The following is a 71,606-nucleotide window of genomic DNA, read 5'->3' as shown; positions in this document are numbered from 1 at the left end:
TTTTACACTAAAATTGAGGGTAAAAAAGGTGGTGCGACTTACAATCGAGCATGACTTACTATTGAAGTGAATATATCGCAACAATATTGCTCAAACCTGAAAATGGGGGTGCGACTTATGATCGGGGAAATACGGTACTCGTTTCACCCCTAGTTCCGATTGATGTGGGTTTGGTGTACACCACGTGAAGAATGGCAATGAAATGTAACTTTCACCTTCACACTCATTGCACACTCTTAGAAGTGCCCTATGAATTCCGGGCGTGAATGCTTCAAGCAAGCACACTTCAATGGTGACTACGAGTGCTTCAAGCAGAGTGCCTGTATGTGGCTGTCAACTTTCTCGTGTTTGATCTGCCCTGTCCAGGCCTGCGGAGACCTGAACAGGTCCGATCTATAGCTGAGCTATGCAAGCAGCCGGTAGGTTGGGGTACTTTCAAAAACAAAGGGGACCGGCTGGCGTCTTCCTTCAGAGCTATCCTTCATAAAACACTTACAATCATTTACAATGCAAGTGCTTTATGGGATTATAGGTGTTTGATGGGTTATGCTTCATATGTCATATGTCATATAAATCATGTTGGGCCTGATAATCTGGAGCACCCTACACACTGAAGTTTAAAATTTCGAAGAATGCAAGCTAGGCGTTTAAATGTGCTAGAAGCAATGTACAGTGAAACCCGTCTAAGACGACCGCTCAAGGGACCTTCGAAATGTGGTCTCTATTACCAGGTGGTCTCCTTATCCAGGGTCAATTGACTGGAAATAGCATCCCTTGGTCGTGGTTTCCTTATCCGAGTGGTCGCCTTGACAGGTCTTACTGTGCATGAAGATATATCCGGCAGAATGTGTGCACATAGTTATACAAAATATGCTCAAGCATGGTAGTATCCCTTCTTCACAGGGCATCACATATGATCAGTACACTGCCAATGCGATGTATGCGTGGGAAGTTACAGTCGACTCCTGATATAACGAACACCACTGTGCAGGAGAATTAGTTCTTTATAGCCGAAGTTCTTTATAACAGAAGTGCACTCACACTGTACAAGCAGCAAGTCATGACTGGCAAGTGGCCCATGACAGTACGAGTGCACTTGGTTTACATGCGGCTCTACAAGATTTGGTTCGTTATAAACTAAAACGGTTCTCTATAAAGGATCAATTTTGTATGGGTTCAAACGGGGACATGGACATGGGTTCGCTATATCACGAAATTCGCTGTAATTATGCGAGTTCGTTATAAGTGGAGTCGACTGTACTAGGAGCTAGTAACTAACAGTAGCTGATTGATATGACCGATTATGTATGTCTCATTCAAGGTACACCAATACACCAATACACAAATACAAGCAGACGTGTAGTAAGTTGTGGTGGTAGTTATGGAGAAGTTCTAGGGACACCAGTACAAACCGAGATGTAGCCACATGTGGCGGTGGTAGTTATGGGGAAGTTGTCTGAACCTCGCAGTGCTCTGCTTCCAGGGTTCTGCAACTCTCCCCTTCTCTCCACACTGAATGTCATCAAGTGACATCTGCCCCCTGAATATGATGTGTTGATGGCTTGATTGTATGTCTGTACTTGCGCTGGTCATTTTCTGTTTACAGCAACTCTATCTTCAGCTTCACCAGTCATTTTCCTGGATGTTAAGTGGATTATTTACAAGAGTTCAGACCGTGCCCATGGTAAGAAATATGGCTGTGCTGTGCTGTGTGTGTGTGTGGGGGGGGGGGGGGGGGTGCTGTCTGTCACATGTGTTTTCTTGGTGTTCCTGACACTTATCCCAGGCGCACATCATCATGATATGCCATCAGAGATGGCAGATTTTTCCTAGAAGACAGACCGGATGCGGAAGCGCCAGTTCTTTTGGCCACAGCCAGCAAAGCAACCTGCAGATCAGCTAAATTGATAATCTAAACCACAAGAAACTCATTAGCAAACAGTTTCCTCTGAGACAAATATGCGATAATACTCATAAAAAGGACACACTTCAGGCTCATTACGAACATCTTGAAAGTTTTTGTTTTCACAAGTATACTTTCAATCAATACTTTCAAGCCTTCTCATCAGGTGAAATACAGGCAACTTTCAAACTTTCAAGATGTTCGTAATGAGCCTGAAGTGTGTCCTTTTTATGAGTATATAAACTCATTAGCATTAGGCGTTCCTGACCCTCATCATGTTTTTCCAGAAGTTCACCTCATTCACCCCACTGTACATGTACATCACAGTATGGGGACATACTACAAGCTGGTGTTGTTAGTGGACATTTATAGCGTAATGTGTAGTTGATTGGTTCATTTTTGAAGTTTTTCTTCCTATAAATCAGTGGCTCTCCATTCGAAGTAATAGTATGTAATTGTTTATAGTCATATTCGCACTGCATTCGACTGAGATGACTTGTAAGGTCGCTCATAATTCTTTCTACTTCAACTATCTAGTTTCCTTCTTGTGTCCCAGTGGCCTTCTTTGTACTCCGTATGAACCGTCTCTGTGTGTGCAGACATGCAAGAAACGTGAGTTAACGAAGCGTGAATCTTTTAACGACAGTCTAGATGAGGACGATGACTCCCATGTTGCAGATTCCGTTGCTACTGCTACTGCTATGGCTCCTACTGAGACCCAGGGCCAGGCACATGATGCACGTGATAATGGTCACCATAAGACGTATACGGCTACTGGTAAGTGAGGTCTGTCACGACAAGGCTTAGACCCTATCTTTGCACAGCCATAACGGTGTTCGATGAATATACTGATAGGTTTCAGAAAACACTAACTATATCATATGACATATTTGAGCAAATGGTAAGGAAATAGTTTTAATGATAGCTTGCATAGACCTCGGTCCTACCGGTAGGACCTACCGGTAGGACCATCATACACAGACATGCTGCATGGCCTCTGTTCTAACATTGACCTAAAACTTGGCCCTAAACTGTTGCTAAGGGGCTAATGAAGGAGTCCACAAATTTTAGACGTGATCGCACAAGGCATACTACGAAATTCCATGGTAACAACCCATGGTAACCATGGAAACTGAGTATGATATTATGCATTCCACGGCCTTGGCAAGCTAATAAAAACATTAGGACCTCACCACAATTGATGTGCCATGGTCAAAATTCACTTTGGACAGAGTTGCTAGCGCGCCGACAGGATTATGTGCGGCCATTTTGACAATCGATAAAATTGCGCATACGCAATGCACTGGACATAGCCTTGCATTTTGCGCCATTACTTTGCCTGACAAAGACCTCATCTCAACAATTGTTTCAAAAAAATTCTCAACCAAAAGCACTTTTGCAGCTTGATTTCTTGGGTCCTACCTGCAAGCTATCATTAAAATCGCGATCAAGCGTTCTTTACCTTCTGTATTGTCACACATGTTGTCACACATGTTGTCACACATGTTGTCACACATGTTGTCACACATGTTGTCATCCGTTTACACTGCTACCGTATTTTAAAGTCCCTTTTGAAGTCCCCTGATGTCAATTTGGCTTGTTATCTTGATCGCGATTTCTAAATGCTTTCTGTATTTTGTTATTGTGCTGATAACCAGCTTTGCACACATGCTGTTGTTTACCTCAAGTAGTGTCACCTAGCCCATTGCCCTGATTTGACCTGTCATGGGTGAATTGTGCGGTCCTCTGGGCTCTGTGACTGTCATCAATGAACATGGTAATTTGGTATGTTCGTACTGTCAACAACTGTTGCCTTCAGATAACGCTGCCAATGAAGGGCCGTGCTTTTCTGCCAATGAAGGGCCGTGCTTTTCTGCCAATGAAGGGCCGTGCTTTTCTGCCAATGAAGGGCCGTGCTTTTCCTCACTGAAGCACATCCACAGGGTACGTTAGAAGAAGCATACATGTATTCATACATGTATTCATACAATCATGTATTCATACATGTATTCATACATGTATGAATACATGTATGAATACATGTATTCATACAATCATGTATTCATACATGTATTCATACAATCATGTATTCATACATGATTGTATGAATACATGTATGAATACATGTACAGTAAACACTGGTTTAAGCGACCACCCCACAGTGCAAGCAAAAGCGGTCGTTAAAGCCGGGTGGTCTTTAGAACCAGGCCCCATACATTCGTGGCATGTCGGATTGTGCACATACTTGTGCATGTTTGTACTTCCATGATTGTACTCATATTGATAGGTGCGGAGCATAGAAAACTTTCGTGCAGGCAAAGCACACCTCACTGGATCGCATGCAGCGCATCCTGCACTGTCACCTTGGTCACTTGTCACTTCTGTTGACTGCATGCATTTGCTTCAGAGCGCACTTCAACCCTGTTGCAGTCAACCCTGTCAGCCAATATGGCACTTTTGATTACTTTAGGCCGCTGTGTGCAGGTCCAAAATGGCACTCGGTACACTAAAAGTCGGTCACTGGGCGCGCAAGGCAGGTGGTCGCTGTGCCCGGTGCGGTTTCTGTGTAGAACTGTCCGTGCATGGAAAAGCAGTCGTTAAAAGTAGGTGGTTGCTAAAACCAGAGGTCGCTTACACCCGGATTTACTGCATTCATTTCAGATATCGAGACTCCTTTGGAAAGCTAGTCCCTGTCATTAGATGGCTTCCTTTGCTTGAGAGGTAGAGCGGTGGCTTTGACCATGTCTTCCAGGGTCAAAGCCATCACTCTATTTCTCATAGTAGGGGTGGGGGCAGACATAGTCATTGATGTGTGACTACTACCCAGAACTTTCATTTTCCATGTACTGTAGTACAACAAATGAAAAAAAGTTTTTTTTTCATTTTTCAATAGTGAAAAAGGAGAAGGACAAAATGGCTCACCATCCGAGTTCAATTTTACGATAGGACTGAAAGGTGGACGGGTTCAATCTGAGCTGAGCATGTGGCCAAGCATTCTCCATAGCCGCGGGTCTGATGAGTTGAATTAGGGGCCTAGCCCCAGTTCGCTGGTAGAGGGAGTGGTTGGGTATTGTTTGCGGGTAGTTGATACCGATACCTGATCTTGATCGCTGGTTCTTTTTCCCCTCTCCGTCATGCTCCATGTATCACATAGAGCAATGTCGGAAGGACGACAAAATTATATATGTGCAACTGTATCCGCTGATGTTCATAGACTACGGATAAAGTGTGGGCAAAATGTAGTACACAGTGCATAGGAGAGACAACAAGCAATGCAATATTCCAGAACCCCCTTTCCAAAACTATGTAAGTGCTAAGCCAAGTGCTGACAATCCATCACCGACGTGTTAATTAAACATTGTGATTCCTACTACATTCATCATGGTCGTCATCAAGTTTGGACGGGGTGCCAGGGACCCTAACTGTGTGCCAGGTACTGCCGGCATCAAGAGTAACGTTAAGTAAGCTCCCATGAATGTGAAAGTCTGCATATGGGGTCTCCGACCACGAAAACTCACATCATCATGGACCCTGTAGAGAGGGTACCCATTGTTCCACACTCTTTGGAGCTATTTGCTCTTGCTGGTACGTACAGTCTACACTCGTTGGAGCTATTTGCTCTTGCTGGTACGTACAGTCTACTATGTCGAATTGGGCTAATTAAAAATAAAAAGCATGCTACACTAGCAACTTGTCTTTTGGATGAAAAAATATGCAGTTGATTCACCTGTGTTCTTTTGTTGTATTTTTAGCGTCTAGGTGCCAGTAACTTTCATCTCGTTGCTAATCATGTGATCCGTGGCAGCCAGATCATTGTCCGTTCTGACTCGCCGTCCACCAATATATCCACGCTGAATATTCTTGGAGTAAGTCCATCACTACACTGTGTGGATACAGATCGTAATATTGTGTATAAAAGCCAGGCTTATGCCTGTAGAAGCCGATGTCAGAGCTAGGCTTCTATTTAAATCAGGCTTGTATTCAAACCAGGTATTTCTATGGTGTATATGTGCATCTTGAATTTATCCCTGTCTACCACGATTATGTCCCATATTGCATGTTAGGACTGCCAAGTTGCAGAATGCTGAGGTTGCCTTCGCAAGCATAATTATCATACACACCATCCTCACTAGTGATCTTGTATTTGTCACTGCAATACTACAGAACCTCTTGCCAACCGGTTGTTGTTCAGCTGTGGCAAATAGCCCCCAGTACTTGGACAGCTACCGCTGCAATCTACTGGGGATGCGATTGGAGTCAGATTTGCCACAGCATTTAAGTGGTTCTGAAGTATTTGTTCTATTGGATATTGTCTCATCAAGCAAGGTAAGCTGTAGCAAGGTTCCGCGGTGTTCATTTTCTTTCATGGTGGTGCAGGCGTGTGTCCTTTAGGCCCAGTGTCATTACTTTGTATTGAGTGCTTTGGGTGGGTATCTGCATGTACGCTTGCCTTTCTGTACAATATCATGTCCTGAACCCATTTCAGTTACTAGTAGTTGCATGACTTGCACATTCACGTGTGTGTGTGTGTGTGTGTGTGTGTGTGTGTGTGTGTGTGTGTGTGTGTGTGTGTGCGTGTGTGTGTGTGTGTGTGTGTGTGTGTGTGCGTGTGCGTGTGTGTGTGGTGTGTGTGTGTGTGTGTGTGTTTGTGTGTGTGTGTGTGTGTGTCTGAGTGTGTGTGTGTGTGTGTGTGTGTGTGTGTGTGTGTGTGTGTGTGTGTGTTGGGGATACATGTGTGCGTGTGTGCAAGTACGCATGCTTTTGCGTGTGTCCCCGCGTATGTACCTGTATACAAGTGGGCTTGTGTGGCGAAGTATACCGGCAGTCTTATAAAATACCATGTCACTTCTTATCTGTAAGCAGCTGGTTAGCTGGATTACCGTATTTCCGCAAATAAAAGGCCGTCTTCGTATACAACGCCTTCCTCGTATACAAGGCCGGGGCAGGGTGCGATTGAAAAAATAAAAGACCGTCTCCGATTAGAAGACCGGGCCTACTAAATGAGTCTTTGTTCTTGTGTTAAAAATAGAAGACCGTGCTCAAACTGTGGGAAAAAAATAGAAGACTGTGCTCAAACTGTGTAGAAGAAAATGGAAGAACGGGGGTAAAATTGTGTGGCGAGAAATAGAAGACCGGGGTCAAACTAGGTTGAGAGAATAAAAGACCGGCCTCGAATACAAGACCGTCCTCGATTATAAGGCCGGGTTAGGACGAGGTTGAAAAAATAGTAGACCGGCCTACTATTTGTGGAAATACGGTACATGTACAGTCTATCTGATTAACACTCAACCATAAATACCTCCCTATTCACGCCATTGCGCTCTTACGCGAACACCAGCCTCATCACGATGACACCAACAGCATGGCGTTTCTCTTCTCAGTTACTGATCAGTTCCCTTCTTGCCGTTCAACAATGTCTTCCCTTTGCTGACACGATCTGAGAGATCGAAGCGGCTGTATGAAGCAACTCGTCCTCCTTGAAAAATGTCTTGCTGTTGGCGTGGTGGTGCTGGTGCTGGTTGGAGAGCGCAATGGCATAGAGAGGGGAGGACCGTCACCTTCTAATGGCTATATTCCTTCATCTAGCAGGCAATATGATATTATTTTAAGCACTGCCGAGCGCACATCAGGACAGGAAAACTGGACCTTCAACCACCACTATCTCTCTTTCTCTCTCACTCGCACACTCACTCACCCTCTCTCTCCATCTCCGTTAATTCTTGGACTGCATGGCACAGATTGATGACAGGATAAAGAAAACAAATCTTGCTGGGTAAGTTTGTGTCATGTTTTTGTGTTACAACATGAGTGATAAACTACACATGTGATAAACTACACATGTGATAAACTACACATGTGATAAACTAAGTGAAGAAATAGAAAACACATGTACTGTCTTACAATCATGTACAGTCAGACCTCACCTGTATCGGTTATCCTATAGTCTTTATCTGCTTCCCTCATTAGTACTATACATACATGTACACCCAGTACACAACAATACCAGCAAGTCATTGTGGTGTCTGATCTCCCAGTTCTCTCTCCTAGCCATAGTCAAGCAAGTTGACCACAATAGTGAATCTCAGTGTTTTATCCCTTGTTGATATTCGGTGTACTTGGTATGATAATTATGGTGTGCCTTCTCTATGACAGATGGAATGGCATTGCATGTACCACTGAAGGTGATCCTTTTCAAGGCTATAATTTCCTCTTGTTCTGTGGTGGAAGTGGTCGTGACAATCCCAGAAGTAAGTCCATGGTGCAATTCATGAGTTGCAACCCCCTCCTCCTTACTCGCTTGTTGCATGCCCAACAATTATACAATACTCTCTTGATGTCCATGGGCCCCACGACCCACGTCACCGTCAGGACATATTCAAAACAGTTCTTCCACTCACATCACAAGTGCCAGCAATTCCGCAATAAACGAATACCGTGTCATCTCTAATATAAGCACAGTCTCCAATAACACGTCTCCAATAATAGAACACCTTGGGGCGGCATTCAAAAAATAAAGTGCTCAGTCTCCATTATAAGCACACTGTGAAGTGCTCACTGTGAAGTGCTCTGAAAACCACCCGGGCCTCCAATAAAGGATACGGTACGGTAGTATATGTACGCACATTGCATGTACATGTACATGTTATCATGGTCAGTCGCGCGATCGCGTGCGGTGCACCAACCTCTGAAATGAGGTTTAGATAATAATGGAACAGTCTCCAATAAAGGAACGTCTCCATTAATAGCACGGGGCGGAGGTACATTGAAAAAATAAAGGACCGTGCTTATATTAGAGATAATACGGTAAATGCTTGCATGCCAACCACACTTTCTCTCCGATTTGCAGTTATGAACGCCTCTTGCCCTGTGTTAGGTAGTAGATACACTACATATGATGTAGGTGACAAGTGAGGGGACATCAATGCAGGGAAGAACATGTCCATTTAAAAGGGAGGTTGCAACTTGGAAGGAAGCAGCAGACAACACCGCAAAGCATTTCTTTTCAGAGTTGTTCTCTTGCCATGGCCCTCCGCACGTTTCTTGACAGTCATGATCCTGTTCTCAGTGTGACAGTTTTCAAAAGTAAAACTGGGTACGTTCTATTTTTAAGCGCTAATACTGGTGCTCCGAGTATGCTGAGTATGCTGAGTATGCTGAGTATGCAGAATACACTGTTGTTTTAGTGTACTGTGTACTTCATATCTTATGTGACATGTCGACCCTCTTTCCTGCTGTGTATCGGTGTTGAGTAGATACAGGCCCATTGCTTTTACAGCGACTCAACGCCATCGTTGCTGATCCGTGCCTCGATGACGGGGCCACATCAGAATGCCTGAGTGCGCTCAAGGAAGAATGGATGAGGTACGAGTACTGTACAGTATTTGCCGGAGAGTAATGCCCCCCCCCCTCCCCCCCCCCCCCCCGCCCAGTTTGGACCACTTTGAGTTACATTTGATACATTCCATGCATGCTGGCTCTAGCTCTACTGTGAAACATGTTACTGTGACGAGTTGCACATTCGACTGATTCGTATCTTCTAGCGAGCCTACCATTTGGGCTCCCTAGAAGATACGTGCAGAGGCGAACCCCGCATGCACAGCACAGGCAAAGGGGGCATATCGGGCATTATTAGCTACAGTATCCTGCATGTCCACCACTTTCTGAGTATTTTTGCATAAGGTGTAACAAAGCGTGATTGCTGCGTTGATGCCTCTTTAGATCACAATTCAGTGCAATCGCACAGGGTAATGTGCTCTGAACATGACAGGATTGTCTATTTCTGTATCTCTGTATCTCTGTCCCTGTGTTCTGTGCAGTAAAGTTCACATTGCGTATCGTTTCTCCCGGAGGGCATCAGAAGATGCAACTGCTAATCGACCGCGGTGAGTTTCACTGCTGAGTTTCTATGACAGTTGTCAGTGTTACCATCGCTGTTTTACTTTCTTTTTCAAAGTATTTATTAAAACTACTTCAGTAACTATGATAAAGTGAATTTGGTTGGGCGCTCCTCAGTACGCAGCAGTAGTTTCATATGGAGCTATACTAGCGATGCTTCTGCTAATGAAATAATATTATTGGTTTCATGGAAGATTGGAAAGGTATGTCGAAGCTTGCTTTAGTCATAGGAAATTGGGTGAAATCAGTAAATTAATTGGAGGAATGTTGCTGTCCATCATGTGAATGCCCCATAAATCCATAAAGCAACGTTACAGAGTTGTTGGCTTCTAATGTACATTATGATGATACGTGTTGGGGGGAAAAGTCTCTTGCATCCAATGTTCCCCATGGGGTTATCCTGAGCAGTATTCACCAGCGATGTAAGTCGAGGGGCGAGTGTGTCCAACAGCTCCCTTGTTCTTTTTGTTGCTGTTAGTCACGTTGGCATTCGCCCATGCCACTCTTGTTTTGTTAGAACGTCTCACATTGATACTATCATGCCGATGAGCTTCCTAGGAAGAAGGTTGATACAAAATTTGAAAATAGCACAGTTCCAATATTCGTATCACCCATGTGGCCGAGATGTGGTCGATTTAAGTGCCGTTCAACACTTGCAACACTCAGAAAACCGATGCCATGAACTTGCCAATGTGTTTTTTTTGCAGGCTGTCAGTTACATTCCTGGGTACAGTAAACCATCCTGTCATGGGCTCAGAAATACACTTGATAGGAGATGACATTGGTGTGTACCTTCAGAGATGGCTGATGAGGCCACTGGGTTTTGGTGAGGGCACCACAGGTGGCATACAGTAGACTATACAGTGAACCATGCCCGGTAGTACTGTAACAGTTGACACAATCATTATGAACCTCCCAAAAAAATCATGGTTCGCGTTAGACTTATTTAGACTGAGTTGCGTCCATAGGAAGTGTATTAGGACCCCCCCCCCTCAAGTGGATCCCCGAAAGAAAAAATTAAAGAAAATCATACTGTCAATAAAACTGTGAACAGTCCCATTCGGCTGTTGAATTAAAATTACTATGACGTAACATAATCGCAAATCACCTCAAAACACTGCAATTTTCCACTCCTCTCACTCAATCTGAAGTGGGGTTTTGAAGCGAAATGCTAACAATAAGTCGAGTTGAATATTATGACTTTGAAGAGAGAAGTGCCAGTGCAGCCTGAGTGAATTGCAGTGAGAGAAGTGCCAGTGCAGCCTGAGTGAATTGCAGTGCTCAGACTTGAGATCAGTAGGTGGTTTACCCATCCACATACTACAGTATTACAGTACATACCGCTTTACTTTTTATTCTTTTAAAATTGCCAACAAGCGGGCCCCTGCTCTGTATTGTCATGGAGCTGAGTAACATCATCACTGATTATCATACCCTCCTGACACTCCTGTCTTCTTCTCCCCTTTGCTCAGTCTTCTACAGGTCCTGCAAGTGGGTCCGGAAGAGTTGCCTGTTCTTCAGTTCTGGTTGCGTGCATTGGACTCCGAGCAGCGTGGTGTCCTCCTGCGCTTATAACCATCGGCTTAGTGGGACTCTGCCAGCTAAGCCCAGGACTTGAAAGATAATGCAAGCTGTAGCACACCGTGAACAGGAGCAAGACATTGACGTTTCACCCCGGCTCGACTTTCCGACACCATCTTCTTGAGAATGATGTTGATGGGAAGTCCAGTCCACTGAGCCGCTTCCGGCTCTGTTGTTGAGTTCAAGTTGCCTCATGATGAAAAGGGCCATGAGAGGAGGTGATTGATTAGTGAACCTGATTTGAATCGGACTGCGAGTGGGAAGGCACGAACATGTGCATATGTTACCATGGTATGCTAGTGAGAGGAGGTGCATTGTCATTGAGATCTGGTCACGCAACCATGCACTGCCAATAACAAGTCAAGTTTAAAAGGGCAACATCGCCATTTGAATTTGATGCAATGCTCCATGGCACTTCAGATGATCCAGAAGTTGCACTTCCTATTTTATATTGATTAATATTGCGCCGCAGTCAATTGTCTTATAGCAAATCATTTTATGTCTCACGCTTTAGGGATTTGCACAATATTTTGTTCATTTCAAGCCACAGGAGCATTCTTTTCTGGGGGCCTGGGAGGGGGGGGGGGGGATTTTTTTACCATCAGTCCGATTGTTAATTAATATAAACATGTTGTTGATCTCTTTACACAGGATCAGGAACAACTTGAGTGAATTTTTAAAACTGCTAACTTCTTTCAAAGTTGTAGGTATCATGTGATTTCTAGTAAAACTGGGCAATACTGTACTGATTCTGCAGATCTGGACAAACTCACCTTATACCGTGAATCATGTGTACCGGTGACACAAACTGTAGCCTGCAGCAGGGAGTCGTAAAATACCGGTATTTTACGACTCCCTGGCCTACAGGTACGTACAGACCTCAGGCTCAGAATGCTCGGGAGTGTGATTTTAATGGATCGCTAGAAATCTCTTCACATCCAATCCTCACACTGAATTATTTGTTTGCCGTTTGTGTTGATAATAATAATCAAGACCCCATAAACAAAACTGTTTTTGCACTCTTGTAATAATGTAGTACGTAGATCTACTACGTCCAATTGCTAGCGCTAATGTCCGCTTCCCTGATTCTGTTGATTCATAGATCATGCCGGTATTTGCAGATGACTTTTCTAACATCCAAAATCAGAAAATCCGCGATATTCATGTTAAAACAAAATGGCGTCACGATTTATTGAAAGTGGTATAGTTGGTGGTACGAGTGTTCAAACCCATTTGAACTTCATACTGTTCGTCTTCTTTTTGACATGCTCTCTTTCCATCGTCCTTAGCTTTTGTTTGTTGAGAGCTGTTTTGGCTTTCTCCTATACCTCTGGGGGATGCCAAGCGATGGTTTTGAGAGACTGGTGATGGCTGTGAGCGAGAGTTTGCCGATCGGCGTCGTCCTCGCTATAGCGATGAAAATACTAGTTACTGCGCACCTGGCAGATATCACAACACGTCGGAGCGTCCAGGAGCAAAGGAATCTTGGGTTTTCACTGGAATCTAGTTCCTCCAGCATCGTGTAGCCCACCGTCGGTGAATGGCGGTCCAGAAAGGTCGAAACTGGTCTTCTGCAGCATCTCGCAGTCCTGCGAGGCACACTGAATACGCCTGTCATGTATTCTACAAATAAAAATCACGAAGTAGTGGACTTTACAGTGATGAGTCTATCCTGTATGCTGCAAAAGACGCAGGAAATGTCACTGGTGTCTGTACACTCAGTGACTGGACGCCAACACCCCAGTCTTCTCCTGCAGGATCTGTTTGACATTGACATTATGCAGTAGGTCGGCATTGACCTGGTTTGGCAGCTATCGTAATAGTATCTGCCTGGTTGGATGTAGCAGGTTGGTGTTTGCTCGTCGTCCAGTGCGGAATTTTCTTGTAACTCACGGTGGAGTACGCGCAGGGCTTGTGATCATCCCTGTTCACTTCAATATTATCAAACACAACGTTCCCTTTGTCACTCATCTTATCCTCAGTACTGAATTTGCTGACAATATTGCACCACACTTGTCACAACCTACCGCCACTGCTGGCGGCGGCGACTGGTTCGTCAATGGCGGTGACCAGGCTGACTGACTAGCTTCGAGACAGCGGCCTCGTTGTCAACCCCGCGGCAGCCTAAAGGTTGATTTTATCGATCCAGCCTCAGCGCCATGTTGACGATGCCCTAGTGACTGTGTGTCATGGATTGCCTTGCCATCAGCGGTCATTGCCGTCCACCTTGATGCAGCCCTCAACAACTGGCTCAGCCCATGGGAGTCTCAAGTGGACAAAGTTGTTGCCAAAGTAGCTCAGAAGATTGGTGCATCGTGGTGTGAGTGAGCACATAACTAGGACTTCCCAGCGCCTATTTGTCCAGGCTGCGATACTATGTGACATGCTGTACTGCACCGCATTCTTTTCAGCACTGCAAGGCCGGCAGCTGGACCGACTGCAGGCCGCCTGTTGCCAGTGCAGCATTCTGGAACGTTCCTTCCTTCTGAGATCCGTGGAATAATAACTTTCTTTGCTTCAAAGCAAGTTGCTTACCTTTCTGTTGTGCTCCCAGTGTCCTTACAACAATAACCTACAGCAATGTTTTATTTTCCTTTCCATTCCCCAACCAATGAATACTACGATGTCGATTCCATTTCTTCATACTTTGGTGTGTGCCCGCGCACGCACGTGTGTGTGTGTATACCTCACTCGCCACTCGAAGTTCTGTTCCCCATCACTGGAACACTGCCTGTTCTTTCAGGACCTGCCATCATCTGCGGATGGGCATTCAATGATTGTATTGTGTGTGTGTTTCATTCAGAATCAGATCCGCTATCGTTGCTATTAGAGAAAATCTGTGGGTTCACATCCAGTGCATATTTAGATTTGCGTGCTTTTCTCGCCACGGGCGCATACAAGGGACATTGTGTGTGTGTGTGTGCGTGTGCGTCTGTGTGTATGGGGATATTGTCTGTATCGGCTTTTGGTACTAATGTTCAGGTCTGTGCTTGCATGTGTGAACATGAAATTGTTCGGTTCTGTGCATGCTATTGCTATGTTGTATATTATTGTATGTATGTGTGCATTTCCACGAACAGTGTAGACGAGCGTGGAGATTGCATTCATCCCTCATCAACCACTTCCCCTTGGGCTCACGAGAGTTTTTTCTGCGTACCTCTCATTTTTGTTTGTTTCTTTCTGATACTGTATTGATGCCGGTACCTGTACCTCGATGTGTTCCTCTATCTGCAGTCGCCTTTAATCTTCAGTCAAGTTAACGTTTATTGTGCTCTATTTATCGTGCGAATCAAAATAAACAATAATAACACAAGTCGTGCTAGAGTGACGACATGTGCGTGTAGTCACTCTAGCACGACTTGTGTTAGTGGTTGATGCGATGGGACGTTATAATTAGGTGGAACAGAACACACATTGGGCAGATTGATTGGGCATCATTGATTGTGCTCAGTCTAAACAGTGAACATAATAATTATCTCCAGTGACAGACTGTAGCGGCTAGCCTCCAATAGGTAGCTGGCACTAGTCGCTACTGCTTGTTTGACAGGTGCTGCCAGAACCCCTGTTGTGTCATGCTATAGATGCACATGCCCTGTTCTGGGGCATACTGAGGTACTTTGATTTTGTTGACTGCATGTAGACAGGCGGGATCCAATAGTAGTTCTCGTAGACCTTGGCTCTTTGTAGGTCAACCACCATCGCATGGATCGATCGGTGACTATGCACTTGGAGGTTGGAATAGCCCGCGCTGAACAGATCTTGCCATGGCCCAGGGAGTGAACTCGCTTACTCGACTATCCCGGTTTTAGTTAACCAGCATGAGTGGTGCAATTTGTTCATACCATGTTGCGAGCTCACAGTTGTTTGGGCAGGTTTTGAGCTGCAACACGAAACAAAGCGAAATAACGGCGTGACTGTAGAGCAAGGAAGCGGCGAGACGGCACTTCCAGGACAAGACAGGCAGTAGAGATGTGTTCACAGCACGAGCAACCTCTCAAACTCTGCCGGTACTCCACAGTTACAAGAAAATGTCAGACTGGACGCCGCGCCAATGCAAACCTGCTACATCCACCCAGGCAGATAGCTGCCAAACCAGGCCAATGTCGACCCACTGCATACCGGTATGTCAATGTCAAACAGATCCTGCAGGAGAAGACTGGGATGATATTGGCGTCCAGTGTACGGACACCAGTGACATTTCCTGCGTCTTTTGCAGCATACAGGATAGACTCATCACTGTAAAGTCCACTACTTCGTGATTTTTATTTGTAGAATACATGACAGGCGTATTCAGTGTGCCTCGCAGGACTGCGAGATGCTGCAGAAGACCAGTTTCGACCTTTCTGGACCGCCATTCACCGACGGTGGGCTACACGATGCTGGAGGAACTAGATTCCAGTGAAAACCCAAGATTCCTTTGCTCCTGGACGCTCCGACGTGTTGTGATATCTGCCAGGTGCGCAGTAACTAGTATTTTCATCGCTATAGCGAGGACGACGCCGATCGGCAAACTCTCGCTCACAGCCATCACCAGCCTCTCAAAACCATCACTTGGCATCCCCCAGAGGTATAGGAGAAAGCCAAAACAGCTCTCAACAAACAAAAGCTAAGGACGATGGAAAGAGAGCATGTCAAAAAGAAGACGAACAGTATGAAGTTCAAATGGGTTTGAACACTCGTTCCACCAACTATACCACTTTCAATAAATCGTGACGCCATTTTGTTTTAACACGCATACGGTCCATTGTTATTATTTATATTTTGCCAGAATCATTTTTTTGTAGCTCGAGGTTCAAATCGCGCGCGCGCGCGGTTAGATCGCTGCACGTGCCACGCATGGTTCGAGCATGCATTGCACATGTGTGTACATAATCCACTAAAATAATTGCATTGATGGTGTATGATTTGGAAAGGCAGGATTCAGAATCAGTATCTACGAACACTCGGTTGTCACTGATGATGGTGATACAGTCCTGCAGTCTTTGAGTTTGAGGGTCTATCCTGCTGTGTGAACACTCTTTGTCAAGCTGATCGATCGCATCATTGCTATTTCGTCAGAAACTACTGTACCAGTATTCTCTACTGAGTTTTGAGAATACGCAGACCGTACTCTAGAGTAGTAGTTATTACAAACGGCGAATACTATCATTTTCAGGTTAGTCTTATGTTTGCAAATGTTGCAGATTTGAGAGGGATACATATGGAGGAAGATATCAGCCGGACGATTGGCGTTCATAAAGCCATACTACCGGTATACTGGCTATAACGGAAATGGTTGCCAACTTAGAAGGTGCCAGTGTTACCAAATACGTTCCAGTTCTTTGCGTACTGAGAAGTTTTTTTTATCAGTCGACGCTTGAGCCTCTTGTACGGGCAAAATAACACATTTGTGAAGCATCAACACAATTACATAAAACGAATGATATAGTAACTAATGATTATACAGACTCAGGAGGATCACTGCAGGTTCACTGGATGCGTGCCTCAGCCACCACTAGCACTGCAGGGGACTCGGGTACGGCAGGAGCAAACATGCTCCTTGAGCCACGCAGGCACATGGCGCCACAACGAACCAGGGCAAACCGAAGGCGGCAGTGCAGCAAGGAGACAACCCGTGCGTATGGCTCATTGCGCTTCTCAGCCAGGAGAGACGCGATCCGTGAGAAAAGCGCATTGGCATGCTTTCCATAGCCACCAGAGGCAGAAAGCACAACCGGCACGAAGGAGGTATGTTCGACTTCGCGTACTTCATACGTCCGACAATTTTCTTGTCCATGGCGCCTGTAGCTAGCAGCGAGGGAGGCGGCACGATTCGAAGACGCAAAAGGGTTGAACACCCGTACATCGATAAAGATGCGCTTGAATCGGCCACCCCACACACCACTAGCCGCAACGTCCAGCCGAGCCTGCTGATGGCTGTGCGATGGCGGAAGGCCTCTCCGGTGACGGGCTGGAGGTGGGGTTCCACCGTCACGTTATGAGCGACCTGCCTCAGGGCTCTGGCGGTGATGTCCCTCACCTCGTTATGGCGCAGCGTCGGGAAGCCACCAAACGGGCACATTCAGCGGCTTGCTGCACACGCAGAGACTTGGGAGCCGAGGAGGTGTCCAGCCGTACCGGAGGCACAGGCCATCCCGGAAGTCTCCCTTGGTGAGGGTGAAACCATGGCGGCCGAGGGGGAGGCAGGTCAGCCAGCTGGATGCACCCTTTTCCGAGGCCAGATCGAGAACAGGGGCCAGCTCTCGGTGATCCGAGCGAAGTGTGTCAGACATGGACTTGGCTGCGCTCTGCATCTCGTCACGAACCGTCGCCTTGACCGTCCGGAGATGAGTCAGAGAGTCGCCGAGAGATAACTCCCGCTCCAGCAGGCGAGACACGAGGCTAGCCATGATCCTTCTGGACGAGGCGTACTGCTCAGCCATTGAACAGGGGTTTGCCATACCCAGTCCCCCATGCTGGCATGGCAGAGAGAGTAGGCAGCGAACAGTTGTCCCAGGTGGAGCTTGACCTGTGATGGCCGGGATGAGCCGATCGCTGATGGCGTGTTCCAGCGGTTCAAGAAGGGACAGCAGGATGGAAGAGGTATGGCAGAGGAAGGACCACTTATTTTGTAGGCCCTGCGTGAATGCAGAGTAGGTGGCTTGTGGTTGCGATGCAGCGATAGTCGTGAGCTGTGCAACTTCCTCGCACCAAGTGGCGACCTTGGATTGGACGAATTGTTCCACAAACTCATCTGTGCCCAAAGGTGCACCGAGGTGGCGGCACCCATCACATGTGACCTTTACACCGGTCCCTTCGAAGGTCTTGACAGCAGCTGCGTACTTGGAGGCCTTGACGTACTGACAAGTGCCATGTTGCGGAATTTTTTTCATGGATTTATTTGCGTATTAGATTTGGTGGGCTTAACACTCAAGCAGGGAGTTGTAAAATACCACTCCCTGCCCTCAAGTATTCAGCTGCAACTGAAATTGAATTTCTTAGTCAACTGAGTTTATAGTTTGTCCTGGAATACTCTGGAACATATGACATGCACCTGTGCATAGCTGACACACAATGATATGGGCTTACGGGAATTTTACCAGGCATAAGTCGATCCCCAGTGCTCGGGGCCTCGGTTTACCGGTTTAATATCAATATGATCACGGGAAAAATACAGTACAGTAGCACCGTGAGCAAGGCGTTTAGCATGCTCCCAATGTGGAGTATATTGCTGTTTGCTCTTCTTCGTTGTGCTTATTTCACCCACGAATTGCCATGTTATCCAAGTATGATGCTGTAGCATTGTTTAGGTCGCTTTTCTCTATGTGATTATGTAATCCATAATTTTTTTTATTATAAAAGCAGTGATTTTTGGAGACAATAGTTCGTCTGCCTACGTCGTGGAACTAATGCAGATAGTAGACACCCTTAGCAAAAAAACTTTACTTTGTAACGGTATTACTGCACGGGAAAAAATACCGAGATTTGGGTTCGACCTTTAGCAAGATGCACACTATTTTTAGTACGCTGTTGCCACGAGAGTAGCTTTTATTTCGCGCGGTACAACCATTTATGGCTCCATATGCGCGATACACGGTGAAATAAGTATGTAGCACTACGCACTACGCAATATATGGCCAAAAAAACGTCCCGTTTGTCACAACGATAAATCAGCGCCCATACCGGTTTTACGCTGCAGCTTCAACGCGATATGGGTGATCAAGGTACGAGTACCGTAAAAAAATAGCGTTGCCGTTGTCTGCTAAGGGTTCTTATTGCCCAGCCCAGACAAGACAGCCACCAGTATATGCTGCGACAAATATGTCGATGATGGTGGCTCCGCCGGAGGCAGCTGCAGGCATGCCTGTAGAAACATCAAGTGAGCATGTCACTGCTTCTGCCCTTCTGGTGAGATGGCCCAAAAGCAATTACGGTGTAGGCAAACTTACAAAAGCCTATACACAAAGTTCAAGTGCTGGGACTCCCATTGATAATACGAAGTAATACATTGAATTCTAATTGCTACATTACTTCTGTCAAGTGAAGGATGATAGATGCTACACTCGGTTGTGGAACGTAGTAGGGGTGAGGTATCCTGCAGCTTCATACCGGTAACTCAAAGAGAAGCGGTGAACACACATGCTCTTTCCCTGGGCACTGCAAAAAATTCACAACTCAGTTCACTGTATTCGACGTTTCGGCAAATTGCCATCATCAGGGATTCAGGATGCAATATGAAGTGGAAGTCTGCCAGGGAGCAGTTATGTACAGTTGTTTGGTGTTAGTTAGTAAGGCGTTGATAATATTTCTATGACCACGCATGTTACGGCTGTGCAAGAAATATGTCACGGGTTTTCACTCAATGTGTTGGGGTACTGGCAATAAGTTAGCGCACACAGCGCAGTGCGGATGTCACCAGATAACTTGAGAATTGTTTGAACAGGTTTCTCGCTAGTACTAGTAGTACTATAAGAAAATTACCACGTCAGTGTTTTCCCAGAAAACAAGTTCACGTAGAAAATAGATTTAGTGTGAATTTTAGAGTGATAACCACCCAGCGCTGGTGTTAATCTCTGGGCGCTCATTTCTAATCTCCACTGCCTCCTGCAATTTGCCTCTTGCCCTACTGTTAAAGCCATTATTCAAACGAGGTGCATACTGTAGTGTCGCGTATAAAAGCATGACTCGAATATAAGCATGCCCCGTATAGAAGCATGACTCGAATAGAAGCCGATTTTTCGAAGGGTGCCATGTCACAGAATCACGATTTGAATAGAAGCATGCATGTATCATGTACTTGCACACTACATACGTGACAATGTGCACTGCACAGTGTAGACTGATGATCTTGACATAGACGCATGTTTCGAATAGAAGCATACCTTGAATAGAAGCATGGTTTGAACCCCGGCTTATTCGGCCGTAAGCACCTGCTTTTATACGCGACATGGTATATAACGATTTCCCCAGATTGACTGGTTTACGTGTACCAAAGCTAACGATTCTCACGTATTCTCAACGCACAATAGAACAGTATATGTATCGATTTCTCCTCGTAAACTCGTTAGAATTAGCACTTTGTTATAAATATGGCTTTTACAGTATCACTGGCTCTTGCAATTACAGACACTGCTGGGAAGACTCAGTTGTGGGTTAAGTAATATTGTATTTGTCCTCTGATCTCCACAGTCATGGACAAGGACCACCAGAGATCCGACGAGGAAGTTGAAGATCAAAAAGAAGTCAAGGTACTAAATGGAGAATGCAGCTTTCCATCATGCACATGTACATGCAGTATGATCCTGGCTAGGCAGCACATGCATGCATGCATTTGCAGCATGCATTTGGCTCATCATAACTTATTATTGAAAGGGAAGTTCAATTCCTCTCTACACCATGCAAGGCAACCTCGAATCACCCAGCAATATAATATATGTATAGAAATGGTCCTTTCGCTGTTGATCAGCACGTTCTAATTGCTCCTACCGCTAGCAGAACTTGTATTCAAAGGTTGCTGAGCAAGATCACATTGATAACTTGATCATTACCTGGCTGTGCAGAGCTTCACTGGTTCTAGCGTAGCGTTAGAGTTTCTATTTTCTAATATTGCTATCGACGAGAATGGCTCCTTTTGTGCACCGCTTGTTGTGCCCGTCTCAGCATCAGACTCCCCAAAGTGGCAAGTGGAGGCAGCCCCTTGAAACAAGTCATTCTGGGATACTCACTTCAGCATCATCATTAGTACATGTAGTTCCTGTCAGCATTGTGTCAAGCTAGAAACTACTTATGTCACCAAAAGAGGGATCGCTACCCTGCTAGTTATTCCTGATGGCAACATTTCAGTGCCTTCTCATTGTCAGCTTCAACTCGGGTTTTCTCGTATCAATTCCTCTTAGGGGTCGTCGCAAAAGTTTTCTGTCGTCCCTGAAACGAACATCGTTCATTTCGTACTCGGACCCCCTCCCCTCCCTCTGAAACGAACACAGCTTGCTATGCTGGACGACGAAAATCGCATGCATGTACATGTCATATGTACAGTGTCGGTCGACTTGTGATTTTGGCTCGCACCCCCTCCCCCCCAAATGAATCATGTTCGTTTCAGGGACGACAAAAAACTTTTGCGACGACCCCTTATGGACCTCTTCAAGGGAGACAAGGACAATATTACAATGGGCGATGTTTGGACTGGGCTTCCCGTTAAAAACTTAAAATTGATAAAATAAAGCCGAAAGTTGGAATTTGCCAAGCTGGAGTCGAAGAATCCAACGGTCTGGGTGTGGCTGGACAACTATCTTACTACATCACATGGGGGGGGGGGGGATATCATTTCAAGAACAGAGCAAGCTACCTATCAAGGAAATAGCTTGAAGCCATCCAGATCCGGCAGCGTAAACCAGCAGTCAATCTGCGATGACAGGTAGAGTAGAACCCGGGTTAGGGATCCACCTAACTCTGCGCGGACATAGCTGGACTCAGTTGTACAGGGATGGACAAAATAAATAAATTTCACGGTTCGCGTGAGACTCGGCTGGAAGCCGAGTTTTCCGCATCCGCCGTGGGAACGCCACCACCCTCTAGGATCAAAGGATGGACAAAAAGGTGTGCAAAACGACTTTTTGTGAGTAGATGGACCCCGGAAAAATAGTTTGGAGCGAAAAAAGTTACGGCTTCCTCGGAAACCGACGGGGGACCTCCCCCTTGGGCCGGAAATTAAATCCCGGTATAAGGATCACCCGCACAATGTACATGCCAAGTGCCCCCCCCCCCCCCCCCCCGGGCTCCGAAGGATCACCCGCACAATATACGTGCCAAGTGCCTCCCCGGGCTCCGATCCCTAATCCGGTGTGACCCTTAACCCGGGTTCTACTCTAGTGCCTAGCTGATTACTTGATTATTAGATTTACTGGATTGTCACCGCGTTTCGGCACCTACTACCTCCTGAAATTACCTTTGCAATTATTGCACTTGCCGCACACCTTCAGTCCCTTGGCTTGGGCACTGTCCCACTGTGACACATAACACTGTTCTTGAACAAACTGTGATAGTCGTCTCCTTTGTTTACCTTACGGGTGAACGCTGCACTTGATTGTTTGCAGTTTCCTAGAGCTCCTTTCAGAAGACTGTGATAGGTTTGTTGCCACTTGCATGCATGTGAGGTGTGAATTCTAGAACAGTCCTTTGGTTGTGCTACTTGTATTTGAGCCGTCAGATGCAAAAAGGTACCTTATGACGTTTTGCTCGCAGTTGAGAAAATCGCGTTCGAAAAAGTATTTTCTGTGAATATGTGATCGATAGTCCGGATAGTTTCCAGGGTAACTCGGTGATGAATTGAGATTTTTGGACCTGGTTTTTTGCACGACACTCTCCTGACCAGGTTGTATCTGAAACAATCGTTAACCTCGATTTGGCCAAAAATGTCATAAGGTACCTTTTTGCATCTGACGGCTCATTTAAATATGTTTGCCATCCCTTCCTAATCGATGCCCAGTTGATGTTTAATTGAGCAAAAGGTTGGATTTATTCTGTTCTGATGAGATCTTGGTGATATTGCCCAACTCCGTTGCTGCTGCCCTGTTTCTTTCGTTCTTGGTTAAATTAACATTTATGTTCAGGGAAGTGAAGCTGAAGAAGATCAAGAGGTTGATGGAGTAGTGGAGCCACAAGAAGAGGAAGAAGAAGAAGAAGAAGAAGAGGAGGAGGAAATGATTTCTGATATAATGGATGAAAAGGCGACTGGGCAAGCCAGTGCTGGTGAGGTGATCACTAATAGCAGCAGTGGCAGTGATGCTCTAGCTATGTCATGTTCAACTTTGTGTACTGCTTTTAAACACGTTTGGTAGTTCACAAGTCCAGCAATCTCTCTATTTGCAGTAAAACAATCTTCCCGTACAGGATGTATTCATGAGTTTGTATTCGTAGAAGCGGCCTAGGTTACCACTCTGAATCCTCAGTTCTTCGCCACCAGACAGCACTGTAGGTATAAACTATAACATCATGATGGCTGGTAAATTGAGCAGCTTTCTGGCTTTGTGTTTATGCAGGTTTGCTAGATCGGCCATTGATAGTGGAAGGCAAACGGAAAAAGCACTCAGTCGACCGTCTCAATGCTGAACTTCGAAGTCCAACAAAGTCGATAGAAATTGAATTGGTGAGTCGAGGCTTTTAAAATGCCGTGTTTGTTTGCTTGTTTGTTTGTGCCATCGGCATGCCTGGCGCTATCCCATACCTGTCCCGTACCGTATCATCAAGGTGTGTGTTTGTTTGTTTGTGCCGTCGGCATGCATGGCGCTATTCCGTACCTGTCCTGTACCGTACCATCAAGGTGTGTGTTTGTTTGTGCCGTCGGCATGCCTGGCGCTATCCCGTACCTGTCCCGTACAGTACCATCAAAGCGCTGCGCCCCCCCCCCCCTCCCCCTCCCCCCTTTGGCTAGAACCCTGATCCCTATGCTTTTGTGCCTAGGTCATCAGTGGCGGATCTAGGGGAGGGCGCGGTGGGCGCGCGCCCTCCCCTCAAACAGTTCGATTTTTTTAGTGCATGCACATGGGCAGTTGCGCAAGTGTTTGCACATGCTGTGACAAGTAGTTTCTAGTGTCAGATAAGAAAGTTCTTCTGAACACGGAGTAGTTGTTCTCTTAGACTTTGGTTGACTTTTATTTTTGAAATTAGTGTTCAGTTGACGAACTTGTATAGCTAAGTCGGTGAAGGGGATGGCGCACCGCCCGCCCAAGCGGCTATGGAGCCAACAAACTCTCCACGGATTTTTCGCGAAGCGAACTTGCGCTTCGTCAGCTGCTCAGTCGAGCGATCCGTCTTTGGATGAGAATTCGGACCACCGCGAAGATCCTGAGATCGAGGTCTGTTCAGACTCTGATCTTCCCCAAATGGATGGTGGGACCGTCAGTAGTAGTGATGCGAGTCAGGAGCGTTTACCTGTTGAAACTATCGCAGATCATCGACGTTGTGACTGTCACGAATGTGGCTGGTGGCACTGCTACGCAGCGAAGTTACTCGGATGCTGTTGATGCAGCTATTGGCGGTGCAACTCTCAGCGATGCAGAAAAGCGCTAAATACTTGGGAACCGGAAGCCTGATAAACAGACGGTGTTGCCATCTAGGGATTATCCCGACAGCCGCCGAAAGACCGGTACTTCCACTCGCTCGCTGCTACTGAAGTGGTTTGAGTGGCTTGCCTATTCCGGAAAGGCTGGCGAGGAAGGCGTTTTTTGTGCGCCGTGCGTCCCGTTTCCTACATTGCATCGACAAGGATCAACCCGAGGTGAATACCTCATCATCCATTCTTACTGCTGGACATGGCCATCCAAATAATCGTATATTTTATTATTTTGCCATTGTTCTCGATCTCAGCATGTCTTGAGCTTTGAAGCACTATCTTTACACAATTCAATGTAGTACGGCTATGTTCTACTACAGCCAGAGTCCTCAATGAAGTGGTTGAAAAAGTGGGAGTGAGTGCATGTGCTAAAATAGTAATTCTACATAACCGCTAAGCCTATGACGTAAAATAGCCGCTATGTCGTAATGTGTACAAAATACAGGTACCGCATAGGTTCCCTGTCATGAATATTACCCCGCGCCCTCCCCTCAGCTGAACTCTGGATCCGCCGCTGGTCATCAAGGTGGTAGACGGTGTTGTATTACCCTCAAATGCAAAGATAAAGTTTATTTATTTCGCTCAGGGCCCTACGCTATGCTTTTTTTTTTGCCTAGCTCATCACGAATGTTGTTCGAATAGATGGAAACTTTTTGCAATACAATGATATAGCCGATCAGTTCGTTGTGGTATGGTTGGGAATAGTCCTTATTCACAATTACGTCATCGGCTCACGCCGGGGGTATACTTGAGATTTCGTGGCATGGTGAGACAGACTTCACCTTTTCCGAAAAATTTCGTCTTGGACATCATCGTTGTCCGTTCCTTGCTTCGTTGCCACAGACAGTTGTTTTGATTTCGAGAGTTAGCCTTCACGTCGAGTTCCAGGTAGTGCCTGTCGTGGAGCATCACCGACTGGTCCGTCAGCTATGAGTGCCAAGAAAGTTTCGTCTTTAGCCGACTTGAGAGTGCCTGAGCTGAAGAGGCTACTCCGTGAACATGGCTTACCCGTTTCCGGAAAGAAGGACGAACTGATTGGGAGGTAAGCTTTCTTCGTTTCACTTCTTACTCAGTAGTGTGTTGCCGAAAATTACTAAACTCTCCCAGGCGTCTGTTTTTTCGTTATTGGCCCGCGTGCAAAGAATGGAGCTGAACTAAAAAGATTTTTCAAAAACCAGTAGACTTGGACTAAGTTAGGTGTGGGCATGGACGAAGCCATCGCCATTGACCAGGTGCATGGCAGCATTGTGACTCTGCTGAGAGTTGCTATAATGGGATCTGCTTTCAACTCAGTGTGCAACAGTATCCATAGTCATTTTACCTGTATTATGTTCTTGTCATTTTACTTTTGTTTTGTGACACGGTACCCATGAAACCTGACAATATTCCTTGCTGAGCCTAAAAATTCCAAATCTTCCTGTGGCTTGTGTTCTTGTGTCAACTGCAGATTATAGACATTTGCGAAAACTTCAGGCCGTGCTGAAAGTAGCTTTCTATCGCCACCGGTACAAGGCAACGTCAGTAATCCCCCAGCACAGTCACAACCACCGCATATACCACCATCCACAGAGTCGATAGAAGTGACCCGTACGAAAAGCAAGTTTCCAGTCGACCCAAAGTTGTGGAAGCCCTTGGTTGACATTCGGACTGCCTTGCCGATGTTCACCATGGCCAAGGTGGTGGCTTATTTCATTTATAGTCAGTCCACTGATGGGAGCCGAATGAACTTCAAGGCTGTAAATGAGCATGCCCTGCTTCTATTCAGCAATGGATTGGCGCAGGCCATAAAAGGTGCAGTGGATCCCAAAGAGCAAGGAACACTGTATCTCCGCTGCATTGTGCTGGCAGAAATGAAACAACAAAAAAACCTATACCCTATACAAGCTGGACAGACATGCAGAGGTCCTGTACGCAGAGTGTGGCTGTCCTGCTGGCCGCCCTCCTCACGCTTCCTGCAAACACCTTGCGGCGTTTGCGTATGCTCTTGAGGAGTTTGTGCGGCTGAGGTACCACCGGTCAGCATTGACTTGCACGGAAGAGGCCAGCAAATGGAATGTGCCACGGAGCAAGAAGGTTGAAGTGTGCCTGCTAAGGCCAAGTAAAAAAAAAAGCTAGATGATCGTCCCCGTCCGCCCCAGTTTTTGTCAGCGCCCCAAGAAATATTTTATTTTTTAAATCGTGAGTTTTTGCCGAAATCGTTGGTTTTTTACCGATCGCGGATGCAGGAAACATGTGCACGCTTTGTTTAATACTTTCTTTACTATATGGACCACATACTACTAGTATATCACAACGTCAGTATCGATCTGCTGAAGAAAGAAAAAGAAAAAAAGAAAAAAAAAGAAAAAAAGAAAAAAAAAACCTTGATGTTGTTGTGTACACTGTGTGCATGAGAGGGTAAAAAGTAAAAAAATAAAAATAAAATCCTCCCGCCCTCCCCGATTTTTCCAAAAAAAAGGACGATCATCTAGTAATTTTTTTTACTCGGCCTAAAGGATCTGGTGTTTAAAAAGGCTGCGTACAGCAAGAGCAGCGCAACGCCGGTAGCTGTTGCGCGGAAGGAACTGGAAAAGCCACTTGCCCCACCTCGGCTGCCAGCAACTGACTTTCGCCAAGAACGTAAACGAACTTAGTACCCGCGGTGTGGCAATGGCTTTCACCCACATTCTGCCGTCCGAGTCAACGCTGGTTGCAAGGGTGGAACGCATTGCACGGGCGAAAGAGCAGCGGAAGGCGTGTCGTGAGTTGCGGGCTGAAGGCACAGATAAGGCTTCTAAGGGTGCATCCTGTGAACCTAGTCTCAGTGGTGAAACTAGTCTCAGTGGTGAACATAGTCCAAGTGGTGAACCTGACACGCAACTTGCCCGAGAGGAAGTGAATCCGCAGTCGCCCATGGATGTGACTGGGAATGCTAGTGACAACAGACAAGTGCAGAGTACCCCCTGCTATTTTGCCTTGGGGTGGCTCTCACCGGACAGAAGATGGCAAACAATTCTATTTTAGCCGGCTAATCGTTTCACCCTTAGATTATACTATGCACCAACCCTTCCATGGATGGTATTATTGGGAGCACGGCTCCAGAGCAGAACATCTTTAGTCACAGAAAAGTGAAGGCCCATTCCAAGTCCGATGTAACGAACAAACACCAAAATATCCTACAATGTACTGGATTAGATGCCTAAAGGAGTAAGGTGCGCTGTCCTGAAGGCAATAATACAGGCTACATAAGGAGGCGCACAGATCACAAGTAATGCAATGTCGACAGTATCCAAGTTCAATCGCAGCAGAGGGGGGGGGGGGGGGGGGGTCTTAGGCTGTTGCTGAGCACCATTCTGTCCCACACACTACAATAGCTGTCACTACCATAGTTACTGTCACTTGAGGTGCACGAAAGTAACTAGTTGGTCGCGAGCAACCGCGTTATGCAAAGGTTATGTGGAATAGCTGTATGTACATGGAAATATGTACATTACGCGATTATGTGCGCGACGGTCCCGGAGGGAGAGACCATTGCAGAATAACTTACATCAATGGCGGATTAAATAGAGTGAGAAGGGCACAGCATGAAAAGATTTCATCTCCAATATCAGCCATACTGATGGGCAGGAAGCGAAGGATGGAATAATTCTTGATCTGCTGAATGGCTCGCTCCACATGAATCCTAAGTGATGCAATGCGTCGTGTTGTAAGTAGATCTTCTTCGGAGAACTGTTGATGGTGGAGAAAGGGTGGGATATTGACACCAACACCATACACAAGTGCGTCGGATGCAATATCAAACCCTTTGTCGGCCGTAATCACATCGCCTTTGTCCAGCAGCTTCAGTAGTTCGCATCTCCTCACCAACTCCTTGTCAGATGTTCGTCCGCCATACAGCTGCGACACAAACGACAGAGCACCACCAGGTGTTATTCCTACAAGCGCTTTAACAGTGTTACGTTGCTTGTATTCCGACCATGTGGCAGCTTGAGTAGTGGGGTTCTTTGGCTTTTCTATCGGAATCTCCAACGCATCGATGATAATCCGTGTCCGTGGATACATTTCACGGAACGACAGTGACATTAGCTCATCCACTTGGGATCTGCTCGGCAAGATCGGGATTTGACGAAGTGCATTGGCAGCCAACGGAATCCAATGGCGGATAATCCTGGATATTGTTGGTTGGGAGACACCAGTTAGCCGTGCCAGCTCCTCTTCCGGATAATCCTTCCACACCTTCACCATTGCAATAAAAAAGCAGTCTTCCAGTGGCAGGATTGGTGCAGTACCTCTTGCTTGGGTGGCTGAACGGGTGGACAAAACAAGTTTGAACATCTCCTCAAACTGTCCGAATGTTCTGAACCCAGTATACCAGCGAATGTTTTTGTCCGATGTGAACTGCCGTGCCGTAAAACGCTGCCTTTCAAGCTGAGCTCCGAGGATCGTGTTTTGGTCTTTCAATAGCTCTAGCTGTGATTTCAGGTCCAAGATCTCATCCCTCAGCCGCTGATTCTCTTCGACAACGTCCACCTCTCCAGTATCCTCAGTGCTGGCCACTTCTTCCTCATCCACCGTCATACTTTCTTCTTCGGCCTCACTCGCTTTCTTGGAGGTCAGTGTTTGGCGCTCCACCACTGGGATGGTCCAAGCAAATACAGAGGGAACTTCATCGTCATTCTCGCGTTGCAGGGCTGGGAAATGTGCTCCACATACACGCACATCGTTTGTTGCAGTCACCATCAAATTTTGTTTTCGAACAGCATCTTTCCACGATTTGATTAATTTTCAAAGCCGTGTAGCTAGATGTGGATCAGCGCTTTCGGGCAGGGATTTGGGGAACTTGGCGAACGGCAACGTCCTGCACACGCTGCAAGCGCCCCTACAGCCGACCCGCTTTGCCGTATTCCCACAAAGACGATACTCTTCCATCGACCATTTGCCAGTGCCGTCCTGAACACATCGGTACCCTCGCTTGCATTTCATCGCCCCAGACACGTTCCGACAGCCAGGAACAGTACATGAGTGCGGCATTGCTAGTTTAGAACGTATGCTGACAGCGGTGAAAACAGAAAACCCCTTAGTTAAGGGATCAAAACAACACACGTTCCAAAACTAAGTCACGTCAAAAGAAAACAACCAAAGCGGACTTCTCGTTCGTAAAATCTTCCTCCCAAATGCTGCCTCTGCCAGCTTGATTTTGAACTGTACCCCGCGCCGGCCGCGCGGTGAAAGGATGACGTAATTGAATACGGTCTATCGTGGCCATTATTATTTTTCTGGTTTTAGAGTTCGTATCGGAGCAGCCGTTAGCCGTCATGGTCGACGTAAAACACTATTTACATACACAAGCTCGGGGAGCAAAAGTCTCTCTGTCCCATAAGCTGCCACATACCAACTAAATACAAAACCCTGCACTTAACACGAGCTGACTTGCACGCGTGGCCCTTTTCACAAACCCAGACAAAGGGATATTGGTCTATTATAACGCATGTACGAAGTCACTAGATTACACCCGCACCAGAGATGAAGGCGACAGCGCCAGACATCAATACGGTGTTGTGCGGTATAAGGATGTCGTATAGCACGTCGTACAACAGGACGATGAAATTGTGGGAGAAACCAGCGACCGCTTGGGAATGATGAACATTACAACAGTCTTATTGTGAGTGATAGTCAGGCCAAGTTTCTGAAGATCAGTAGCGAGTGCGATCCCGAGCATTATGTTAGCATTACGAAAGCATAGACAGGATGCGTATTACAGGAGACCCAAGTTGCTGAAGACCAGTAGTCATTGCTGATAACGTGCAGAAAAACTAAATCTGCAGCCACTTTTGCCGTCGGACAGGATGCGTATTATAGGAGACTAAAGTTATGTAATGTTAAGCACAAGCACACTATCAAGGCGAGGACATTATTGTATTGTATTGTATCGTATTGTATGGAATATAATTTTACCTCATTGGCTCAACAGGTCAATGTATCACTACAAAAAGGCCAGAAAATCCGATTACTGTAAAAGCCATTATTATAACGAGGCGCATATAACGATTTCCCAAAATTGACTAGTTTACGTGTACCAAAGGTAACGATTCTCACTCATTCTCAACGCTCAATAGGACAGTATATGTATCGATTTCTGTATAACGATTTCTATTTTAACGACAGATTTCTCCTCGTTAACTCGTTAGAGTTAGCACTTCGTTATATATATGGCTTTTACAGTATAAGGAGATAAAAAGGAAAAGAAGGAGCAAACCCAAAGTGGATGAAGTGAGAGAAAATAACAATCCGCAATAAATTCTGCAATTACTTTTGCCTAACTCATATTCAAACTGATTGAAACGTTTTTGCAATACAATGATGTAGCCAATCAATGGAAAAAGCATTTCCATCAGTTCTAATAACATGCACGACGAGCTAGGCAAAAAAAGCATAGCGTAGGGCTCTGAGCTTCCAAGCTCTCTCGTTGCCGAAGCTACTGTAAAAGCAGAACTTTTCGGTGGTGTTTTATTTTCGGTAACTTCGGTGCCAAAATTTTTACCGAAAATAAAACGCACCGAAAATGTCGGTACTGGTACTAGTACACTTACCTGGAAAACGGGTTTACCAAAAATTCCCCTCCACCGAACCACGTGACTGTCGCCGAAGCATGGCGAGGGCCTTGAGCTTGGCAGCTTATGTTTTGCCATGTACCCTTGTACAACTTTTGCCATCCTGTGTACCAGCGGGGAACCCGTGGATTTCCACCACCCCCCCCCCCCCCCCCCCCCCCCCCCTGTGTTAGTGCATACCTGTCTCCTGTACTTGGAAATATCTTGTTGATACTTCCAATGGATCCACACAGGTTCTCATCTGTTTTGTCTGCTTTGATAGTTACTGTATTCATCATCGCATGCAGTGGAACATCGTAAATCCGACCTCCTTGCTGTTTCCTGTTTGCTGTTGTTTGCTTTCTAGGGTAAAGGTATCGCCCTCGGAGAAATTGAAGGAAGTACGTAGCAACGGTGTTTGTGTTTGTTTATTTTCCTTGTGAAGCGTAAGCTTACATTGTCCTTCCCTGATTTGTCACTAACACCCCGCTTGAGGATAGCACCGATGCACCAGCACCACCGCGATTGCCTATTTTTTGTTTAGACAAAGTCAATAGCTGAGCAATGGACAGGAGGCACCATCACTGGATCTTATGAATTTTTCAGCGGGGATCTTATGAATTTTTCAGCGGGGGTCTTATGAATTTTTCAGCCTGTGACTTGATGCTTACTCATGACGAATGTCGACTAGTCAGCTTACGCTACTCTACTATCCATTTTTTTTTGTATTTTCTGATTATTCTTTCTGTTTGTTTCAGTTAATGATGCCATTTCTCGAGTTACAAGTGACGATCTCAAGATTTTTCACCGCTTGTTGTTTGGCTCGCCTGGCAAGGTAAGCTGCGGCATTGCTTTGCTCACATAGTGTGCTACAAGCCCGTCGTCGTCTACTGATGTGTTGATCACTGATGTGTTGATCACTGATGCGTTGATCACTGATGCGTTGATCACTGATGTGTTGATCACTGATGTGTTGATCACTGATGTGTTGATCACTGATGTGTTGATCACTGATGTGTTGATCACTGATGTGTTGATCACTGATGTGTTGATCACTGATGTGTTGATCACTGATGTGTTGATCACTTATGTGTTGATCACTGATGTGTTGATCACTGATGTGTTGATCACTGATGTGTTGATCACAGCCACTTGCACAGGGAAATGAAAACATTTTTTTGTCAGTGTGAAGAATTGAGCCCCCGACACAAGCCAAGACATCTATTTTAGGACAAGGGAAATGCATATAGGTGGGATGATGATCATGTTCAGGGCTGAAAGGAGGCAGTGGTAGCGATGAGCGCCAAGCATGTGCATGAACAAGACAAGAGCCCCCTTTTTTTTTATAAGACAAGCCTTGGATTTGACGAACATTTCCCTGGTCCCGAGGGGTGCATCTTATCTGAGTTTGACTATACATGTACTCAGGGCAAATGTCCTTCCGTTTTGAAATCTGTCCGGACATGCCCGGACATGTTCCACAACACATTTTCAGGGTGTTCTTCTTCTTTTTTTTAGTAGTACTGAAGTATATTCACAATGACTCATTATGTGGACGTATCTCACACATTACTATGCACAATTCGCCAATATATTTGTATTAGAAACTGAACTATTTTACTGACGACAAATGTATGTACAAGAAAGCGTTGCAGTCCAGAATTTTGCGAACGCGATATGCTCCTTGACCTTCGAATTTGTGTCGTGCAATAGCGGCAGCACCATCGTCCATCTCGCACAGTGCCTTCGCAATTGGAGCGAATTCGAGGGCATTTCGAGCGGGACACTCTTGCCTGCGGAAAAGATTCATTGCTCGTTTGTGCATCTCCGTTCCAGCATGATCCTCAAGTTGAACGCTGATGTTCTCAGGTTCTTGGATCCGGTTATGAAAGCCTCGCTGAAGTTTTTACAACTGCGGACTCTGTCTACAAACTTGATGCACACGGGACACTTCAAACATTCTGCTGACAGCCGATCGTTCTTCTGCCGGTCATAAATCAGCCAGGCGGAAGAAGTCAGCTCTGCATCATTGTCCGAGATCCACTTATCGCAAGTAGCGGCCTTCACACCACAGACTTTTTTGCCCGGCGGCAAGTCCTCTGAATCTCCCTTTCGCTTTCCAGAAGACATTCTAAAAGACTATCTGCATTCCTGGTCAGTGAAAGGGTGAAAATAAAAAGATGACATCTTCCTCTCAAGAGCGAACAACTGCACTGCAGTTCAACCCATCGATTCAGTCAGGTGCGAAGTCGACACCATGTACCAAAGGTCGAAAGTGTGAATTTACTGTAGCAACCGCGTTGCTACAGGCGGATCAAGTAAATATGGTGAAGTCTACGCCTGAGGCTACGGTGTAGACGTGTTAGTTGTACGATATGCAAGTCGCAGTTGGCACGAAGCGGCCGAAGAAAGCCCAACTCTGCATAAAAAGGTCGAAAGGTCGCTGCTCTTTTTTTCCTTTTTTGACCGGACACTATGTCCGGTGAAAATGAAAACGTCCGGTCAGTGGCCGAAAATGGCCGGAAAATGTCCGATGTCCGGCCGTTAATCTATGCCCTGATGTACTTGTAGTTTCTACTTCTTGATAGGCATCTCAAGATTATGTAACCACTGTTGTAGGCACATAGGATATGCACTATTCCTCAGCCTGCAGCATGCGTTTACTCATCACAACAGTGCAGTTTCTTTCCTGAGTAAGTGATGGGGTCTGTCTGTACTAATTCACCCTATGAACTGCTATGTGTGCGCTTTTGTTTTGACAGAAATTAGAAGTAAAGAAGCACATCCGCTTGTTCAGTGGCTTTGTATTTGAGCAGAGTGATGACCGCTTTGAATCCAAGAAAGCCTTCCTAACCAAGTGAGTTGTGTTTGTGCACACATACACAGTGTAAAAGCCATTATTCTAACGTGGCGCATATAATATATGCGCCACGTTAGAATAATGGCTTTTACATTGTGTATGTGTGGGGAAATCATTATAATTATTATAATGATTTCCCCCAAATTGACACTGAGGTTTACGTGTACCAACGGTAACGACTCTCACTCATTCTCAACGCTCAATAGGACAGTATATGTATCGATTTCTTTAATGATTTCTATTTTAACGACAGATTTCTCCTCGTTAACTCGTTAGAATTAGCACTTTGTTATATATATATGGCTTTTACAGTAATGTCAAGAGTCCATAAACAAGAGTATGCAACTGTGATCTCTTTTCTATGGGCCAGATGCGCGGCGCGCTGCCTTCATTACATCATTCAGCTGCAGTCCGCGCACTGCGGAAAATCAAATACCGCACTTTTCCTCTGGTTTGAAATGAACTTTCGTACGGAACTGGAGTTCACGCGCCAGAATTTAAAGGTTGCGTAGGTACTGGAACGAATCGAGCAAAAACAGATGGGCTCGTACAAGAAATTGTGAGTTTGAATGCATGCTTTCAGAGCGTGATGAAGGCAAGTTACGTAATGAAGGCAGCGCACCGCACACTGACCCATAACCACAGTTGCATACTCTTGTTTATGCACTCTTGGTAATGTATATACATACACTATACAAACATACACTATGCACACATACACTATGCACACATACACTACATGCATGTAGTTGCAGACCAGATGAGGCGGCAATGTGCTCCAATCAGGAACTCCGCCTGAATGGCCTCTAAGCTGTTAACCACATTGACGGTTGCACCAGTGGCAGGTAGAATAACAGCATCATACAAACGCTGTGGCTGGAGTGACTTGTGCCCGTGAGTCTTCAAAGGCTGGCCATCCGGTGCCACAAGGCTATCGTTCCTATTAGGAAGGATCGGCAGCTGAGTCGTCGAGCACATACCAAGTCGATCAGGGTATAAGTTGATCTCGTATCAACGATGGATACAGTATGCTCCCGCAACACAGTATCACCCGGATGAATATCCAGGTACATCTGAATCAGGGACTTAATGTGCAAAGCACGTGGTTCTTGCGCTTTCCACCGCCCTTGACTGCAGCTGTCTTGCCTCCCACTCAGCTCTATCAGTGCAGTCTGTCCTAGTGTGGCCACGAAATGAGCAAATCACGCTGCTCTTCTTCGTTCCGTTTGATCTCTTTGCCGCTTCGGGCAAAATCTACTGATATGGCGCAGTTCATGGCAGTGATGGTACCTAACACCGGGAGGGGGGATTTGCTGGTTCCAGGAGCCATCCCTGCAACTTGAGCCATCGGGCCGGAATGCCGCAGGGCTCGCACTTTGCTCAGGAGTGCAGTCATCTTAATTTCTTCGCCGGCAAACGACAGATGTACCTGCTTTGGAGAGTCACTGGGCAGACCCGCGATGAATGAGTGCTGTCATTATGTCCTGATTACCCAACCTTGGTTCCTATACTACCGGTATGTCTTTTGTACTGATTTGTACAACTTAGTACAACTTTAATAATAATTACTTAGTACAACTTAGTACAGCCTTGTCTCCTTGCCATTTGTTTAAACTGGAGAGTTAATATGTTTTGTCTCGTTTCCGGGATGGGGATTTTTCTCGAAGTGAATATCGAATTTTGTCTCTTGCGTTTCACGCTGTCCGTTTGTTTCTCATCTCACTCCAGGTATCCACTTCCCATTGTAAAAGAGATCTGTGATTACATGTGCCTTTCACACACTGGATCTAAGGTATTGACTACATGAATGCACTGCACTGCACTGCACTACACTACACTGTATTGTTGTAAGATGTTCTGTGGCCTATTTGGTGGGTAGTTTCACTACTAGTTTGTGTGTTTGTGTGTCCAAGAATATTACTGTTCCAGTGTGTTGAAAGCACTGTGATACAGTTGTCCCTCTCTAATCCGGCACTTGTTTATCCGGAACCCTTGCCAACCGGCGCACTTTCTGACGAAACCGATTTTTTTCGTTCAATTCCTACATCTTAATCCGGCACTTGAATTCCGCCTCCGGCAGTGACTTTTTGAAACCAATCGCTCAAACTGCACTTAGTTTGATTTCATAATCCGGTAGTCGTAAATCGCGTACCGTACATGTGCACTCCTTGCCAGGCCAGGCTAGGCCAGTCTAGTCAGTGCCGCGCGCGCGGGGCCACTTCAGAATTCAGTTCAGTTGACAACTGTACTCGACCTCGCGCGGGAGAGTTCAGTTCAGTTGGTTGTTAGGACTTTTCCAAACCCTAACTCAATTTATACAAAGAGAAAGACCAAGGAACTACAAGTTACGCTATACTGTCCACTAACACCACCAGTTACTAAACAATCAACTCATGCGATAACATTGCACGACACTGACCGACGGTACTGACGTTCTACAACTAACTACAACGTTCGACCTGCATGATGTCGACTGCTTCGCGTGGCCTTCTCAAGAGGGTCAATGTTGTCCAGGAGACAACGGCTAAGCAGTCAACCATACTTTCTTATTTTACCAAGGAGTAGTGTCCTGCCAATTTTCAGGTGTGTGTGCGTGTGTGTGCAAGAGTACATGTGAACATGTTCTCTGTTTTACTTTATCACTTTATCACTGTGTATATTCCTGGAGAACAGTTGAGAATATGAAGCCGTGCACCAAATACTTGGGTCGACACGGAAAAACCCTGCGTTTTGACGTATGATACATGCATGCAATTGGGTAGGGCCGGGTCAGAGGGCAGGATTTCTTAATCCAGCACCCTCGTTAATCCAGCAGAAAACGCCGTAGCAAAAGGTGCCGGATTAGAGAGGGACGACTGTACAATAGAAACTGCATAAGCAAGCCCAACAGTTTTCTAATGTGATGGAAAGTCTACATTCATGTTTCTTCCACCCGGTCCCACCGCTTACAAGTTTTAATAGAGAGGTTCCGCATAACGTAATTACGTTAGAAAAAAACGTAGTCGATCTACGGAAAGTCTTACGTAAACTGCATGCGCATCTGGGTTCCGCCATACGGAGTTTTCAAATCACGTAGCTGCCCTTGGCAACTCCGAACACGGCAGTGTACGACCAGATCGACCTGGGGAGAGAGTCATAAATTTGTACCCCAATCCACTTACGGACCAGCTACGTTATCAGAGCCCTATCTACGTACTCTCCGTAGACAACTTTCCGTAAGTGGAGTGCAAACTCGCGAATTCACGGTTTTTTCCCGCCCACTAACGTAAAGTAGCTCAACTTTACGTAGTGCGGAACCTCTCTAATGCCAGAATTACATTGCCTGAGGATCGCAACAGGGAAAACTCCCGTTCTGCCTCATTTGTAAGGAAGCTCTGCCCGTTGCGGTATTCAGCACATTCAGCACTGTGTGGACAAAGGTCTAAGTCTACCGTATCACTCAGAATATATGTATCTACCATACATACTAACATACCATATCGTCACTCAGAATACCTACCATACGTGTACATACATGTACGTACTAACATACCATGCTGTCACTCAGACCATGCTGTCACTCAGCTGATTACATAGGAAGTGGTGTAGAGTAGATCTGATCTTTCCCCGGTCACTCTGCAATCATCAAACTCGCTGTTATCACCTTTTTGACCTTTGACGCCCATTGCCGGAGGCGATGATAGCGATGCTACAGCAGAAGCCAGAGCAACTTGTGCTGGGATTGCACCATTCAACCGCTTGCAAGGCTAAAGAATTGACCGCCACGATTCAGCCTGGTGTACACCACACAGCTGCGAAGTGGCTTTTTCTGGCCAGTGAATCCCTACTTCACACACACGCGCGCACACACACACACTCACATGCACACACACACACACGCACACACACACACACAAATCCACCGAAACATCAGTGCGAAAAACGAGTTTGATGATTGCCGAGTGTTGGGGAAAGAGCAGGTCTGCTCTGCACCACTTCCTCTACAAGTATAGATGAAGGTGCAGGAAACCTGAGCAATCTGACCAACCTGACAACTCAGTTGATTACAGCTTGTTGTTTGTGTACTCCCGTATTCTTCCTGTGTATTTTCAGGTGCAATTGATAGATCGTGTCTTGGAGTTCCTCCTGAAACCAACCGATCACTCCAAACATGTGAGTTAGGGAAGGAGACGACGTGTGTACTTGTGTTGTTGCTTGTCCTCTACTTCATTTAGACTTTATTTGAAAGATTCTCCAAAAGTAAATGGATTCTTATCGGGGAGTTTCCTGGAAGGGTGGATGAGACGAAAGGGAAGTGAAAAGGGACAAGGGAAAATACTTAGCAGAAACACTGCTCAGGGAAAACTACACTGTCTACAGGTAAGGGCGCGTTCAGACTACCGTGAATCCCGTCAAACCGTGAATGCCGATAAACCATGGGACATTCACACTACCGATAACAAACTAACGTTACCGTGAAGTTTTCAGCTCTCACCGCGGCACTGACAATTGATTTTCCCTTTTCCCAGCCCGCATGCAGCCTGAGCACTTTTTTACTGCCGGTCAAAAGTTAACTGCCGCAGCAGCCGCGGCAGTAAAACTGTTCCACCGGTAACGTGCCAGTAACGTCACGTGATCAAAATCACCTTGGCGACTTTCCCATTCCGTCACTTTTTATCGGTAGTCTAAAACCCACCAGGGAGACACAGAATAATGACGAGCGCTAGATACGAAAATCATGAATTCCAGTCGTGGAGAATTTATAACGTTATTCAGCTGAGCGACCAGACTTGTAGCCAGTGTCAACCTTGGCCGCCCACGAGGTGCTTTGTTGCCCTTGTCAAAATAGCCGCTCATGGCTACTTGCGGTGGCGTGTCCGTGTCCATCTGTAGCACATGACCGGTCATTCGTAGTCGCCTACATGCAACTGTGTCCGATATAGGGTTGCTCTTGGTTCTACGGTATAGGTCGTCGTTTGAGATTGTGTCAAGGAATGGATATGGTAACCCCAATATGTTATCATGAGTACAGGCTCACATTCAGCATGCCATCCCGTGTTTTTGTACCAAACATTTTGAACAATTTATTGTACAGAGTGGAAATGAAGTACCATGTTTTCGGAAATTACCGCCTGTCTGAAATAAGCGCCACATCATATCCTCGAAAATGCAGTCAAAATAGCTCCTTCACAAGTTGTACCCCCCCCCCCCCCCCTCTGCTACCTTCAGTGTCGTAGCTTCTGTTGTCTTGTTGTTTCAGGCTCCAACAAAGAAAGTCAGCCGTTCCACTTCTCCCAAGAAACCTGCAACCAGCAACCCGAGCAAGACAGCCCGTGTGACTTCTCCCAAGCCAGCTCCCCGCTCAAGTTCTCCCAAGAAAACTCCGAAGAAGACACCTGTTAAATCGGCTTCAAGCAGAAGAAAAAGCACAACACCGCGAAAAAGTAATGTGGCAACATGAGCCCCCCCCCCCCCCCCCCCCCACACACACACGAATAGATTTTGTTCATCTGTGTTCCTGGATCATAATGCCCCTGGACTGGCGGGGCCTGGTTGACTGGGTGTACGACCTGGTTTCTTATTCACAGAAATGTGGCATGCATACACTGCAGCTTGACACCCACTGTTTGAACTCTGCTTTCTGGTAGCACACGTGCCAGAATTCCAGCAGCAGCTGCTGTAGATCTGTTCACGCGGTTGTCACTGTGTGTCTTTTGACTACTTGGTGATGCATGGGCATGGGCATGGGCATGGGCATGGGCATGGGCATGGGCATGGGCATGGGCATGGGCATGGGCATAGGTAGGTCAGTGGTAACGCTATCTCCATCTTTGTATGCATAGTGGTGTGTATGTGCTTACATGTCCTTACATGTCTTGTAGTCCCCACTGCTGCGACTGTCATGGACTCGGATTCTTCTGATGAAGAACCACTTAGCAAGAAGGTCAAGACTCCTTTCCCAACGGTATGTCCAGTGTTAAAAACTTCTCTTTCTAGGGTGTTTTTATCCGATGCCATAGTCCTAAAACTAAGAGTGTAACGATTATTTGTATTCGAATTTATTCCAACTATTTTTTGGTTTTTTTATTCCAGCTAACAGTGCTCCAAGAATATTTGAATAGGACAGTGCATGCAATGATGCAACCATCAGGCAGTCTTAGCTGGACTATAGGGTACACCGTGGACTATAGGGCACACCGTAGACTATAGGGTACACCGTAGACTATAGGGTATGCTGCAGACTATAGGGTATACTGTAGACTATAGGGTATACTGCAGATTATACCTCACTCCATATTCACCCACATACAATTGGCCATCTACATAAGTGGTGAATATTGCTGAATATTCACCGCTTATATTCACCACTTACCTCATATTCACCACTTATATTCACCACTTTTCGATACTTACATTGTACTGTAAAGAGAGCAGTACTCGGTGCTGCGCTTGATTCCTCTTCAGCCAGCGCACCGGAGCTGTCGAGTGCCCTAGAAAATGTCTACGCTAACTTCCTTAGACAGGACTTTTCTGAGTACAAACGAAATAATTCCTTGCTTGCCATTGCCGCTGGATCCGCATGTGACCAGGTGCTGACAGTGAGCATCTTCACAGCTACAGACGGAGCGTTCCAGCGAGAAAACAAGGTTTTGGACGCTCAACATGTCAATGGCCCGATGATTGCAGATCAAGCGGCAAGCCAGGAATTTCGTTTGTACTCAGAACAGCCCTGTTCAAGGACGTTAGCGTAGAATTTTCCTAGGGCACACAACAGCTCCGAAGCGCTGCCTAAAAAGAAAAGAAGTGAGGGTAGAACCGCTTGGCTCGCTGTTATAAACCGACTCCCGAATTGGCGCGATGGTCGCGGATTGGTCAAATCTTCGCGTGAAATGAAACCTCTCTCTGATTGGTCAAATCTTCGCCGAAACGAAACCTCTCTCTGATTGGTCAAATCTTCGCGTGAAACGAAACCTCTCTAATGATTGGCTTCCGCCACAAAGCTGCACGAGCGTGTTCTCCATGGTGATTGGCACGAGCGTGTTCTCCAAGGTCGTCACCTCCCATGCCACATGCACCAGTACGTGTACACGATCGATTGAACAAGATTCTGAACACGCCGCCCTCCGATTCAGGCAAGAACACGCCAGTCGGTCTGAAGGCTCAGTGAAGCAACAACGACTTACGTTAGTTCTGTGTACATGTACATGTATGACCAACAGGACTGGTTTGTTGGGTTTTAGGGACGAGAGGGTGAATATGGAGAGGTATAAGTCTAATATTACCTTCAGCCTCGTGAATATGGGCGAATATTCACTAGTTATACAAACCTCGGCTTCGCCTCGGTTTGTATACGTATAGATTATAGACCGGTTAGGAGGTCTATACAGGATATATAGACCGAGTAAAAGACCGAGGTCCCCCGAGGTCTTTTACGAGGTCTATATATCCTGTATAGACCAACTATAAGGTCTATAATCTATTTATCGTGTTCTCCACGCAATAGTTTCTCTTCATATACGACATATCCTTGTAATTCTAGTATTATACTATAGCCTATACCGCATTGTACTGCATTGAAAGTCAAGATCATTGTTTAAACTAGGTTCAGCATCGGTAGCACAGTGGCTGGGTGGTAAGGAAGAGTGACTGAGATTCACAAGGTTGTGGGTTCAAATCCCATCTTGTGTATTTCTGCTTTCTTCAAAAATTTCTTTTTCTAAGTTGGAGAGAAAATTTCTAAGTCCAAGAAGTTCTAAGGAGTCAAATATATTTGACCGCTTAGGTATCAGGGAAATTAGTGGGGTCAAATACTAAGAAGGCGATAATAGTGAATATTCGCCCATTAGTCCACAAGCCAAGGTGCCAAAAAGTGACTTTTCGCTCCCGTTCAAGGGGGACAAAGGTTTGTCATGTGCAAATGATAGAGAATGCGTAGAGCTTTCAGGATCTGTGTCACTTGACCCAGAAACATGGGGCTTTGTTGACCAAATCGACGAAATACTTCTTGAAGAGTGTTACCATAGCAACCAAAGTGATAATTCCCAATTTAGGTATCTTGCAGATTAAATACTAACAGTGTTGCTTTGGAATGAAGTAGCCAAGGCCCAGACCTAGCTGTGTACAAATTTTCATGATGATCGGAGGTGTCTTACTACCTCAATAGCATTGCTTGGAATAGAACACAATAGCGTCAATACACGGAATGCAATATAAGTCACATTTGAGAAAATATTTACAAACAAGGAGCCTGCACAAAATAGGAAATGTTGACAAGTAGTCAACTACTCTAGATTGATAATTTATGATTTCCTAGCATGAAGGCTCTGATTATAATAGTACTAGCATAATGGATCGGATGGAGAGCCAAGTATAAATTTATAGTCAAGAAAAAAAGGACCACTAAACTACAAGTTACGCTATAATGGCCATTAACACCACCAGTTACTAAACAATCAGCTCATGCCATAACATTGCACGACGGGCCTTCTCTATCAAAATAATAAATTCTACTACTACTACTACACTGACCAACGGTACTGAATTTCTACAACTAGGTGGCTAACAACTCTAGCACATCTTGGATGCGCACACCAACAGCCTTCCAACTTACTATTTTTTATTTTTTATTTTATTATTTTGCGAGGGTGTTTCCCACAGCCCTATGGTCTTCTTACGAGAGCCCCTAGAAAGGTTAAGCATGATCGAATAAATGTGCGATAATCTGTACAAGAACGAACAGTGGAAGGCAGCATGTTCCACTGATCAGAACCTATGTAGCCAAGACGAGAAAAGCCGCTTTAGTGCAGGCAGAAGGCAAGGCCAGAGTAAAAGAGATTTGGGACCTAGTGACGGCAGTAGTGTGTCCACTAGAGGAGCGGGTATGGCAAATTTCTTTTAGGAGAGAGCTGCATGTGCCGCTATGGACAGAGCGAAATACAAGAATAAAAAGCTTCAAATTGACTCGGACAGAAATGTGGGAGAGGTCGTAAAGGCTAAGAATATGTGAGGCACTGGTGAAGTTATCGAAACCAAAAACTATTCTTAGGCCCCTGTTAAATAGCCGGACATACTTATTGAAATACTAAGAACTAAGGGCGTGGACGTAAGCACTGCTTGCATACTCCAATGACGACTGAATGACACTAAGATAAAAGCTACGCCGTGCGTGAAATGGCAAGAGATATATTGACATGCGGTAGGCACCGAGTTTCCTGTTGACAGACCCAATCAAGCTGTCAATTTGTGACCCAAAAGTCAGGTGCTCGTCAATAACAATGCCAGGATAGCGTGCGGACTGCGTGCGGACTGCACTCGAAGAACATGGATGCCGTCAATGACGACACTGGCGGAACCAGGCACTGCTGCTGTCTGTCTGTGAGGGAGAAGGAAGTTCGTTTTGCTAGGTTCAGCGTCATGCGCTTCCCTTTCAGGTAGGCAGACAGCTTGATCAGATCTCCGTTCAACGTTCCTATGACTTCCTCAGCAGAGTCATCAGCTGCGTACATATTCACATCATCCGCAAACTGCAGAACTGTGGAATTGTTCACACAGGAGGGGAGACCACGGACATAGAGGCTGAATAGGACAGGCCCCAAAACAGACCCCTGCGGAACACCCTGCGTGCGTGGCAGGCCGGCCCTCTGGTGCAATGAGCTGCTGTGTTCGATCACTCAGGTAGCTTTTAAACCATGCCAGAGCCGAGTCACCAATCCCACAATCAAATAACTTATTCAACAGCAACTGGTGATTGACGCTATCAAACACTTTCCTGACATCAGCAAGCACTACGCCAACAACCTTCCCATTATCCAAATCTATCATCCAGTTATCAATTATAATACAATTGCAACAGTCAGGGCCTCCTTACACGAATGATATCGTCTGTATGCAAATTGCTGGGGTGGGATGTCAGGATTCTCTTGGAAGGCTGTTGGAGTGCGCATCCAAGATGCGCTAGAGCTTTTAGCCAGTTAGTTGTAGAACGTCAGTACAGTCGGTCAGTACAGTCTTCCGCTCTACCAACTGAGCTATCGAAGAAGACACATGCCACATGGCCAGGTAGTGTAATCCAAGGCATGAGCTGAGATAGCATGGCCTTCATCTTGACTTGTCGAGTTGGTGGTAGTAGTAGTAGTAGAGCTTTTAGCCAGTTAGTTGTAGAACGTCAGTACAGTCGGTCAGTGTCGTGCAATGTTATCGTATGAGCTGATTGTTTAGTAACTGGTGGTGTTAGTGGACATTATAGCGCGCATCTTGTAGTTTAGGGTCCTTTTTTTCTTTACTAAAAATTTATCCTTGGCTCTCCATCTGAGTCCATTCTTGCACACCTGATGAGCCGTCCTTATCTATACGGCGAAACGATCGTCGTGTGAAACTGCTGCTTGTTACCCGCTGCTTATTGTCCATTATTATTATTATTAAATTTTTGATAGGGCGATCCCCACAGGCCTAAGGCCTTCTTACAGGGTACCCTAAATGTGCCAATACAAGGTTACGGAAGCGAGAAACAGATGTGCATAGGCGAATCTAAATTGTCATAGTCGAAGTACAGTACTATTTTACTGAGGCATTCGGTTTTGCATGATTCTTGTTCGCATACATGTAGCTTCCCATTTTATTGATCTTCGCATCTTTGAGCCACACAAGTTGTGTGGAATGTTGCTTTGCGTCCTTGAATCGTGGTTTGACCGTATTGTCCAGTGGTCTTGCCAGTATCGTCATCGACATGCATGAACATCCGCCAACGACGTCCTTCACAGCTGAGACGTTCCGCCTTCATGCTAGGAATCATAAAGTATCCTTCTAGTGTGCTTGACTACTTGTCAACATTTCCTATTTTGTGCAGGCTCCTTGTTTGTAAATATTTTCTCAAATGTGACTTATAATTATTGCATTCCGTGTATTGACGCTATTGTGTTCTATTCCAAGCAATGCTATTGAGGTAGTAAGACACCTCCGATCATCATGAAAATTTGTACACAGCTAGGTCTGGGCCTTGGCTACTTCATTCCAAAGCAACACTGTTAGTATTTAATCTGCAAGATACCTAAATTGGGAATTATCACTTTGGTTGCTATGGTAACACTCTTCAAGAAGTATTTCGTCGATTTGGTCAACAAAGCCCCATGTTTCTGGGTCAAGTGACACAGATCCTGAAAGCTCTGCGCATTCTCTATCATTTGCACATGGCAAACCTTTGTCCCCCTTGAACGGGAGCGAAAAGAGCGAATAGTCATTTTTTTGCACCTTGGCCTGTGGACTACATATTCACTCGGCTTCAGGTAATATTATATACCTATAGGGTATACTGCAGACTATAGGGTATACTGCAGACTATAGGGTATACTGCAGACTATAGGGTATACTGCAGACTATAGGGTATACTGCAGACTATAGGGTATACTGCAGACTATAGGGTATACTGCAGACTATAGGGTATACTGTGGACTATAGGGTATACTGTGGACTATAGACCTTATTCGATACACGTCACGGGTCACGTGGACCCCACTCACGTGACCCAAGGAACCTCCGAAAAACTGGACGAGTGGCAAGAAGTGTTTTGTTTTGAAAGTGCGTGTTGATAGTTGTGGGCAAGTGTGTTTGGAGGAGAGCTTTGGAATTGTTCTGGGTAGCTGTCACTGTCGTTGGTCAGGGAGACGTGGGTAGGGAGTAGTAGTATGGTGAAGAGTTGCTGTGCAGTTGGTTGCGCTAACCGTTTCGCGAAAGGCGGTGGAAAGAGCTTTTATAAGTTCCCAACTAATCAGCTCAGGAGAGCAAAGTGGATTGCTGCGCTGAAGCGCAAGAACTGGCAGCCCAACGCTTCCAGCTGGGTGTGCTCGGATCACTTTGTAAGGTTCAAGAAGAGCGACGATCCACTATCCCCTGATTTTGTCCCGTCTGTTTTTTCAGACGTGGGTCGAGTAAATGGTGAGAAAGCTTACGTAAAATTTGATCGCCACAAGGCCCGACGGCATGCAGCTTCAAAGCCAACAGCTCAGCCTGAAGATACCTGCCATGGCAATCATGAGCCCGTGCTGACTGGAGAAAGTGACTGTAATGCTGACAAGGAAATCGAAGAGGAGAGTGCGCCGAGAGATTCATGTTCGTCAGACTCTGTTGAGCCAGCGTCCCCAGCTCAGCCAGAGCTCACTGAAGCCAGCAGCCATGTCGACAATAGTGCTGAACAAGAAAATGACGATCTGCGACGGCGGCTAGCCTTGCTTCAGGCGACAGTGGCACAGCTGGAAGAGGACAAATGCCAGCTGAATGGTCAGTTGCAGGAACAGAAATCTGCTATTTCTGCTCTCACCGTCAAAGTACAGCACCTGGAAGCCACTGTGAAACATCAAAAATCAGAGGCGGCAATGTCTTCCATCATATCAGGATTCAAGTCCAATGATGACATGATGAGATATGAAACTGGCCTCCCATCTTTTGCTGTGCTGGAGAAAGTGTTCGCATTTGCTGGCAAGGACATCCCCGACCACCACCGAGCGGCACTTCCGTCCTTTGCGCAGTTTATTATTGTCCTGATGAAGCTGCGCCTCAACTTGCACGATCAAGATCTAGCACATCGCTTCGGCATTAGCCAGTCTACCGTCTCAAAGTACTTCCACAAATGGATCCACGTCCTTTATGACAGGCTGCAGCCGTTGATCATCTGGCCAGAGCGCTCCGAACTGTACCGCACGATGCCATTGGAGTTTCGCGGACAGTTTGGGAAGTGCATTTGCATTATTGATTGTTTTGAAGTGTTTTGCGAAAGGCCACATGGTCTGATGGCCAGGGCTCAAACCTTCTCTAATTACAAACACCACAACACGGTTAAATTTCTTATTGGTATCACCCCGCAAGGCACTATTTCCTTCATCTCCAAAGGATGGGGTGGCCGGACATCGGATAAGTACATCACGGAGCATTGCGGGCTGTTGGACAAGCTATTGCCGGGTGATCAGCTAATGGCAGACCGGGGATTCACGGTCAGTGATGCCGTTGGCCTGCACTGCGCTGAGCTGGTCATACCTCCGTTCACAAGAGGCAAGAAGCAACTGTCGAGAATCAGCATTGAGAAGGCCAGGAAGCTGTCTCGGCTACGAATCCATGTGGAACGTGTTATCGGCAACTTGCGGCAGAAGTACACTATTCTGCAGTCAACCCTGCCAGTGAACATGCTGATGAGTGATGCCTCAACAGGAGTGTGCACCATCGACAAGATTGTCCTGGTGTGCTCTGCGCTGTGCAACTGCTGCGACTCAGTGGTGCCTTTCCAGTAGAAGTATTAACTTGTTTTTTTCCTTTTTTTGTCCCGTATTGTGGAACGTGTGGCACGTTGTTGCTGCATAGATTACCTGGACAGGAGTGCAATGCAAATTATGTTACTTGTATTTTACCACTCCCTCGAAGAACGGCTTTTGTCCCTGTGTCTAGTTATCACCAATGTGTAAATCTCAATCAATCACACTCCATTACACACACACACACACACGCACACACACACACACACACACACACACACACACACACACACACACACACACACACACACACACACACACATACACACACACGTCATGTTTCAAAAAGCACAACTTGAAATCATCATATGATTTCATCTTTTTCGCTTGCCTGCACATAATAATAACAAGCCCCCCTGTGGTCATATTGACTCCAGTTCAAATTTCTGACACGGTGGAATGTATGATCCTGCAGCCATGCATGAGCATGGCTGTTGATTTCTATGTACATGTATGGTGCAATCATTTGTGTGAGAAGTGAGAGTTTTGGTGGGTTGGGCATAGCTCCTAGTTACATAATTGCATCAGGATACATGCATGTATGCACACACACACATATACACTACTACTGCTACTATGTACAGCTGCCCTATCGGGCCACGCCGCTATCATAAGCGGGAGACAACAACTAAAAGAGAGAAGAGAGGAAAGAAAGAGCGAGAGTCAACAGAATCTAGCATGGCGTTGCACACACACACACACACACGTACACACAGTTATTCCTTCTTCTTGCATGCTGCGCATATCCACTTGCGTTTTGGTTTCTGCTTCATGCGAAGACATACCAAGTGAAACGGCTTAACTCTGCAGTCTGGATGTGAGCATTCCACCACGTCGCCGTCCTTATCCTCGTTGCAAGTGCATACAGCTCCATCAGAATTGGCGGCAGTAGATTTGAAGGATTTTGTAAAATACTTGCCGACAATCTCTGGCAGCACGCCAGCCTTGTAGAAAGACGTGATGGCTTGGACTGTCTTGTGGAAATCTGGATCTGGATGAACGCGGATGACTACACATTCCCGCACGCTCCACACCACAAAATCCGAATATGCTGCCTTGCATACAAACATCTGTGCTTGCACTTGGTATGCATACTTGTGACCAAGGCGCAAATGGAATTTTCCATCGACCTCCTTCAAACAGAAGTTGGTGTCCTTTGCCAGATCATGGAAGGACTTGTTCACGGCTTTGAAAGGGCATTTCACCTCAAGGACGCCATATCCGCAGCAAGTACAATTGATGTTTCCATCAGGACTGGCACCGAGATACGGATGAGTGGTGGAGATGACGAATCCTGAATCAGTAACTTTGAAGTCGCAGTGGTTAGGCTCAAACAGTTTGACGTAGCAGTCTCGGGCAGTCTGCTCATGCTCCAAACCCCAAGTGGTCGCTGCAGAGGAAAACTGATATGCATCGGGGTAGCAAATTGCACGAATTAGAGATGATGATGGGTTCGCAGGGGGTGTGTGAGCAGCATCACGGAACTTTGAAGCTGTCACACGCCCTGCGCGGAACCTGAACCACAGCTTGCTCTTGCTCTGATCGCGGGTTGCCTTTTCAACAGCAGCCGATTCTGCTGCTGTCACTCCCATGCCTTTCAAAACATCATCACACCGGTTCAGCAACACATCGAGCGATGCGTCTAGCATTGCCTCGTCATAGAGGTCGGTGATATAAGCTGGGAACCCAGCTGGGCGGGTTGGGACATACCTCTCGCAGAAACCAGGAACAATTGATAGTATCCCTGGCTTGCTCTGCGTGGAGGCAAGACCAGAAAAGAACTCGTTGACTTCACTGGTGGTTGGCACAGTGTATGTCGGCAGTTGTGTGGTGACATCCACACTGGCTGCTGCTGGCTTAGTGCGCTTGCTGCTCGGCGCGGCAAAATCCATCTCGCATATCCTGGCATACTGCACAGGCTGCAGGGATGGGGCAATCCACTGACATTGCGTGGAGGTGCAGGCGGAATTTTATTTCACGAAATCCGTCCTGGCCACCAGAGTAAATAGCAAGGCGGCAATGTGGGAGCATGCCTCACCCAGGCCAGCCATACACGTACAGTGGGCACAAAGCACACTCCCATCCATGTCAGCTGCCACCCAAGGCTGCAGCTCAGCAGAGGACACGGACTGGGAGTGACGGACCTTCGCCATCACAAATGCTCTCTTGCCATCCGCAGTTGCAGGAAAGGTGACGACATTGCCAACCCAACCAGCAACGAAAAACTGGTACCCCTCCAAGCTTTTGTATGCCTTCATCTCCTCTTTCGTGCAGGGACTCGGCGCGTTCACGAGATAGTGGTACAAATCAGGATACTCCACGCTGGGGAAATCAGTTGTGGCACCAGGCATGAGAGATCTGCTCGTCACGTAGGGGTCCTGGTCCGAGCCGATGAAGGCCAGCTTCTCGGCATACCGTGTCTTGCCCGCTCTATCCAAATCGCGATAGATTTCGGACAACTCTTGAACCGCCATCACTGCTAGAACACTCAAAACTACAAGAAGACTGCTTACTGCTCCGAACACCTGACAAACCTGCATGAAAGTACTTCGAGAAAAGGAAGGAGACAAACTCCGATATTGAAAATACATTCAAAACAAATTTCCGTGATGCTCAGCTGAGGCCTTTTTGCCACTCGTCCGGATCACGCGTCCGAGTGCCGGGTGCGCATCCTCGAAGGCGCCCCGAAAAATCACGTGATCGAATAAGGTCTATAGGGTATACTGTAGACTATAGGGTATACTGTAGACTATAGGGTATACTGTGGACTATAGGGTATACTGTAGACTATAGGGTATACTGCAGACTATAGGGTATACTGCAGACTATAGGGTATACTGCAGACTATAGGGTATACTGCAGACTATAGGGTATACTGTGGACTATAGGGTATACTGTGGACTATAGGGTATACTGTGGACTATAGGGTATACTGTGGACTATAGGGTATACTGTGGACTATATCCTACAATGGTTGTGATGTCCCTTCAAGGGCCTTGGCGGGAAAGCAATGTGTGTATGACCCGCTCAATGTTGTAATGGTGGGCGCGATGTTCTAGAGTTATTTGTGATGGACTGTGCTATCACATTGCACACACGGCTATGGCAGGCTTCTGTCAGTTGTCGAATCTTAGAACTGATATTGATTGATGTCACCTTCTTTACTGCTATATCTGTACGTTTGTTGTTGTTGGTGGTGGTGGTGGCGGTGGCGGTTGCGGTTGCTGTTGTTGTTGTTGTTGTTCAGGATGAGGAGTTGACATCATGTGTTGAAGATTTCCTCAAGACATCAGATTTAGATTCTGTGACTGTCAAAGCCATCTTGCAAAAGGTAAAGTGTCGTTTCCTGTGTGGTGGCTGTACATAAACACAGCAACATCCTAACAAGTACTTATTACTCTACAACGGTTATGTAGTTCCTAGTCCACAACTTCCTACTCCACAACGGCTTCATTCCACTGTAACTTAATAGAACTGAGACATGTCTGAAAAGGTGAAAACACATTGTCCGGAGTATGACGTATCGAAGTCGTGCGCTTACATATCAACTCAATACCGGTATGACGGCCTTGCAATTTTGGATGCCATTTTCTCATCCGGCAATGTTGTTCCTCAGGTATTTCTCAAGTACAAGAGCCATGACCTCAGCGAAAAGAAGGATTTCCTCAAGTCAACGACTAAATCAGTAAGGTGTTTCTCCTCTTGTTGAGTGTGATTGAGCAACCTGAACCTGAACCTGAAGCTTATTCTTGTCTTGAGTGTGATTACCCCCACCCAGAGTGTGCAACTGCCTGTGCCGTGTCTATCAAGAGTACTTATCCCATGCTACGGGGTGGAGGTCCGTTTTCAGCCAACCAGATGCCGTCCTCAGCGGGGAATGTTCCGTAGTATTCGGATTAAATTCCCCTCCAGCATTCCCCGCTGTTTAGCGCAGTACACACTTTGTACCACCTAGGACCCCCGAGCGTTGTACGTACACTGGCGCACTGCCACTGTACCAGGCCCTGCCAAAGCAAAGGCAGTACCAGACATGATAGCAGTACTCCAGGCGCACGTAAAACACATGAGAGATCAATCCCAATGGGCACCACATGCACGTGCACGCTTCAAACTGACCGAAAACCTTTGCATGCGCCTTGCAATACAATACTATTCCCTTTGCATGCACCTTGCAATACAATACTATTCCCTTTGCATGCGCCTTGCAATACAATACTATTTTCTTACCAGTATAAAGTTGATCCATGAAAGGTTCGCGATGGGAAAGAAGAATACCTGGCGACATTATCATTGTTTAATTTGAGCTGAATAAGCCCAGCAGTGACCTACCGCAAAGTACTATACTAGTACAGCTGTATCTAGAACAGATCATGTGCTATGTATTTTTGAGCTGACTTCTAGTCTACTCGTGGCGGAGCATTTTATCAGTGTGCAAATAATATGCATGGGTTTGTCATTATGGTGTGAAGCTCTATCGTCGTAGACGTCCGCTCTAGGCCTTTGGAGGCATCGTGCAAACTCCTTCCGGTACCCCCGTCCCGAAAAGTGCTATTGAGAAATTAATGAGGAGTTGCACGCTCTTGGGGGTTATGTACTCTTAGTTACTGTAAAACCGGGAATTTTCGGTGGTGTAATATTTTCGATCTTTCCCAAAAATCAACGGTTTGGTAGCGCGAAAATTTCGGTAAACCAGTTTTCCAGATCCGAAAATGCGGTTTGCACACTGTGTGGCATGGTTGAATTTTGGGTTGCGTTTAACTTTAGGTAAAAAAATTACCTGTACCGAAGTTTATAGAAAAGAAAAGGGACCAAGGAACTACAAGTCACGCTATTATGTTCTTTTTTATAAATTTATCCTTGGCTCTCCATCCGAGTCCATTCTTGCACCGAAGTTACCGAAAATTAATCTCCACCGAATTTTCCGGTTTTACAGTACCGTAAAGTACCGCCAGAGCGCCCCGTCTCGTCAGAGCGCCCCACCTTGATTTTACAGCCACGGGAAGAAAATCGTATGGCAGAATGCTACTAAGTTTGTACGGCGTGAGAACCTTCTTGTACGAAGGTCGCACTTGGCATGTTTTAATGTGGAGCTCACATCCGCTTGAAGGTAAACTGGGTACGGATTGACTACACAACGTGCAATGTGTGTACACGGTCTACACGGTCCGTGTCATATTTCCTACAGACAGGAAACCACCTCCACAAGACAACCACGAAAGGACGAGATGGTGGGGCGCTCTGGCGGTACTTTACGGTATATGCCTAGATGAAACATGCTGATCACCTTACTTGTTGATATTGCTGGTTTGTTCTTGGTGTGCAGCTGTTTACTGAGATGACATCATAACGCAAAGTATCAACAGATGTATTCACTGTAAGTTTATATTAACATGGAATATGACGTGCTGGGGGCAGGTTACTCTCTCTCTCTCTCTCTCTCTCTCTCTCTCTCTCTCTCTCTCTCTCTCTCTCTCTCTCTCTCTCTCTCTCTCTCTCTCTCTCTCTCTGTCTCTCTCTCTCTGTCTCTCTCTCTCTCTGTCTCTCTCTCTGTCTCTCTCTCTGTCTCTGTCTCTCTCTCTCTGTCTCTCTCTCTGTCTCTCTCTCTCTGTCTCTCTCTCTCTGTCTCTCTGTCTGTCTCTCTGTCTGTCTCTCTCTCTCTCTCTCTCTCTCTCTCTCTCTCTCTCTCTCTCTCTCTCTCTCTCTCTCTCTCTCTCTCTCTCTCTCTCTCTTGACTTCATCTTGCTCTGTGGGGTGGCAAAAGTCTGTTTGTATTGAGTGTCGACAAAACGTTGTTACAACTTATCTTTTGTGTTCTTCAAGAGGGGCTTTTATTTGAGTGAGCACGGTAAGGTGGGTATGTTTCTGCCGGAGAGTTATTTTTACTACTCCTGGTAGCTAAAACGGTGACACTACACCAGGTGATGCGAGTGTTCGCCGTCGACAGCAGACCCCATAGAAAGGGTATCCAGGGGTTCACACTCTTGGGAGCTTCTGTACTCTTGGTGACATGCACATGTACATGTACATGTTGACATTCTGACATTCTGTCGCCTTTGCCTTCACTTACAAGTCATGTACTTTGTGCAGAAACCCGATACGGAGAATCTTAGCAATGAAACCACTACGTGTCCACACCACGTGCTAAGTACGAGCACACACACACATCGATCGACTTGTGAACATTTTACTGTTTCATGATCGCCGATTTAGTTGAATTTTGGAGTCAAAATTGTCTCCTATCAGCTTTCACAACTGTATGCCTTTCTCGAAAAGTCGTCAATGTCACTCGAATGCCTTTGCCAATTTATGATCTCGAGAATAAGTCTGTGGCCGTGCCATTTTTAGCCACACCGTGACTTAGACTAAATTGCTTCGCAGCTTTTTGCAAACATGTACAGTCTTGAAGGGGAGAGAGGGCTAATTTAGGTTTGAGCAACTACCTCGCTTTTCCGGACAGCTAGCGTTTTTATAATTAATTTTTAAAAGGTTCATCAGCGGAGTTGAGAGGAGTTGAGAGTAACTGGCCGAACTGATCACAACAAAGTCTAGTGAACAACAAAACCCTTGCTTTAATCCGCTGCTCAAAGCGATTTAACTGAGAGTAACACGAGCCAAGTATGATGTTGGTGTTTGGTAGCTTTTTTCTTTCAATAACTCTCTCTCTCTCTCTCTCTCTCTCTCTCTCTGTAGTATAGTTGGCATTTACTCTTTCCAACTTTCAGTTACTTGTGCCTGATGTATCAGGAACTGGCATTGCAAAGGTGAAGGCTAAACATTGTATCATGTTTCCCTTTCATTTTATTTTTCTATGCCCCAGGCTACAGGCTCATTTCATTGTACCCCGTGGAGGTACTGGACATCTATGTGGAGTTTCATGTTCAATCTCTTTGTCATAGGATGATAGGGCATTATTATCTTAGAGCATATTTGGTTTTGGTTTTCATGAATTCTAGGACTGGCTTTGAACAGACAAGAGTTGCCAATCTGTGGTGTGTGTGTATGTGTGTGTGTGTGTGCGGTGCGTGTGCGTGCGTGCATGTGCTTGCAGAAGTGCTATGTGGATGTCTAGCTTTTTTCTGTCACTTCTAATACCTATTCTTAGTGGAAGAGCATCTTTAAAAATTGTTTCTAATTGAAGGCAGAGCTTGTTTTTCTAATTGAAGGCAGAGCAGCTTGTTTTTCTAATTGAAGGCAGAGCAGCTTGTTTTTCTAATTGAAGGCAGAGCAGCTTGTTTTTAGACCCTTTACTAGTATGTACTAGAAGAAGTGGTTGTTGAAATCGAATCTAATAATTACAGTATGATTTTAAGCACGATGATAGCGTTATGCCCTGTCACTGTGTGCAAGCACATTGCCCTCTAATGTGGACGTGCAGGTGTGCAGCGACACCATTGCGTATGCTAGGTGTTACTTCTTTTGGTTTGTTTGTTTACGTAATGCACTTCCACTTTTTCCATACGTTCAGTGGTATGACTGTGCAGTTGTCACAAGTAAAATTCTGACCGATGTGCACTTTCAGAGTCGGAGACCCAGTTTGATGACCCCATCTACCTGTGCTGGAGCAAGAGAGTGCTCAGGACGTCGAGGTCGTGTACCTGTGCTGCGCTTCAAGTGTGCATGCTCCAGTATGACTGTGACATGATTATGAAGAAGAGGTTGGTGCAACTTTGGCGATACTTGGGAAATTGTGTGTCGCTCCCTATGTGGGAGCTCGCAGTCGGCAGGAAAAACGCGAGCTCCCACGTAGGGAGCGACACACAACTCCCTACATTAAATTATATACTTCAGTACATTCCCAATGCTGTAGACAGCAAGCTGTTTCGGCCATAAAGGCCTCATCAGTACACCTATGAGCTACTTCAGTACATTCAATAGTTGTGATAATTATGATGACAGGGTGCTGAATTGTTTGGTGTGCTGGAACATTGTGTCCGGCTAGAGATATGTGACACGTTGTCAATTGGACGTGTTTACCAACTTCTATTTCTTCTTCTTTTTTTTTAAATAATACACATGCGTGATGTTCTCTCTCCCGAGCCCAAATCTTTGCTGATGATGGTTATTTCATGGCACAAACATTGGATTAATTTTCCTGAAATGAATTTCTGAAAATGCAGTATAAATTGAGTGTAGAGCCAGTGTTGCTCACCATCCATTCCTGGAAACAAAATTTCCAATACAGTAGTCAATTTAAAAAATTCACATACATTGGCATTGGCTGTTCACCCTAACCAGGTCGGTTTCTTCACCCTTGCACCTTTGTCATATCTTACGCTAAGAGGCTGATTTCATAGGCATAGAGCCAGGGCTTATGACTGTATGTGTATGATGTTTGCCAAACACATACTAGTAGCCTATACAGTATTAGGAACAAGAGTTCAAATGAGCATATTGCCGTCTTACATGCTCTTCTCTGCGCTGTTTCTATTGCCTCTCTCTAGTCTCTCTAGTCTGTCTCCGATATTCAAGACCTTTTTTTCTTCATGTATGTATAATCCCACCACAAAGTGGTCAAAGACCGAAATCCCATTCACTGCATCCATGTTTCCCTCGTGCCAGGCCACGAGTTCCCAATTAATTAACTGTGGGTCGCAGCACGGCTGGAAAAAATCCTTCCGCTTCCAAGCAGGACTTGAACCTGGTAGAGGGGACGGTTTCAAATAGGACACCGGTTGCAAACCGGAACGGACTCAATATTCACTTTCTCTCTTGGTATTTTGATTAGAAAACATATGTCACAGTGAGACTACGATGTGTTATACTCCGAGCCAAAATTTCATGGCTCTGCGATGACCAGAAGCGCCATATCAAGCAGGTGAGTTTTTGACGTGTTGCTTCGCACTGCGACTTGAGTTTTACGACTTTCGAAAAATCAACTTCTTGTCGCAGGTAAACAGCGGCTCGCCTCTCGCCAATAAAGCACCGCATACCAATCAAAACTAATGGAAGCACACACAAGGCTTATTGTTACTCTGTACTGGCCGTCGTGGAGCGATAGCAATTACCTAATTTCAGACCCAGAGTGAATTTGACGTGCACTCTAAAACGTGTCCGGTTTGGAGCCACCTCTGATTTGAACTTTTTTGAAGCGAAAAATTGGGCAACTTGGAGGCAATGGGTCAACACAAAGGAGTGGCTCAGTTCGATTGACTTTGGCCCCAGAGCAAACTTCAACATGCCAGTTTCCTTCCACAAACATATTTTGAGTGAAAAATCAACGCTGATGATCGGTTTGGGTCTATACAAATTTGGCTGTCAAAACGTCCCGGTATCGAGCCGTCCCCTCTACCCTCTGTTTCTCTATCAGTCTATGGTCTTAGACCATCCCACTATGTTTGATCTACTCACCTCCCACCGCTTAGGAGCTGCATCTGCGCCTTGATCCAAGAGGGTGGTGGCGTTCCTGGGGATGCGGAAAACTGGACCTTTGGCCGAGTCTCACGCGAACCGTGAAAAAAATGTATAATCCATAATTATAATGATGATGATGTGGAAAGCCTGGTGTCGGAGTCAACTGCATGCATGGTCAACACCCATCTCTGACTCTGGTTTACCCGGCTCTGTAGCAGTAGCCGCTGTTGACACAGCATACAGAGAACCAGCTGTAGTAACTTATTATAGCTTTACTGATAATTAATAGTGTGTTGCTCCCTACGTGCGATCTTGCGCTGTTCCTGCCAACTTGCTGAATTCTCACTTGACTGACTCACGACTGCCATCCAGAGCACACGAGAAGTCCATCGAACTTTCCACTCAGCAAACGGTTGAAACCTGCAAGAAAGTACCACTCCCTGCTCAATACACAGTGTTTCGGGGAATTCAGCCCTCATCAGATGAGCTTGAGTAGGCTGAGGAAGATTGTGCCTGAAGAGCATCACTTATAGTGCTCTCCAGGCACAAACATCACCAGGGATACGAACTACTGTACTAACAGAGACGCTCCGTTTCCAGCGCCACAAACACCTCGTGAACACCAGATAGCAGCGCGAGTCAGTGTCCATCGGCTCATCATCGGGAGGTGCTGAACAAACGCTGAGGACCGTTAGCCATTCACAACGTTGTTGCCTCCAAACCATCTCATTCGCAAACCCGGGCCTGGGACAACAATGTGAAGAAGAGGTTGGTGCCGAAGTCGCACCAACCTCTTCTTTACTGATATCGCCGTTTTATAGTTGACCCCACTCAAATGCACAGTCGACTATTGATGATAAAGATGCTATAGCCCTCCCAATCGGTCAATTATCTGTAAATGTGTTTCTACTACCAGCAGACTACTCTATTCCTGGAGTAGATTTGCTATACCCAACTACAGAAGCGCTTGGCCTTACCAATCACTATCGGGTATATAGTATGGTGGTCTCGTTATTCGAGTATTCCTGTAGTGTGCGAGGACACAGATGTGCAGTGCCGTATCAGTGGAAATGTCTGCGCCTGTCCTCCATTATGCTGCACTAGCCTGCAGTCTCGGTCTAATGCATTTACGCCGGGTCAGATTGTTTCTGCGATCAGGGTTCTCCGGAGGGATGAGTACAATCGGCATGCAGCCGAGGAGCAGCAGATGGAGGTAGGCACTGCACTTACCCTCAGTGCGTGTTGCTGGAAGTCTCCTGAGTTGCAGGTGTTGGAAGTTGGCTCATGGGCCACGGCAGACGCCCTGGCCTCCCATGGATTCGTCCTGAACAAGTCTGCCTTCCGTGATGTGGTGGCGACTGCTGGCCACTGGATGAACTACCACCATCTGGCATCATGTGTATGCGGAGTAGCCATGTCACTTGATCACGCTGCGGTCTGTCCCACGGGAGGCTAGGCTACCCAAGTTTCCGTCGCAACGAGGTTCAGTAGATCTGTTGGCGGAGGTCACTGGGAGGTGTTTTCGGCACCATTCCGGATGTCAAGATTGACCCCACGTTGTTGCCAGTCACTGGTGCCATTGCCAATCGTTCTGCTGCCTTGCTGGGGCTTGTTTGGACATCAACGCAAGTAAAGGGGGTTTCTACCATTCTGATCTCGACGGCGAACAATCATGTACTGTACACAGGATCACCTGTCTAAATAGACGGTCATCTTTGGCGTGCCCATCAATCATGCGTGTACTTGTACATTTCATCTTCTATAGACTACAATAATTACATGTACATGTAATTGAGTGTCATACGATACATGTAACCGTCATGTACTGTTTAATGTACATGACTGTGCTTTTGTCGTATTGATTTCATGTGTCTGTGCTTCCTTTGCATTTGGCCCAACAAACATGCTTGTAAGATTCGGATGGAGAGCCAAGGATTAAAATAATTAATTTAAAAGAAAGACCAAAGTGTTACATGCTATCAAGAGTACATAACCCCCCAGAGTGTGCAACGCCTGATCCAGCTTTGTGTAGGGTCTTGGTCGAGCGGAATCGGATCTTTGCGTCATAATACCGTACACATCTGAGGGGAACCCGGGGAGTCGCGGGTACTCTTGGATCAAAAACAATGGTGCCCTGCCTCGAGACCGGCCTTGCGCTGGTGTGAAGTGTACGCATGACATCAGAAGATCCGATTCCGCTCGACCAAGACCCTACACAGAGCTGGATCAGGCGTTGCACACTCTGGGGGGTTATGTACTCTTGATGCTATCCATAGTTCGTGTCCAACACTAACGGCAGTCATAAGCAACATGTTGTGTAGTCAGAAGGTGTAACAGCTGGCACAATACAGACTGATGTGATACTGACATTCAACTAACATCAATATACATGTACATGTACATGATTGTACATGTACATGTACATGTATGACCAGGTTCTCAGTCAAAGATGGAGCTCAGCTCGCGAAGGGGTTTCTAAGGGAAGGTAAGGTTCGCACGTCCGCGTTACAACCGGCTATGCATTTGTGTTGAGAAACACAACCAGCTTATTACTGACGCCGTGACGATACCGTGGCATGTGCTAGCAAGAGTAAAATCTTATGTAATTATTTACTCTTGGTGCCGGTAACAGTTGATCACTTCTTTGAACAAAGTCACAGACTCACAGTTCGCTTGTCCGCCATTTACAGTAATTCTCAGTAAGTTGTTCCCTGCTAGTGACGAGAACCGAATGGAAACACCATTGTAAAACCCTACAGGATCTTCCTTGTACCTGCGTTGGTGTGTGTGTACTGTACATGTATGTGGGCGAGGGGGGGGGGGGAGGGTCAGGACTCGACTGCTATCCCTGGAAACGTATTACCGGTATATCCCACTCACAAAAGAGGAAACGAGACCAGCCATGCCAGTGAGTTATGACCGTCCAGACCCGTGCCCAGCTGAGCTGAGAAACGCAAACTGGGCACATGTACACCGTAACACGGGTAGTCACCATGGTCACAGTGAACGGCAGTCACCATGGTCACAGTGAACGGCAGTCAACTATTGTACTTCTATGTACATGTGACTGTTACCATGGCTACAGGCTACAGCTGCACCTCTTGACATGATTATTGGGAAAACAGAAATTCTGGATAGTGTTCAGTCTACTGCATGTAGTTGATAGATTTTGCTTGACATTGATTAGGCCCGGGCATATCCGGCTTGTATAATAGAATAGTTATAATTATCTCCTAAAAATACAAGAGGGATGTTTTGGCACAACTGACAAGCAGCAGGAGAAGCAGTACCAGTGATGGTACAAGACTGTCAAGAGTAGTGTGCGAGAGCGCAACAGCCACGGTTACCAGCTCACATGTCATTCAACTCCCTCAACGTTTCCTCTAGCTGTTGCTTGGTTGCCACATTGTCTTCACGCGCGGCTTCCAGGTTGCGCTCCAGTCCTTCGTTCTCCTTTTCTAAGCGATCACCTCTTCGTTTTGCCTCCTCGGCTTCTTGTTCGACACGTCTCAATTCTTCATTCAGCGTCTTGACTTTCTCACCCAGATCTCCCTCTACTCGGTCCAGTTCTTCTTCAAGCATTTGGACTCGTGCCTCCAGTTGTGTAGCACGAGATTCAGCCGTGCTAGCACGCTCATCTGCGGTTCGCCTAAGGTCTGTCTGCCCCTCTGCCTTGTCAAGGTCTCCCTCCAGTAGTTGCACCTGGCGTCTCAACTGTTCCATATCAGCTTCCAATGCCATAGTGACTTGTTCTTGTTCTTTGAGCTTGATCTCGGCAGCGTCAGCTCTCTCGGCATTCTGGTCTGCCTCAGTGCGGAGCTTCTGAACCTTCTGCTTGATGGTCTCCATAATGAAAGCACAGCTTCTACCTGTTTCAGTGAACTATAGTCAACCTTTGACGGAGCAAACAACCCGCTCACGCTGTGCCACGAATGTCGACAGCAAGGTTCTCTTTTGACCTGATCCGCCCGACACCTTTCTTCAGTTATGCTACTTTCTACAGTGTCGTTCTGCTGAAGTGTTCCGTCTTTTCTACCCGTCCGTAGGGTGTGTCAGTAACCTGGCTCAGTACAACACACACTGAGCTACTCTCCTGGTAGCCGCATGATGCTAGACTCAAAAGCAGTGCCAGTGGACGGCCGAGCCTAGCCTAGCCGAGCCCAGCCTAGCCTCGCCGGCACCGAACAATGTATGCAGCGTGTGTTGAAGGGAGCTGCCCATCGTCTTGCAGCAGCAGGAGCATGCAGCAGCCACACCGCTGTCCTGATGCAGTTCCCGGGCAAGCCGGCCAGGCAGCACTGCTGTGCAGTGTGATGGGTGCATCGACAAGTACAACAAAATGTTCATGTACATGAAACGCTAGCAGCTTCAAAGCCTGCACGCGCGGCTGGTTGCGGTCTTGGAATTGGGTAGACCTAGGCTAGAGTGAGTAGTAGATCTACTTTGTATGTATCCCAATCAGTGTCACAGCTGATTCACTCTAGTATAACAGCTGATATTTTTCAGAATTCAGCCAGCTGGCAATAAGGCAAATGCATAGAGAAAGGTTTTACCACAGGTTTGTGATTTTTGACTTGCAGTCCAGATACATTTTACTAGAGCGGTTGAGTCGAACCTGCTTTCAATGATGCAGGTTCGTCTTTCCTGTGAGGTCGAGCGGGCCGGGTCTTGAAACGCGAAGTTAAAAAATGAAAATAAGAAAAACGCGAAACATTTCCCTGTGACTGTGTGAGTGTTGCTGTCTGGTATCGATGCGTCCTGATACAGGGCCCTAGCTCGACTAGTATACCAGTACACCGCCGCTGCAGTAAGCAAAGGAAAGGTGCTAGCACAGAGAGGAACTGGATGTCGCAGAGAGCTTTCGCGCAATTCGCTGTCCATTCTCAACTCGAGATATCATTGCACGCGAGCACGCACTTGTTTTATCTTGTCAAGTGCGTGCGTGCTGCCAGGACTAGTCTTTTACATGTACCTGCTGCCATGGCACATGGCGTAAGCCACTTACGTTTGGAACTTGCCTCATCGCTGAAAAATAAAAATGAAGAGAAAAAAAGGCGAATGGGTACTCATCGGGGGATGAACATTGGAAATAGAGGTAAAGAAAGAAAGGGAAAAGAAGAAACTGAAGAAAAGAAGGATAAAAACTGCTCAAGAAAACCCCCAGTAAATACAGACAAAACACTGAAGAGTCACACTATAGATGAGAGAGAGAGAGAGAGAGAGAGAGAGAGAGAGTGAGAGTGAGAGTGAGAGAGTGAGTGAGAGAGAGAGAGAGAACATTGGAAATAGAGGTAAAGAAAGAAAGGGAAATGAAGAAACTGAAGAAAAGAAGGATAAAAACTGCTCAAGAAAACCCCCAGTAAATACAGACAAAACACTGAAGAGTCACACTATGGATAGAGAGAGAGAGAGAGTGAGAGTGAGAGTGAGAGTGAGAGTGAGAGTGAGAGAGTGAGAGAGAGAGAGAGAGAGAGAGAGAGAGAGAGAGAGAGAGAGAGAGAGAGAGAGAGAGAGAGAGAGAAAGAGAAAGAGAAAGAGAGAGAGAAAGAGAGAGAGAGAGAGAGAGAGAGAGAGAGAGAGAGAGAGAGAGAGAAAGAGAGAGAGAGAGAGAGAGAGAGAGAGAGAGAGAGAGAGAGAGAGAGAGAGAGAGAGAGAGAGAGAGAGAGAGAGAGAGAGAGAGAGAGAGAGAGAGAGAGAGAGAGAGAGAGAGAGAGAGACAGAGAGAGACAGAGAGACAGAGAGACAGAGAGACAGAGAGAGAGAGAGAGAGAGAGAGAGAGAGAGAGAGAGAGAGAGAGAGAGAGAGAGAGAGAGAGAGAGAGAGAGAGAGAGAGAGAGAGAGAGAGAACTGGAAGAGAGAGAAGTAGTAGAGAGATTGTACAGTTGACACTGAAGTGAGGAATGCCAGCGAAGAGACACGTACATGTACATGTACATAATACGGTACATGTATGCAGTAAATCAAAAAGCGGAAGACGAAACTTTCCAGAAGATGATTTCCTACATACAATGTAGGCTCTCAGGTTTGATCCAGGCAAGGGATAAGCCGAGAAGGAGTGCCAGAGTGAGTCCACAAGAAAAGCCTAATGAACTGATACTTTGTGCTGCAGGAGCACTAGAAGTTTTGGCACTCCAGAGTCCAGAGGCTAAACATCACCTGCAGGGACACCGATTTACAGTGCCGCTCCATCTCCAGTGCGTGAACCATGATCGCACTTCTCGAACTTCAGGCAGCAGTGTGAGTCGTGTCGCCTATTTAGGTGGGAAGCAAGCGCTAAGGACCATTGGCCATTCACAACGTTCGACGGTTGCTTCCAAGCCAGTGGTAGGCAGGGCTACTACTAGTAGTCGCAAGCCCGCACTCCGGGCTGTTGGGGCAACTGTCCCATGCCAACAGGGTAGCTCCGGATTTGCAAATGGAGGAGGTCAACAATCATAATAATTATTGTAGGGTTTCACCTTGGTGTTGACTGGTTCTGAAGGTTCTGTGAGCACGGATAATGAAGAGAGTTGTGGGGTGCAGGGTGAAGAAAGTGAAATTGATGACACTGCACACGAGGTCGAGGGGGGAAATATGTTTAGGACTACGCTGTAGGCTGGTCGATCTGCATTGGCGAAACGGGAATTCCCCGGTATTACACCAGGTACACTCCATTGCATGATCGTCAGGCGTCATGCCTGGTACTAGTATTTTACGACTCCCTGGTTGTAAAATACCCTGCCCCTGGTTTGACTAGTACTAGTAGTACTAGTAGTACAGTAGTAGATCCACGCCGTTATGGGTTGATCAGGACTGGAGCAACCTTATCCAACGAGTGCATCACCCCAAAATCTCGCCGGGGTATGTCCTGTCTCTTGAATCCTCACTCGACTTGGTTTGGAAGTCACAGCAGCTACATAGTTGTAGTTGCTCAGCCACTCCACCTACTCTACTACTACTCTCAGCCACTCCACCTACTCTACTACTACTCTCAGCCACTCCACCTACTACTACTAGCAAGTACATGATTGTAGTCTGCCCGGTAGAATCTACTCGGCGGTAGATCTCTCGGGTAGGGCCAGGGGTTTGCTGCACGCGGCCAGTCCTGCTAGTAGATCTACTGTATTATTATAAGTTATAACCTAACTAACAATACGCGTAGATCTACTGTACTAGCAGCTAGCTGACCTTGGTGCGATGATCTGGCCTCGAAGGTCTGTTAGGGGCAAGGCATCCTAGCAGAGGCTATCTACGCAGCACGGTTTGTCAATGTCATGATATCAGAGAATGGACAACTAGTACTGGGAGTGATCATGGTGAGATTGAGAAGCAGTCTGCAGTGCGGCTGCTACTCGCCAGTACTCGTACTTGTCTTTGTGAATAAACCCTTTTCTCAAGTACTAGTAGTACACATACACGTATACGTAGGCAGCCACACGCCCAACCCTGAACAACAATCGCCGTCGGCGGCCTTTCGTTCTGGGAAGGCAGCACTTCCTTCAACTAACTTCAAGTAATAGTTGCGGCACCCACACCTGACCATGTGTCCTGTGTGTGGCGACATAACAGTCACTGCTCACGCCTGGTAGATCTACATGGTGTGGTATGCTACTGTGACAGTGATACAGACTCAGTGTGACACTGATGTTACTTGTACTTGTAGCACAACCAGGTCAGACTCAGTGCAGCAGTACAGTCCAAGCGGGCGTTGTTGCAGTCAGCGTTCTACTTCTACATCGACACCCTGATTGTTCATCATGTCACATAATTGTGTGTATTTCATCTAAGCTAAGGCTCTCTTCTCAATGGGAGACGTATCCATTGCCAATGAGCAAGTGTACATGACGTTGTATTAATATTTATGTAGGTACATATTGCGCAGGCTACAACTAGCGTCAGTAACAGTTACGTTACGTTGGGTGCCACAAAACGTGCTGCTGAAGAACGGTCGCGCGTCCCGCCACATCCAGGCTCAAATGTTCTTTTTAAACTTCTAAAACCTTTTGCCAAGTTTTGGCTTTGTAAGCATAATCCCACTACATGTACTTGCTGAGCATTGCATTACCCCGAACGACGCCTACAATGCGATCCGGTGGTCTAACTAAACTGAGTAAACTGAGTAAACTGACTGGAAGGAGCAAAGCAGCACACCAGTAACACTAATAGTCCATTCTTTGCTCAGGCTACTGTCCAACTGTCCAACTGTCCAACTTACTTGGATGTTGTAGTCTTCTTGGATGTTGTAGTCGTCTTCGTTGCGCTTACCACATTCCCCAGACTCTTTCAGTGGTCTCTCCGCTTCAGTCTAACCAAGATGTACTCTTGGTCTAACCCGAACCTTCCAAATATTAATTGGAAAGTTGTTGGTTTGCGCTTCGTAGATGTGTTGGAACAAGTGTCAGATCGTTGAATGTCTTATTGCTAGTATACACAAATAGGAGATCCCCCCGATAGGCGTCAGCCTTTGGGTAATCCTGAAATAAAGATTATTATTATTAGTAGTACTAGTACATGTACTGTAGTAGTGTGGTAGCAAGAGTACATGAATTTCATGTACTCTTGGTGGTAGTAGTACCCCTGTCAAGCATTGGGTGCCTAGTCTTTGCACTTTCTGACTACAGTAGGGTGAGAACTTGCGGAAAAATCATTCGATGGGCATCAGAAGTTGGGATTTCTCAGACTTGGCCAAAGTAGGGTGAGTTCATCATGTTCATCATGTTCATCATGGCGACCTAAGAGTTTCCATGCAATGCTCGCCGGTAGAAAAATTATGAATACCTCTTCATAGTGAAGTAGTCACCTACCTGGTTCCAGTGTCGGTGGTCACAGTCAATAATTATTTTCTCAGGTTTCACCCTATATGTGCTCGCAAAGGTAGTAGATTTTCTCCACAAGTAAGTTCTACCTCGAGTGACCTTGCTGCTCAATGACGTTGTGCTCATGGTCGCGAGTCATGCTAGGTCGACACCTACAATTATGTAATAAACTTCGGAGAGCAGAGTCCTCCGGGTCGTCCTCCGGTTCGGCAGGTGTAGTATCTTGCATAATAGCCTCGCTTGACGTCGCGTCATCATGGTCATTTCTTTTCATTTTCCTCGCCTATGCTAAGCACCTATAGCATCACAGCGCGTGGAAATTTCCACTTTGCACCTGTTTTTTTGGTACATTGAAGGGCAAGTATCTCCCCTCCTACTACTTATTTCAAGCGCTTACCAAAGTGTGTGGCATCTTTAGGCATATGCGGATACTGCCGGCAGAAAAATTGGCAGAATTCGATACTTTTTCTGGTAAGTTTCATGCATGTTTGGTATGTGGATAAAGAAATGGAGCAGAATTCGAGGAATTGCCCGCCATAAGGTTTGTATGGTTCTGCCAATTTCACTGCTTTTCGAGCAGAATCTCCCACCTTTTCGAGCATTATCCGCACACCCCTAGGCATCTTGCACCTGCATGATTGTGATTGCAGGCAAGCCACATTATCATTATCATCCTTTCACACAGCCTTGCTTGCCTTCCTGCCATATCATTATAACTTTCTCACTCACGGACTATGTGAGTTTGGCACATTTTCCCTCCAGGACTTTTTGCACCCACCAGACCTCAAACCTTCAACAGATTCCTTCCATACTAGCTGTGCATCACTGTTATCAGTTGTCTGAAGATTGCCATCTGGCATGAAACTGTTAGTTACAACTATTAAACTTGAGACAATCCAGACGGTGGTAGACCTACACTGTACTCTGTGACTGGTGTAATACTGTACTCTGTGACTGGTGTAATAAACTAACTCTGTGACTGGTGTAATAAACTAACTCTGTGACTGGTGTAATAAACTAACTCTGTGACTGGTGTAATAAACTTACTCTGTGACTGGTGTAATAAACTAACTTACTCTGTGACTGGTGTAATAAACTTACTCTGTGACTGGTGTAATAAACTTACTCTGTGACTGGTGTAATAAACTTACTCTGTGACTGGTGTATTAAACTAATAGTAATACAGTAGGTATCGGTTATAGCGTGGGTGTTTGAAAAACGACATTTGATTCTTATTGCCGATATTTCTTACACACGATAAATCACGTGTGACATATCATATGCACGTGTGACATAATACATGTTTGGCATGTGTACACGTACAATCATGTAGGTCTAGACGTCTACACAATCATGATACACACGGATCAGACTCGCGGTCGTGCTAGGCGACTGCGGAGCAGCAGATAGGAGAGAAGTCGGAAGAAAGAGTCCGACTGGACAGAAAAAGTGATTCTCCAATGCTCAGTTGGACATAACTCTCTTTTTGTGTTGAATATTATTGTATTGAGCATGCACAGAGCACAGATGTTATTACTACAGGCGATACATTTTGCACTAATCTGGCATATTTTGCTACACAAAATCCATTCTTAGGGCCAATATATTCTACTATGCGATAATACTGCTTGTAAGAATAAATATACACATAAAATAGGTGTTATGATTATGAAAAAATGAGTGTTCATTCTTGTAGGCAGTATATTCTTGTATACGACCACACTATAACCGATACGCACTGTACTAGTACTAATACTTACTCTGTGGCTATGTGACTGTCGTTGCTGTGTCATCATCTATGTGCCATGCGCTACTTGATGTACCAGCCTGCTATGCCGGATACCGCCAGCCCTGCATCGACCAGGCGCCAGGCGCGAACTGATGGTGGTGGTGGTGAGAAGGAGAGCTCTGTGCCAGAACTTTGCAGCCTAGAGAGCGTGTGTGGGCAGGCGTGTGTTTACCGCCATATTGCCAGGTGTGTCTTTACCACCATATTTATCAACCATACTCTGTGACTGGTGTAATAAACATGAACAAACTGTTACCAAGAGTACATAACCCCGGGGGTTATGTACTCTTGCTGTTACTTACTTCTCAGCCAGGCTCGGGGCCGTTCAGCGGCTGCACGAAAAAACCTGCATGCAGATCTACAGTCAGACAGTCATGAGTGTAGTGCATGACTGTACAGTCATGAGTGTAGACTATTACAATCTGGCAATCTCGCACTTCTCAAAGTATCGCCTAGATTCGCGCTTATTTTGGCTAGTCCCGTGGCCCATATTCCGCTGTTCTCCATTCGTCTGTTGCCTTCCATCCCGTCCCTTTTCTTTCTCCACTTCGTGTCGGTCTCGTGAGTATGGGTTTCCCATGCAGCTGTCATGGCCGTATCATGGATTGGTGCATGATTGTCTTATTGTGCAGACCAATACTGCGCGCGCAACCCAGAGTTGTTCGAACCCAAGCAGGGGCCGCCGCTGTTGGACGCCTGGGCTCGCTGTACTATCGAAGTACATGTATCGTCGTCTGACTTTCCCTCGTCTGTCTTTCGCTGCGGTTCGCTATTCGCTTCACCTCGTCTTCGCCAGTCTCTTATCTAACATCTGGAGCAACACCGTGTGCCAGTTTCGTCCGTTGTCCTCGCACAGGAAGAGAACAAGTACCAATGGAGATGACCAGTCAGTGGCAGTCACTAGTGAAGCAACTCTTGTCGTGTGTCAGTGGCCGGCAGCGTTGTTGAATCTTCGAATGCAGACTGACGCCGGGGACTGCGGCCATGCGGGGCGACTGGTCTGGAGTTGGTCGGGAGTGTCAAGGGAGCAACAGGACGTCGAGCGCCGGTATCGACTGAACTATAATGTAAGTAACGGTTAGGTTCAACTGTTGAGCTAAGTCTTGTTGCTTGTAGATAGTCAATGCACTCGTTCGGAGTCTGTTCATGGTCTGTTTGAAGGTTCCGCGGTTTCTTTTCTCTTTATCGTTTAAAGAGGAAGTTAAGGCAAAAATTAAAGGGGAAGTTAAGGCAAAAATCAAAATTTCACCAGTTGTAGTCTTCGGGTTGCTGAGTCGAATGGTCTTGGTCCGAGAAAGCTGAGACGCGCCCTTCCTACTTGAATCCCAATCGAACTCGCGCACTTCCACCGAAACTGGGTGACTGCGCCCTACTAGATGGGGATTTGTATGCAAAATGTCACTAAAAGCGCCATTTCGTTCTTATAAAAGCACGGATGACCGCGATTGGCCCATATGTTGTACTCTTTTGGCCGCTGAGTCGACTGGTTTTGGTCCGAAAAGGCTGCGATGCAGCGTTCCTCCTTTATTCCCAATCGAACATGGTTGAACAAGTGGTCACGTGCTCCTAGGTGCCCAAATCACCTGGTCTCCACGCCAGCAGGCGACAACTTTCACACCAAGGTTCAACTCGAGGGACAGGACTGCACCCAAAAAAGGTCAAACAGGCTAGTAAGTTGTACCCTGCAGGCACGGTGACCAGGTGACTGGTGTACGCATGAGCACGTGACCGCTTGTTCAACCATGTTCGATTGGGAATAAAGGAGGAACGCTGCATCGCAGCCTTTTCGGACCACAACCAGTCGACTCAGCGTCCAGAAGACTACAGCATATGGGCCAATCGCGGTCATCCGTGCTTTTATAAGAACGAAATGGCGCTTTTAGTGACATTTTGCATATTGAATTACAGATGGAGCGGACTCGCTCCCTTCTATTTACACTGCAACGTTCGAACACATTTTCGTAGTTAAAACAACGTTTCGGCATATAGCCCTCATCAGGTTTGCAATGATGTGCACTCTACAAAGGAGCAGCAAATATACTGTGCTGTGCTGTGTTTGCGCCAAATGTGTCAGCTACAAAGGTGGCGAAAGGGATTGGTGATATATTAATATCCAGATACGATAATATATTCACAGTAGTGCCCAGCCAGCATTAGTGTTTACTTGCGGCCGCAAGTTGCGGATTTCAACAGCTTCTCGCAGTTTTCTGCTTGCTCTGTCGCCTGCCCTTGCCAGGACTGACACAGCCGAGAACACACTATCCGCAGCAGCTATACTCTCGCCAGAATGTTTGTCGCGCACGTGGTCACCCCATGGCTTATCGAGAGTGCGACGGCGTGCCTCGCCATTGTGCTCCCGAATTCTTGTTTCCAAGGAGCGTTCCGTCTCCCCAACATACGTTTCCCGGCACCATTTGCATTGCAATTCGTAGACTACATTCTTTGTCATACATACTCGTTCGCCTCCAGACTGACAGGTAATGCAAGGCCCTAGTGGACGTCCTCTTCGTCTTTTTTCAGTAATGTTGGGCTCGTTTACGCACTTGGGTGGTGACAGCGCCGAACGGCACAGTTGACGCCTGAGGCTGCCCGAGTGCTCGTATACGACACGTACCGGCAACTTGTATTTCCGTATTGCTTTGTTCACATGGTGGTGTACTTCATCGGACTTGAACGGTAGTTTAAGGAAGGCAGAGCGAGGATTACCGCGTCGTCTACGCCGAGGTTTCCTGGCAGCTTCCCTTGCTTCCGATATGATACTGGCTGGGTAGTTATTTATGCGCAGTTGTTTGTGTATTTTTTGTTCGCTCTCGGCTTGCATCATGGGGTTAGACGATAGTCGCTGTGCCCTTAGGAATTGAGATTGAGCGACGGCTAACTTGATGTGGTGAGGAACTGCCGATGAATAATCCACCAGTAGGCCACTACTGCATGCCTTCTGGAACAATTTGAATGACAGCTCTCCGGTTTGCCCAACTGCGAAAGAATGTAGTCTACGAATTGCAATGCAAATGGTGCCGGGAAACGTATGTTGGGGAGACGGAACGCTCCTTGGAAACAAGAATTCGGGAGCACAATGGCGAGGCACGCCGTCGCACTCTCGATAAGCCATGGGGTGACCACGTGCGCGACAAACATTCTGGCGAGAGTATAGCTGCTGCGGATAGTGTGTTCTCGGCTGTGTCAGTCCTGGCAAGGGCAGGCGACAGAGCAAGCAGAAAACTGCGAGAAGCTGTTGAAATCCGCAACTTGCGGCCGCAAGTAAACACTAATGCTGGCTGGGCACTACTGTGAATATATTATCGTATCTGGATATTAATATATCACCAATCCCTTTCGCCACCTTTGTAGCTGACACATTTGGCGCAAACACAGCACAGCACAGTATATTTGCTGCTCCTTTGTAGAGTGCACATCATTGCAAACCTGATGAGGGCTATATGCCGAAACGTTGTTTTAACTACGAAAATGTGTTCGAACGTTGCAGTGTAAATAGAAGGGAGCGAGTCCGCTCCATCTGTAATTCTGTATGAAACTGCAGGAGGCCTCACCGCTTCTAATATTTTGCATATTATTATTATTATTATTATTAATTCAACATCTCCTGGCTCGTCAGAAGACTGCCAATATATATGAGAAGTCGGGTGGTAGCCAACCACGGCGAACTGAATAATAAGGAGAGAAACAAAGAGAGTACTGCAAGGGGAGGCATGACGAAAATGGTGAGATTATTTAGGACGAAGAAGCTGAAGCTTGAACTCCTTAATGTCTGTGCATGCTTTAAGGCTAGTTGGCAGGGAAGACCAGAGAGTGTACGCAGAGAAGATAGGAGATTTCAGAAACAGGGAGGTATTAGCACGGGGTAATGAGAAGGAATGACGTGTTGATCTGGTGGACACAAACCAGTTATACTTAGTAAAGTGTTTTGGAGCCAGGTCTAATAAGATCATGTGTACAAGGATGCAAAGATGTTGCTGGTGTCGCTCTAAGAGGGGAGATACTGAAGCTAAACTGTAGAGACGTTGGGAGGAGAATGTTTGATTTTTGCGAAACAGGATTTTTAGAAGCAGACGCTGGTGTATTTCCATTGAACAAGGGCCTGAGACAGACCGCACCACGCTGTGTCACAGTAATCAAATATAGGTAGAATATACGACGTAAAGAACAATTTTCGGCAATGGTCATTTAAATGGTGGCAGTGAGGTTGCAACATGCCAAGGGAGGAGCTAGCTCGCTTGCATACTGACTGGACCTGTGGGGACCAGGACATATGGCTGTCGAATATAACACCAAGGTGTTTGTGTTCATGAACAATTTTAACGTTAGCATTGGCTCCTGGAAAGTGCAACGGCTGAGTAGGCGGCGATGGGCTGATGAACATTGCTTCGGTCTTCGCGATGTTGGGCCTCAGCTTCCAAGCTTCCATCCATGCTATGGTGGAGTTAATGCCGGTCTGCATGGAGGTAACGAGGTTGGACGGCGAGCTGTCAG

At 46.3% G+C, this 71,606-nt stretch overlaps 4 protein-coding genes across 6 annotated transcripts in view; 3 read left to right on the top strand and 1 right to left on the bottom strand.

Annotated features, from left to right (window-relative positions):
* Positions 1 to 11,970, top strand: part of LOC135822670 (folliculin-like) — a 32,852-nt gene extending 20,882 nt beyond the window's left edge. For 2 of the 3 annotated variants that reach the window (XM_065335492.1, XM_065335483.1), the window contains exons 12-22: positions 367 to 419; positions 1,607 to 1,684; positions 2,503 to 2,680; positions 3,723 to 3,847; positions 5,656 to 5,769; positions 6,068 to 6,229; positions 7,642 to 7,676; positions 8,057 to 8,151; positions 9,157 to 9,265; positions 9,721 to 9,786; positions 11,272 to 11,970. In XM_065335492.1, the coding sequence (XP_065191564.1) occupies positions 367 to 419; positions 1,607 to 1,684; positions 2,503 to 2,680; positions 3,723 to 3,847; positions 5,656 to 5,769; positions 6,068 to 6,229; positions 7,642 to 7,676; positions 8,057 to 8,151; positions 9,157 to 9,265; positions 9,721 to 9,786; positions 11,272 to 11,374 (1,118 nt within the window). In that variant the 3' untranslated portion in view covers positions 11,375 to 11,970. Of the gene's footprint in view, positions 1 to 366; positions 420 to 1,606; positions 1,685 to 2,502; positions 2,681 to 3,722; positions 3,848 to 5,655; positions 5,770 to 6,067; positions 6,230 to 7,641; positions 7,677 to 8,056; positions 8,152 to 9,156; positions 9,266 to 9,720; positions 9,787 to 11,271 lie in introns of those variants that run through there. The other variant, XR_010554531.1, reaches the window with a different exon arrangement.
* A 4,312-nt stretch (positions 11,971 to 16,282) lies between these two features.
* Positions 16,283 to 54,725, top strand: LOC135822660 (protein DEK-like). Its single transcript, XM_065335473.1, has 15 exons — positions 16,283 to 16,535; positions 20,549 to 20,607; positions 22,972 to 23,110; positions 23,401 to 23,507; positions 31,410 to 31,443; positions 31,801 to 31,877; positions 33,805 to 33,899; positions 35,631 to 35,694; positions 37,995 to 38,054; positions 39,142 to 39,325; positions 39,764 to 39,846; positions 50,427 to 50,510; positions 50,796 to 50,864; positions 52,503 to 52,553; positions 53,997 to 54,725. Exons 2-14 carry the CDS (start codon positions 20,551 to 20,553, stop codon positions 52,524 to 52,526), a joined length of 1,077 nt encoding a protein of 358 aa, XP_065191545.1. The 5' UTR covers positions 16,283 to 16,535; positions 20,549 to 20,550; the 3' UTR covers positions 52,527 to 52,553; positions 53,997 to 54,725.
* LOC135822650 (uncharacterized) lies at positions 45,563 to 47,834 on the top strand. The gene has a single exon (XM_065335464.1). The coding sequence runs from the start codon at positions 45,563 to 45,565 to the stop codon at positions 47,156 to 47,158; it is 1,596 nt and encodes a 531-aa protein (XP_065191536.1). The 3' UTR covers positions 47,159 to 47,834.
* Positions 54,726 to 59,600: 4,875 nt separating the features above from the next.
* On the bottom strand, positions 59,601 to 60,642 carry LOC135822641 (tropomyosin alpha-3 chain-like). The gene has a single exon (XM_065335453.1). The coding sequence runs from the start codon at positions 60,377 to 60,379 to the stop codon at positions 59,882 to 59,884; it is 498 nt and encodes a 165-aa protein (XP_065191525.1). The 5' UTR covers positions 60,380 to 60,642; the 3' UTR covers positions 59,601 to 59,881.
* Positions 60,643 to 71,606: the final 10,964 nt, after the last annotated feature.

The sequence above is a fragment of the Sycon ciliatum genome, chromosome 1 (genome assembly GCF_964019385.1).
Source record: "Sycon ciliatum chromosome 1, ocSycCili1.1, whole genome shotgun sequence".
NCBI lineage: Eukaryota > Metazoa > Porifera > Calcarea > Leucosolenida > Sycettidae > Sycon > Sycon ciliatum.
This window is presented reverse-complemented; position numbering and strand designations above follow the sequence as displayed.

Bases quoted from the DNA above. Each gene is read 5' to 3' on its own strand.
- LOC135822660 (XM_065335473.1), top strand. From the start codon at position 20,551: ATGGACAAGGACCACCAGAGATCCGACGAGGAAGTTGAAGATCAAAAA. The intron at 23,111-23,400 runs GTGAGGTGATCA...GTGTTTATGCAG, and splicing joins GACTGGGCAAGCCAGTGCTG to GTTTGCTAGATCGGCCATTG. The intron at 38,055-39,141 runs GTGAGTTAGGGA...TTGTTGTTTCAG, and splicing joins CAACCGATCACTCCAAACAT to GCTCCAACAAAGAAAGTCAG.
- LOC135822650 (XM_065335464.1), top strand. From the start codon at position 45,563: ATGGTGAAGAGTTGCTGTGCAGTTGGTTGCGCTAACCGTTTCGCGAAA.
- LOC135822641 (XM_065335453.1), bottom strand. From the start codon at position 60,379: ATGGAGACCATCAAGCAGAAGGTTCAGAAGCTCCGCACTGAGGCAGAC.